This window comes from Eretmochelys imbricata, chromosome 14, assembly GCF_965152235.1.
Source record: "Eretmochelys imbricata isolate rEreImb1 chromosome 14, rEreImb1.hap1, whole genome shotgun sequence".
NCBI classification, from domain to species: Eukaryota; Metazoa; Chordata; order Testudines; family Cheloniidae; genus Eretmochelys; species Eretmochelys imbricata.
In genome coordinates, this window is record NC_135585.1 from 32,451,915 (window position 1) to 32,522,291 (window position 70,377).

Here is a 70,377-nt window from a genome sequence, read left to right on the forward strand (position 1 = left end):
AGGTGCCCTGAAGAGAAGTCTCCATCACTGGCCCTCTTCAAATCCAGCCTGTCTGCCTTCCTGGAGGATGTGTTCGCCAAACACAGGTGACTGGGCTCGGATGACTGGGTAAAATGTACTCATGTGTGATACACAGACAAGATGATCTAATGGTCCCTTCTGGATCTATCAAAGTGGAAGAAGTCTTAAGGCCTGTGCTCTTTTGTGCTTCTCCAGGGGACGTGGGGGACGCCTAAGAACACTGTGGAGTGTTTCCTTCCTAAAAATAAAGACACAGTTTTGCTTGTTTTCTTCTTCCCAAACATTGTGTTGTGTCTCTCCCCCCACCATCCCAGTAGCTGGAGGACTGGGGGATGACAAACCCCCATGTGTGTTGAGAGATTTCTCACACTGCGGTCGGGATGTTAGAACAGATATTTTCCTCCCCCACGCTGGGCCGGGCCCAGAGGGGCGCTAGGGAAGGGCTCTCCCCGAACACACCCCGCAGGGGAGCAGCAGCGGCTCAACCTGGGTTCCCGGCCCACAATGGAGGCGACAGCCGCTGGTAACAAATTTCAGTGCGGGCCGCAGCTGCACAGGCTCAGATCTCTCCGTGCTTCGCTGTCCCCTTCCTGTCTTCCCTACCAGCACCCAGCACCTACCGCGCTCAGCTACTCCAGCCCCTTCCTGTGCCCTGTATCAGTAGACCGGGCTGCAGCGCTCCAGGATCGTGGCTTTCTCTGGGGGCTGGAGCCAGCCCTTGGGGCAGCCCCGGGCTCTGCCGACACCAGCCCCTGAGCCGGAGCCTGCAGGTGAGGGGAGAGACCCGGGGAAAGGGCTGGGGCCGGGCAGGAAAGTGACTCTGCACCAACGGCCCCTCCTCTCCCCATCTCTGCTCCCGGGGGGAGGGGCGGGGGTCTGCGAGTCCCGGAGCTGCCGCCCTCCCTGACCCACCCCCCCCCCCCCGGCTCTGCCCCCCCCCGCGAGCCTGTAGGAGCCGAGCCAGCGCCGGGAGGGCGAACGGCCTGGGCCGGGCCAGGGCCCGAGTCTCCCAGCCCGAGGGGAGAGGAGGCAGGAGGGAGACAGGGGGAGAGACTGGAAGGGCCAGCAGGAGCAATGCGGGCGAGGGAGGTAAGGGGCACCAACCCTGCCAACCTAACGAGGTCTATTCAGGGCTTCAGGATCCTGGCTGGAAAGGACCTAAAGGAGGAGAAAGTCCTTAACATAGTAACAGCTTTTCTTGCAGCAGAGCAGCTGGGGGTAGACTCCAAGCCCACTACAGACTCCCTGCTCCTTCCAAGCCAGCCAGGTCCCTCTGAATCACTGGGAGGTGTGTGCAGAGAGGGGAGGGAGTGATTCATTCTTTGATTTCTCTCCTCCCCACCCTTTTTATTTAACCAAACTCTTTTTTCCTCAGGAAGGGCAAAGCAGAGGCAGCCCCCCATGGGCTAAGAAGCTGCCAGGGAGCTGCACTTCACTGCAAACATTTTGATATTGCTCCCAAAAAATGTCCTAGCAAGCCTGACATTAATCCAGCACTGAGGTTTACTCATGTTTTCTAAATTTTATTTCTAATTTATCATAAATTGTCCCTTTGCAGACAAAGGGCTGACACATCTATCAGTGTAAATAACAATGAAAAAGGCCAGAAAACAGTATTGCCAGCCCCAGCAGTTGAAAAATCATGACTCAGTCCCCCAAAATCAGGAGATTGGCTTACAAATCATGAGGTTTTTTGAAATACTGATTCTTTTCTCTTTGCCCTCTGGGTTCTGTACCTTTAGGGTGCAGCCACTTCGTGCTTTTAAGCTTTTCTCTGCAGCCACAATGGCTAGAAACTTGTTTTTTACCAAAATAAAACAAATAAGATTTTGGTCTTATCACTTGGGTCTAGGAGGTGGAGTGGGGCTTTAAGAAAAATGTGAGCTATCCCATGAGTCACAGTAACAGTGTGAGAATTGGCAACTCTGACATAGGCCCTTCTCCTGGGAATACTAAATCCTCACTGGGCTCAAAGTTAAGCATGTATATGAGCCATTGCGGACTCCAGGCCTGGTGTATGAAATGTCTTAGGGTAAACTCTCCCTTGAGCAAATGTTAACTCAGCCCTAGACCGAGCATATGACAGTCAAAGTCACACCTGAGCCACGTTGCCTTGATGTGAGCTGGTGGCTCGAGGGGGACATGGAACAGGCGGCTGTGTATGTCCCTGCAGAACACTGGATGCTTTGAGATGTCTAACGCTCCTACAGGGGGTGTAACACGTTCCCTAGATATCTGGCTCCCCAAATAGCCTCCACAAACATGTTCTGATCCATTTGGATCTCACCCATCTTCAGTGCAGGAAGGGGCTGGCTTGAAGTCATAAAATGTTCTTGGTAACAAATATTCCATGGTTCTGTAATTCACCCTGATCTCGTCTGGTTTCTTTCCCCCTTGGCAGGATTTCTGATTCTCAAAACCCAGTGTGGTTTCCAGATGGAGCAAGGGGAAGAGCTGTGGGTCCCAAATCTCCAGGGTGCTGAGGAAAGGGAGAGTCCAAGAGGCTCCTGGGCAGGTGAGGAATTGGCTAAACAAACTCTGAAATCTCTGGAGCAGTTCCCTGGGGCCTGTCAGCCTGGAATCAAGTCCATTTCCAAACAATGCATTACATATAGTCCCAGGTGCTGGCTCCGCCTAGAGTCCTGCAGCCAACTTTTGTGGTTGTACAACCTTTTTTTCCCCCATTTTTAAAACAGAAGGCTTTTCCCTCCCCCATTACTGTTTGGCAGCTGTCTACAAACTACAAGGGAGAAGCCAACACTACAGGAAAGAGTGAAACTTCTATGCCAAGTGCTGGCACTAGCACAAAGCAGACTGGGGTGAAACAGAAAACGCTCTAAACCCTGCATTGACACTGATGTTAGGTGTCACCTGCAGCAGTAGCAGGCGAGAGCTTTTCAGACAGCAGTGTGATTTTAAGTTGACACTGTCCATTTAACTATCTGATCTCTGAGGCCACTAATCTGCCATCCCTTCTTGCTGCAAGTTTGCTTTTTCCAAAATACTGTGCAAGTAAATGTAGCTTGAGCATCAGTTTGTTCATTTGTCTTTATTACAGTTAAAACATCTGATTGTATTAGACTGGAAACCCAGATCCCTCCTTACCGCCATTAGTTACACTCACTCATTGTCTTGTGTCTATGTGGGGCTGTTACCTCCAAAATTAGAGGCACCCCACAATGACCTGCCTACCCCAATAACGCTATTAATTTATCTATTTTGGTAATTAAAAGGGGATGGCCTGCCCTAGAACATTTGCCAGGGTGTTTCTCTCCAAACTTTAGAGGACTCCCCAGAACAGATTTGCTCTGTTGATCCTTAGACGGAAACAGACAGGCTTCCTCTCAAAGGATTGACACTCAGGCAGTATTCTTTGAGGACAAAAATATACTTTATTTAGCACAATGTTCCTTAATACAAATTTGTTAAAAGAATAAAGAATCCATATATTTTCTTATCAAGGCATAAAGTCTATTAGCACAGATACACAAAGTATTCAAAATTGCAATACCATACAACTGAAAATAGCTTCAGGTGGTTACATTCTATGTGAGATGGCCAGACACATATAGAATGCTGAAAACAAACTCTTACATCTAAATCATAGCATACACAAACATCCAGCTTTATTATCCCATGCATACACATTCATGCAGTTTAATAATTCTTTATAAGAGGATTATCCTGCTTACTTTCTCCGCTGTCATCTTTTCCCTCTGCGAGCTCCTTCTGCTGTTACTGTTTTTGGTGTTGCCACTGCTTGTCTCTTCTTAAGTGATTTTAACTCTTTTCTTCTTATTCTCCTTCTGCTCACTCACACACTAGCTCCTTCTGCTCACCTCACACTGACTAAAATCGGCCAGCTTTCTGCCTTATATACAGATTCTAGCCTTCTCTGATTGGTCATGGGTGCTAACCTATCTGTCAATCAAAGCCAGACCTGATTGAAAACTTGTGTCTTATTTGACTGATCTGCTTGAAGACTTACCTCTTGACTTACTTTCAGGTTTTGGAGTGACCTTTATTTCTGCTCAGCCTGCCTGCTTGCTATTGGCCAAATCTCTCCCAGACATCCATTTTGGATTTCTCTGACTGTGACTGCTTGCGACCACCATCTTGTTATCGCTAGCCATAACCACCTAAAACTATCTTTGTTAACTATTAAACCTCTGTAATTATAAACAAATATACATATCTAAGTATACTCTAACACTATCATTCACTGTCACCACTCTGTTTTTTATTATTTTAAACGAATTTAATTTCTATCTTTCGCCGCTTCAGCTAGTGGTGGCAGCGCAGCAGTCTTAGTGCTGTATTCCTTACACAGAACAGAGTGGCTGAAAAATCTCTTGTATCAGCGTGCTGTGCCTGGATCAGCCACCCCACTGGTGTTGCTGGTGCAGAGGACTCAGTGGCAGCTGATTTCAGAGCTGTGTTGATCACCCCTGCTGAAAGCAAGTCTGAAATTCCCCAGAACAGACAGGCTTTAAACTGGACTCTGAGTTGCTCCTCGGGGCAGGGATCCTGTCTCTGTCTGTGTTTGTGGAGTACTTAGCACAATGGGGCCCTGATCCTGCTTGGGGTCTTTGAGCGCGACCTGACTATGAATAACTCTATTGTCCACATCCCTTCCCCTCCCAGAGCCTGCAGCCTTGTCTGCATTAGAGACTGAACTGGTTTGTAATTAGGCTGGTTGTATTGAAATGACCCAGGGTGAGTCAGTTTGGGAACCCTTGCACTTCCTCAATTCAGCTGCCATGTCCCTGAGGTTCCTGGCCTGCAGCCTCCTCCCTTCTGGCCATGACAAACGCCATCCTAGGCCTGTTACAGCCATTCAGAAAGCTGCTACAAAAATCATCTTCCTGGCTTGTGCTGTCACCATAGTAACTCCCCACCCCCATCCTCCCGGGTCCTCCCTTCAATGCATCAAATATAAACGACTTGTGTCACTTTTAAGGCCTTTTACAACCTCGCCCTGTCCTACCCACCATCTCCGATGTGTTATCAAGAATCGTAGAGTCATAGACTATTAGGGTTTGAAGAGACCTCAGGAGGTCATCTAGTCCAACCCCCTGATCAAAGCAGGACCAACACCAGCTAAATCATCCCAGCCAAGACTTTGTCAAGCCTTAAAAACCTCTAAGGATGGAGATTCCACCACCTCCCTAGGTAACGCATTCCAGTGCTTCAGCACCCTCCTAGTGAAACAGTGTTTCCTAATATCCAACCTAGACCTCCCCCACTGCAACTTGAGACCATTGCTTCTTGTTCTGTCATCTGCCACCACTGAGAACAGCCTAGCTCCATCCTCACTGGAACCCCCCTTCAGGTAGTTGAAGGCTGCTATCAATTCCCCCCTCATTCTTCTCTTCTGCAGACTAAATAACCCCAGCTCCCCTCAGCCTCTCCTCGTAAGTCATGTGCTCCAGCCCCCTAATCATTTTTGTTGCCCTCCGCTGGACTCTCTCCAATTTGTCCAGATCCCTTCTGTAGTGGGGGGACCAAAACTGGATGCAATACTTCAGGAATGGCCTCACCAGTGCCAGATAGAGGGGAATAATCACTTCCCTCAATCTGCTGGCAATGCTCCTTCTAATACAGCCCAATATGCTATTGGCCTTCTTGGCAACGAGGGCACTCTGCTGACTCATATCCAGCCTCTCATCCACTGTAACCCCTAGGTCCTTTTCTGCAGAACTGTTGCTTAGCCAGTCGGTCCCCAGCCTGTAGCGGTGCATGGGATTCTTCCTTCCTAAATGCAGGACTCTGCACTTGTCGTCCTTGAACCTCATCAGATTTGTTTTGGCCCAATCCTCCAATTTGTCTAGGTCACTCTGGACCCTATCCCTACCCTCCAGCATATCTACCTCTCCCCCGATCTTAGTGTCATCTGCAAACTTGCTGAGGGTGCAATTAATCCCATCATCCAGATCATTGAGAGGCAGAACCCCACCTCTGCTCTGCCAGCGATACCAGCCATGCTACCCATCAGTCTGTACTGCCCTCAAGTTTCCTGCCCCCACTCACCCCCACTGTCCTCAGTGCATGAGAGGAGCTCACTGTAAACTACACTAAGCCACTCCATTGTCCCCCTTCAGATTCCTCCTTAAAACTGACCTCTGCCATGATAAGCGCTTCAGGGCAAGGGACTCTGTGTGTGTGTGTGTGTGTGTGTGTGTGTGTGTGTGTGTGTGTGTGTGTGCACGGTGCCTAGCTCTGTGTGTGTGGGGGGGTGTATACAGTGCCTATCTGCGTGTGTGTGGGGAGGTGTATACGGTGCCTAGCTCTGTGTGTGTGTGTGTGTGTGTGTATATGTACACGGTGCCCACCTCTGTGTGTGTGTGTGTATGTACACGGTGCCTAGCTGTGTGCGAGTCTGGGGGTGTGTTCACGGTGCCTAGCTGTGTGCGAGTCTGGGGGTGTGTTCACGGTGCCTAGCTGCGTGCGTATGTGTGTGTACACGGTGCCTAAGCTCTGTGTATGTGTGTACACGGTGCCTAGCTATGTATAGATGTGTGTGCCTAGCACAGTAGGGCCCCATACGCATAATTAATACTGTTAAAGGGTAATTTTCTCCAGCATGCACAGAGCCTGGGGATTTTAGTGCTTCCTCTCATTATTGTTACCAGTTACGGTTTTTATTGTGGTTGCTGAAGCTGACTCACTAGGTTCATTCATTCCCCAAAATGCAGTTTCTTGAAATCTCACTCCCCTGCCCTGCTGCATCCTCTGACAAACCCTCCCATTATCACTGTGCTGAGCCCCTAGGGTGACCAGATGAAATGGACAAAATATCGGGACACATGGGGGAAGCAAAAAAAAAAGCTGCCGGAGTGGCCAAAGCCGCAATATCGGGACAAATGGCATCCCGACCGTGCATCAGTCGGGACACAGGACAAAGAACTAAAAATTGGGACAGTCCTGATTTTATCGGGGTGTCTGGTTACCCTATGAGCCCCTCACTTGTGCTCATGGGCCCCAAGATTCCCTCTGCTCCTCTCACTGGGCTCAGCTCTGGCAGTGAGAAGCAGATCCAGGCAGCTCCATAGCGGGTTAGGCCTCCTCTTTTTGAGATCCAGACGTACTGTCTGTGTATTTGAGGAGCCCCTTTGATGATGTGTGTCTGGATGTGTGTTCTGAGCAGAGATGTGGGAGTCCAGTTCCCCATTAGCAGAGTGGCTGGACTTTGAGGCCCTGGAGAGCTGGCCCAGGGATTTCACTGCTTTGAAATGGGCTGAGGTTAAAACCTGGGAACATTCTCTGTGATAAATATCCCACAAAGAAGTAATTCACCCTGATCTCAGAAAAGCAATGTGGTCTCCCATCTGGAATGAGGAGAAGAGTTATGGTGTCTGATCTCCAGGGCAAGGGAGGCCTGCACAGGTGAGGAATCAGTTAAACCAGCTTGGGGGAAAAACAGGAAGTGAAGAAAAGTCAGGTTCCCTCGAAGAGCTCATGAACTCCTGGGTTGTCAGGATTGTCCCCAGCTGCTGTAACTTCATGGCAGATGTCACTCACGGCTTCCAACCCCTTGACTCACACCTGGCAACACCTGAGTTTCCCCAGAGTGTTTGGATGGGATGTGGAGGTTCAATTTGCCCCCTCCTCTCAGGAGTGGGTGAGGGGAATTCAGCTCCTGGTGTTCTGATCTCCCCAGCAGTAACTTTGGTTTGTTTCCCCTGGCACAGGGAGTGACTCCTGTCAGTATTCTGTCTCTGTCCCAGCAGGTGATGGGATGGTGAGTGAGAGCGAGGAGGAGAACCCTGAGCAGGAAGGTCCTGAGCAAGTGGAACTGTATGAGGTGGGACCAGGGAGATCAGATGGGGATGTTTCCCCCGAGCAGGGCAAAGCCTGCGGGAGTCAGGGCAGGTCAGAGAAGGAGCAGGAAAGCCACCCAGAAGAGAGACAGGAGAATCCCGGTCACACTCGGGGATATTTTGGGAGACACAATGACTCTACGATCCACAGGGGACCCTGCCCCGGGGAGAAACCCAACACGTGTGAGGACTGTGGGAAAAGCTTCAGCCTGAGGTCAAATCTGATCACCCATCAAAGACTGCACCTGGGGGAGAGACCCTACCAGTGCCCGGAGTGCGGGCGCTGCTTCAGCCAGAGCTCGCATCTCATCACGCACCAGCGTCTGCACACGGGAGAGCGACCCTACCGGTGCCGGGACTGCGGAAAGAGCTTCAATGTGAACTCAGACCTGATTAAACACCAGCGAACGCACACAGGCGAGAGGCCCTATCCCTGCACCGAGTGTGGGCGGCGATTCAGCAGCAGCTCAAACCTCACGAGGCACCAGCGGCTGCACACGGGTGAGAGACCCTATCGGTGCGAGGCCTGTGGGGAAAGCTTCCGGGACTGCTCATCCCTCACAATCCACCAGAGAGCGCACACGGGGGAGAGGCCCTATGTCTGCCCCGACTGCGGGAAAGGCTTCACTGACAGCTCCCTCCTCATCAAGCACCAGAGAACGCACCAGACAGAGAAGTGCTTTAACTGCCCTGACTGCGGGAAAAGCTTCTCCACCAGCACGTACCTGGCCAGGCACCAGAGAACCCACCTGGCCGAGAAGCCCTATCAGTGCGACGAGTGCGGCAGGGGATACAGCCAGTTCGCTCACCTCACCACCCACCAGAGAGTGCACACGGGAGAGAGGCCCTACATCTGCCCCGACTGCGGGAAAAGCTTCACCACCAGCTCTGCCCTGACCAAGCACAAGAGAATCCACACAGGAGAGAGGCCCTATGTCTGCCCTGACTGTGGGAAAAGCTTCACTCAGAGCTCAAACGTTATCACCCACTGGAGACTCCAGCATGGGAAATCCCTGTGAGACCCCTGGCTTGGCCACCGTGGGAACAGCAGCTCTGCCCATCCCCACCCCCAGCCTCAGAAATTCCTGTGAGAGCCCAGCATGGCCACGGGAACAGCAACTCTGCCCATCCCCCACCCGTAGCCTGGGAAATCCCTGTGAGGCCCCCAGCACTGACTCCACAGGAACAGCAGCTCTGCCCCTCCCCAAACCCCAGCATGGCTGCCACAGGAACACAGCTCTGGCCCTCCCCTACCATGACCACCACGGGAACAGCTGCTGTGCCCCTCCCCCACCATGACCACCACAGGAATAGCAGCTCTCCCCTCCCCGCTCCCCCGGGAAATCCCTGTGAGAGACACACACCTCTCCCCCGGCACAGCTGCCATGGGAACAGCAGCTCTGCCCATCTCTACCCCCCAGCCTGGGAAATCCCTGTGAGACCCCCGGCACAGCCGCCATGGGAACAGCAGCTCTGCCTGCTGATTCCCACCCATGGCACCAGTCTTTTGCCTGCCCTTTCATGGCATAGCAAGCGGCAGTGACCGATGACCCCTTGGCTTTGTGGGTTTGGCGCTCCTCAGTGCTGTTGAGTCCCTCTGCCCCCTGCTGATCTGGTGCAAGGGAGAGAGAAGAAACCTACTACTGGTGCCAGCTCCCTAGAATGAAGTCTCCCCATTCCCATCTCCACTGCGCCTACCTCAGTACTTTAGGGCTGGGGTCATACAAACCCTCTCCCCTCCGGCACGGTTCTTGGGTTGTTGGTTTCCTGCTGGGTCTGGTCAGTGCCTGTCACATGTTCATAAAAGTTTCATTCCTTAAACTCATGTGTTTTCTTGAAGAGCAGCCATAGTGCTGGTGTCAGCAGAACCAGCAGACTAGCTGGGGCCTGTGGAGGATATGGACAGCAGGTGGGGATCAGTGGGGGAAGGAAGCAGGGCGCCATTAGAGCTGAGGTTCTGGTCAATAATGATCAGAGCTCAGAGAATAATGCCAACCAATTTCCACACAGATTATTTGAATTTGTGCCTGGGTTTTCTTTGGCCCTGTTCGTGCCCCTTTGTGATCATTTGCTCTCAAGCAATTGGGCTTTACTATCACAGGTGTCTGTGGAAATGAATTTCCAAGTTGCCCATGTGAGTAATCCATTAAACCAGATTTTAAATTCAAAGTAATCCAGCCAAGAATAAACAATACCATGTGACTTACATGGCCTAGTACAACTAAGGAACACACTTGACAGTTCAGCAATGGAGTATTTGCAATTAAACCAGAGAGTGAAGCAATTTGAAAAGATACTCTTTCAACAACCAGTACATCTGAGGGAATCATGATCTACATTGCAGATCTACATTGCAGGCAAATATGCTCAATTCCTAGAAGAAATTCATCATTATGAGCTAATTGCTCATCTCTTCAGTATGAGCTAATTGTTCATCTCTAGCAATGAGATGCAGAGATAATGAATCCTAAACAATTTTTCCTGTAGTACACAAAATGCCTGATCTCGGCTCATTTCACTTTGAAGCAAGGAAGCAATGGGGTTTCAGTGCTATTGAACAATTCTCATTGATCACAAGGATTTGAGTTTACTGGGTGATTGGGCAGCACGGAGGCAGGTGAAGTTCAGAACAGAGAGGAATAAAGTGAAGCACGCTGGAAAGAACACTTTGTGTTAGGTAGACACGCTGAAACGAACTGTAACCACAAAGGAAAAAGGCCGGGGGGTCATTCTGGTCAGGTTAATGTAAACATCCTCTCAAGGCACAGAGATGGCTTAACACAACCCAGAGGCTGGGCTGCGTTAAAAAGTGTAAATGGGGTCTGAATGAGCTCTCCCATAACCTCTAGAGCTGAGCTGGGGGCGGGAGAGGGAACGGGGGGGATGGGGAGGACTTCAGGAGCAGACTGTGTTTGTACTGACGCCTACTCTGCCTAGGTGGGCAGGAGATAGAGCTGCTTTGCCAAAGTGATCAGTTCTGGATGGTTTTGAGTTACAAATCACTCTAGTATTTGAAAGCAGGGGCAATGAAATGTTGTTATCCTGATTGGACAAGTAAAGGGCAGCAGAACTGTGCTTTGCCTGACCTGATTGAAGGGCTCACCCTATATTGAACCTCACTTGCTAAGCAGGGGCTAGAGATGTCAAATCCCTATAAAGGGAAAGGGAGGGGCAGGGTTTGTATGTGATGTGGACTCTGTTTAAAGAGTTCTAGGCACCATTTGATCTTTCCTACTCCAGGATTTTAAAACAGAGCTGATTAGACTCAATTGAGAGTCATTATTTCTGCTCAGCAATTACCACAGCTGAATCCCTGATAGCCAGTCTATGGGCTATGCCTTGGACCTGGTGCTGGGATAGTAGTGAAATGAAGGACAATGCAGAAGCTGTACTGGCAGTGAGGTTCCCTCCTACCCACTGAAATCACCAAAGACCTGGCTTAAGCGGTGGAACCTCAGAACATGGTGTCACAGAAGTGGTGGTGAACATCCAACAGCGGCAGCAAGTAGGCAGAGGCAAGCAGCCAATTGCAGAGGTGCATAGCAACTGCAGAGACATAGCTCAATGCTCCCCCCTAGCTCCCTTTTTGAATGTACCTCTGAATTCTGGGTCTTCGCATACCGAGGACAGCAACTGTGAGTGAGGTGCAGCGGTGGGGGAGGGGAGTGAGATGTGTTAAAGGGACATTCATTCATTGGACTTTCCCACTGCAATGTGGGAAATTGAGGAAAAGGACACTGCGGTCACATGCTTGGAAAGTGGTTGTGGTGTTTTCCCAACTTACCACTTGGTTCCTTTTCCCTTCTAATAAAAGTTCTCTTTTGTTATACACAGACTCAGTGCTTGCGAGTGGGGCAGTACTACCTCTTAGAGGCACCCAGAGGTAGTGGTCAGTTTTCCCAGATTCCTGGGTGGAAGCTATAGCCAGTTCTGTTTTGTATTGTTAAGAGGGACCCCGAGATATTGAACCCAGCCCTTGTTGCTGTTGTCACCGCCTGGCAGAAAGGTTCCATTAGCCCAGATAATGTGACTGCAGATGATGGTTCTGTCAGTCGGTAGTGCTGTACGGTGCACTCACATCTCCAATTCATGGTCCATTTTCATAAATTTCAGTCATAGCATTTTAAAAATCTTGAATTTCACAGTTTCAGATATTTAAATCTTAAATTTGATGGTGGTGTAATAAAACATAATATGTATTTTAAAATGGCAAAATATAAACATGTAAAGCCCTTAAGCCTCTGTTTCTCAAACTGGGGGTCCTGACACAAAAGGGGGTTGCAAAGCTATTGTAGGGGGTTCACAGTATTGCCACCCTTCCTTCTACGTTGCCTTCAGAGCTGGGCGGCCTGAGAGCAGCGGCTGCTGGCCAGGTGCCCAGCTCTGAAGACAGCACCGATGCCAGCTGCAGCACAGAAGTAAGGGTGGCAATAATGTGACTCCCCCCTACAATAACCTTGCAACCCCCTTTTAGATCGGGACACCCAAGTTGAGAAATGCTGTATTTTTGTATACTTTTACCCTGTAGTATAGAGTAAAAGTATACAAAAGACCAGATTTCATGGGGGAGATAAGATTTCACGGTCTGTGACATGTTTTTTCGTGGCTGTGAATTTGGTAGGACTCTACACATGAAGTATACAGTGGTTCCTGGGGCCGTCCATTTCTCAATGGTGAGTCCTGTATCCTTATCACTGCATTTCATTCCCTGTTCAGAGAAACGGGACTGTGGATCCTCAGTATTACAGAGCTCGCCTCCCTCCCTGTGTGTCTGTTGTCAGCTGAGATCATCTGAACTGCCCTCACACATCTAAACGAAAGAACCCCTGGCTCCCACTGGCAGAGCCCCTCAGCCCTTCTCTGTAACCAGGCAGATTGCCAAGGTACCCGCATTCACCTCCCCCACCCCTGCCACTCTCACCACAAGCCATGAAGGAAAGACAGGGCACCCAGAGAAGGTGGCAGTAAAAGTGAAGAGATGGGACTGGCCAGTCATACTGTGTTGGTGGGAAGGAGCCAGGGGGTGGCAGAAATCTCCCTTCAGCCAGAGGAGTCAGTACCCATGCTCAGGTGATAGACCCCCTCACTCCCTTCCTGCTCCCAGGTTCCCTACCAGCCCCCAGTCCCCTCTCACTCTCGTCTCCCACCCTCACCTTCCAGTAATGCCACCTGCTCGAGAACTACAGCCACCAACAGGATCAACTCGTTCTGGATTGTTCGGCCGGTCCTCCCATGTGTCTCTGAGCCTCAGATGTCTCCGATCCACAGACAGGATGAGCCGTGCCTGGATCCAGAGTCACATGCACTGGGAAAGAGAGTTGCAGGGTCAGTGTGAGAGGAGAGATCAGTCAATGAACTGGAAGGGAATAAACCTGTCTTCCCCATTAATCACTCTTTAATCCCTATGTCAGGCTGTCTGGCGCAGCTCATGGCTGTGAGTAAGTGCCTGCCTCAGGGCAGACTGTCAAAAACAGGGCAGACACCCTTAACTGGTGGTTTGTTCTGTGATTAGATTTCACCAAGCCAGTAACAAATGTGAACTCCTGGATCACTATCAGTCTCGCCTTGGAGTCACAGACAGTCCCCTTAGCCCTGATCTACACTAGGACTTTAGGTCGAATTTAGCAGCGTTAAATCGATGTAAACCTGCACCCGTCCACATGATGAAGCCCTTTATTTCGACTTAAAATCGATTTCCGTACTCCACCCCTGACAAGTGGATTAGTGCTTAAATCGGCCTTGCCGAATTTGGGGTACTGTGGACACAATTCGACAGTATTGGCCTCCGGGAGCTATCCCAGAGTGCTCCATTGTGACCACTCTGGACAGCACTCTCAACTCAGATGCACTGGCCAGGTAGACAGGAAAAGAACTGCGAACTTTTGAATCTCATTTCCTGTTTGGGCAGCATGGCAAGCTGCAGGTGACCATGCAGAGCTCATCAGCAGAGGTGACCATGATGGAGTCCCAGAATCACAAAAGAGCTCCAGCATGGACTGAACGGGAGGTACAGGATCTGATCGCTGTATGGGGAGAGGAATCCATGCTATCAGAACTCCGTTCCAGTTTTCGAAATGCCAAAACCTTTGTCAAAATCTCCCAGGGCATGAAGGACAGAGGCCATAACAGGGATCCGAAGCAGTGCCACGTGAAACTTAAGGAGCTGAGGCAAGCCTACCAGAAAACCAGAGGGGCGAACGGCCACTCCGGGTCAGAGCCCCAAACATGCCGCTTCTATGATGAGCTGCATGCCATTTTAGGGGGTTCAGCCACCACTACCCCAGCCGTGTTGTTTGACTCCTTCAATAGAGATGGAGGCAACACAGAAGCAGGTTTTGGGACGAAGAAGATGATGATGATGAGGTTGTAGATAGCTCACAGCAAGCAAGCGGAGAAACCGGTTTTCCCAACAGCCAGGAACTGTTTCTCACCCTGGACCTGGAGCCAGTACCCCCTGAACCCACCCAAGGCTGCCTCCTGGACCCGGCAGGCGGAGAAGGGACCTCCGGTGAGTGTACCTTTTAAAATACTATACATGGTTTAAAAGCAAGCATGTGAAAGGATTAATTTGCCCTGGCATTCGCGGCTCTCCTGGATGTACTCCCAAAGCCTTTGCAAAAGGTTTCTGAGGAGGGCAGCCTTATTGCATCCTTTATGGTAGGACACTTTACCACTCCAGGCCAGTAACACATACTTGGGAATCATTGTACAACAAAGCATTGCAGTGTATGTTTGCTGGCGTTCAAACAACATCCGTTCTTTATCTCTCTGTGTTATCCTCAGGAGAGTGAGATATCATTCATGGTCTCCTGGTTGAAATAGGGTGCTTTTCTTTAGGGGACATTCAGAGGAGCCCGTTCCTGCTGAGCTGTTTGCCTGTGGCTGAACAGAAATGTTCCCCGCTGTTAGCCACGGGGAGGGGGGAGGGTTGAGGGGGTAGCCACGTGGTGGGGGGAGGCAAAATGCGACCTTGTAACGAAAGCGCATGTGCTATGTATGTAATGTTAACAGCAAGGTTTACCCTGAAAGACTGTAGCCACTGTTTTATAAAATGTGTCTTTTTAAATACTGCTGTCCCTTTTTTTTTCTCCACCAGCTGCATGTGTTTCAATGATCACAGGATCTTCTCCTTCCCAGAGGCTAGTGAAGATTAGAAAGAAAAAAAACCGCACTCGTGATGAAATGTTCTCTGAGCTCATGCAGTCCTCCCACACTGACAGAGCACAGACGAATGCGTGGAGGCAAATAATGTCAGAGTGCAGGAAAGCACAAAATGACCGGGAGGAGAGGTGGTGGGCTGAAGAGAGTAAGTGGCGGGCTGAAGACAGGGCTGAAGCTCAAATGTGGCGGCAGCGTGATGAGAGGAGGCAGGATTCAATGCTGAGGCTGCTGGAGGACCAAACCAGTATGCTCCAGTGTATGGTTGAGCTGCAGCAAAGGCAGCTGGAGCACAGACTGCCACTACAGCCCCTGTGTAACCAACCACCCTCCTCCCCAAGTTCCATAGCCTCCACACCCAGACGCCCAAGAACGCGGTGGGGGGGCCACCAGCCAACCAGGATTCAATCCGCCACAGAGGATTGCCCAAAAAAAAGAAGGCTGGCATTCAATAAATTTTAAAGTTGTAAACTTTTAAAGTGCTGTGTGGCATTTTCCTTCCCTCCTCCACCACCCCTCCTGGGCTACCTTGGTAGTCGTCCCCCTATTTGTGTGATGAATGAATAAAGAATGCATGAATGTGAAGCAACAATGACTTTATTGCCTCTGGAACCAATGATTAAAGGCAGGAGGGGAGGGCGGTTAGCTTGCAGGGAAGTAGAGTGAACCAAGGGGCAGGGGGTTTCATCAAAGAGAAACAAAGAGAACTTTCACACCGTAGCCTGGCCAGTCATGAAACTGGTTTTCAAAGCTTCTCTGATGCGTACCACGCCCTCCTTGCTCTTCTAACCGCCCTGGTGTCCGGCTGCGTGTAACCAGCAGCCAAGCGATTTGCCTCAACCTCCCACCCCGCCATAAACATCTCCCCCTTACTCTCACAGATATTGTGGAGCACACAGCAAGCAGTAATAACAGTGGGAATATTGGTTTTCCTGAGGTCTAAGCGAGTCAGTAAACTGCGCAAGCGCGCCTTTAAACGTCCAAATGCACATTCTACCACCATTCTGCACTTGCTCAGCCTGTAGTTGAACAGCTCCTGACTACTGTCCAGGCTGCCTGTGTACGGCTTCATGAGCCATGGCATTAAGGGGTAGGCTGGGTCCCCAAGGATACATATAGGCATTTCAACATCCCCAACAGTTATTTTCTGGTCTGGGAATAAAGTCCCTTCCTGCAGCTTTTGAAACAGCCCAGAGTTCCTGAAGATGCGAGCGTCATGTACCTTTCCCGGCCATCCCATGTTGATGTTGGTGAAACGTCCCTTATGATCCACCAGAGCTTGCAGCACTATTGAAAAGTACCCCTTGCGGTTTATGTACTCGCCAGCTTGGTGCTCTGGTGCCGAGATAGGGATATGGGTTCCGTCTATGGCCCCATCACAGTTAGGGAATCACATTGCAGCAAAGCCATCCACTATGACCTGCACATTTCCCAGGGTCACTACCCTTGATATCAGCAGATCTTTGATTGCGTGGGCTACTTGCATCACAGCAACCCCCACAGTAGATTTGCCCACTCCAAATTGATTCCCGAGTGACCGGTAGCTGTCTGGCGTTGCAAGCTTCCACAGGGCTATCGCCACTCGCTTCTCAACTGTGATGGCTGCTCTCATCTTGGTATTCATGCACTTCAGGGCAGGGGAAAGCAAGTCACAAAGTTCCATGAAAGTGCCCTTACGCATGCGAAAGTTTTGTAGCCACTGGGAATCGTCCCAGACCTGCAACATTATGCAGTCCCACCAGTCTGTGCTTGTTTCCCAAGCCCCGAATCGGCGTACCACAGCATGAACCTGCCCCATTAGCACCATGATGCATGCATTGGCAGGGCCCATGCTTTCAGAGAAATCTGTGTCCATGTCCTGATCACTCACGTGACCGCACTGACGTCACCTCCTCGCCCGGTATCGCTCTGCCAGGTTCTGGTGCTGCATATACTGCTGGATAATGCGTGTGGTGTTTAACGTGCTCCTAATTGCCAAAGTGAGCTGAGCGGCCTCCATGCTTTCCTTGGTATGGCGTCCGCACAGAAAAAAGGCACGGAATGATTGTTTGCCATTGCTCTGACAGAGGGAGGGGCGACTGACGACATGGTTTACAGGGTTGGCTTCAGGGAGCTAAAATCAACAAAGGGGGTGGCTTTAAATCAAGGAGTATTTCAGGCAGGACTTCACGGAGGGTTCCAATAAGAAATGGTGCACCTAAGTTATTGTTCTTATTGGAACAAGGAGGTTAGTCTGGCCTCTGATTGATACATGGCTAGATTTACCTCGCTGCACCTTCTCTGTGAGTGACTGCAGTGTGACCTAGAGGAATGAGTCCCCTAGACGGGTGTGGAGGGGGAAGCAAATGAGTACAAAACAAATCTGGTCTACTTCTTGTTTTGATCCACTCCATCTGTCTTTTACATCTTTGGCTGGCAGCAGTCGGTGCAGAAGGACTGCATGCCATCCACATCTCATGGCTGCCCAGCAGAAGACGATGCAATAGGACTGCTAGCAATCCATATCGCCTGCCTGCTCACCATAAGGTGGTTCAATAGGACTGACTGCAGGACTAAAGAGAATGACCTGGTCAAGTCACTCCAAATTTAGTCCCTGCGCCAATGTCTGCCCAGGCGCTCCTGGCCAACGTGGCCAGGAGCACCTCGGACATGACGATGACGGCTACCAGTCGTACTGTACCATCTGCTGCCACAAGGTGAGGGGTTGATGCTGCTGTGTAGCAAAGCCGTACCGCGTCTGCCAGCACCCAGGAGACATACGGTGACGGTTACCTGAGCGGGCTCCATGCTTGCCATGGTATGGCGTCTGCACAGGTAACTCAGGAAAAAAGGCGCGAAACGATTGTCTGCCCTTGCTTTCACGGAGGGAGGGAGGGAACGGGGGCCTGACGATATGTACCCAGAACCACCCGCGACAATGTTTTAGCCCCATCAGGCATTGGGATCTCAATCCAGAATTCCAATGGGCAGCGGAGACTGCGGGAACTGTGGGATAGCTACCCACAGTGCAACGCTCCGGAAGTCGATGCTTGCCTCGGTACTGTGGAAGCACTCTGCCGAGTTAATGCACTTAATGCACTTAGAGCATTTTCTGTGGGGACACACACACTCGAATATATAAAAACGATTTCTAAAAAAACGACTTCTATAAATTCGACCTATTTCCGTAGTGTAGACATACCCTTAGACTCGCCAGCCTATCTTGCCACCCAGACAAAATGGACTTAGTGATAAATTGTCACTTACACCAAAAATCACATGGCACTCAGGTTGCTCCCAGACCCCAGTCACTTACCCCAGGTCAACTGGTATCCTAGATCAAAGGTTCTCAAACTGTGGTCCGCGAGCTCCATTTAGGTGGTCCGCAAATAGTTCCCTCTAAGGTGTGTGCCTGGGTGGCCACACACAAGTGAATGAAGGGCCACCCACCTAATTAGTGGAGATGCACAGGTATGGCTCCACTAATTAGGTGCCTGGACCCTGGAGAAGATGCATGTGTAAGATGAGGTGGTGGCCTTGGGGAGGATAGGGGGTAGGTGGGAGGAGGCAGTGGGGTGAGAAGAGCGGGTGGGGGGAATTTGGGACAAGCAGGACTGCGGCAGCTGGAGAAAGAGGCGACTTTCCCCAGCTCCAGGGCTGCAGCTGCCGGTGAGAGATGGCCCTCCTTCCCAGCCTCAGCTCTGTGACTGTTGTGGCAGGGAAGAGACCCCCACTCCTTCCCAGCCCCAACTCAGGGGCTGCCACAATGCGGGAGAGAGGGCACATCCACCGCATTAGAAAAGTAAGACTACTGATATTAAAATATGAGTTGTGTGCTTTTATTTGTAGAACAAAAAATGTTTATTATTATTATTAAGTTTTTTAATATAGCGCTTTTATCCAAAGCACTTTACAATAGTTAGCTAATGGTACAAACAACATTTGGAAAGATCATTAAGTGGTCCACCAAGACCCTCAGCAATTTTCATGTGGTCCATGAAAAAAAAAGTTTGAGAACCACTGCCCTAGATCTTACACCAAGGACGACGCCTGTAGCCGAACCTGTAATAAACTATTTAAAGGTTTATTAACCAGGAAAAAGAAATGAGAGTTATGTACAGGTTAAAGCAAGCCAACAGAGAAACACCAATGAGTTATCATCTGTGGTTCCTAAAGGTGACCGAGGTGTGGTAATCTGTATGTTCAAAATATCTTTCAGGGTGGACCTGTGATTTTGTTTAGTGTCTCTGGCTCTGTGAGTGTTCAAAGAGCAGAGGTGAAAAAAATTCTGGGGTGACCCTGTTTTATCTTTTATGTTTAGTCTTCCAGCCTATGGGGGGAGTGCCCATGCACATAACATTTCCAAGGTGTAAAGGGTCATTCACCAATCCTTTGTATTGTGATGTTCCTTAATGGCCTGTTTAATCTTGATAGGCCTCCTAAATGGAGGGGGGAGGGACAATTCCTGTGCCCGGGTTCACAAGTTCAGAGCAAACATTTTCAGTTATATAAAGAAAAATTTACATATTTCCTGATAGCCTGGAATAGTGACATTACAAGTGAGATTAATGCAGGCAGCAATTTACAAGCATGTCATAGCATCTAAACATGAAATACACTCTTACAAGACTAATACCTATTTTGAACAAAATTAACATACAGGTGAACTGGTCTGGTTTCCAGCTAGGAGTGTGTCAGTTCTTAGCTAACACCTACAGCCTTGGCCAGATTTGGCAGAATCATCAAGCACTTCCTGAGAGAGAAACAATTTTGGGACTGCCCAGGCTGTGTCATAGATGCCCCCTATGGAGGAGGGGTGTGTGCAGAGGAGCAGTGTTTGAGGGGGGGAGGGAGCAGAAGTGCCAGCTGCTCCATGCATCCAGATCAGTTGCCCCACATGGGCACAGGAGGGGAGTGCAGCGGTTAGGGGCGAAGTTGGCACAGTACAGGGGTTAGGGCATAGGAGGGTATCCAGGGGTTGGGGTGAAGGGGGCACAGTGCAGGGGTTGGGGCACAGGAGGGGGGCAGGCGCAGCCCTAGACTAGCTGCCAGCAACTGGCGCCCTAGGCAAACCATGGAATCGGCACCCCCACCCCAAACCCCCAGGACAGATCTAGGCTGAGGTTTTTGGTAAACTGGGAAACATTTTGCCCCTTTTTTCCTTTTAATGTTTTTTAAGCATTTTTTAAACAGAGGCTTAATTATTCAGTTTGTCCATCCATCCGTTTGTCCAACCAATGTTTCTGAGATTGGATAAAAGACACTAACTTTTCAGAACAGATTTGTACATGACAGCTAGATGATATTTCAGTCTGATTTCAAATAAAAATGCATTAAAAATGTAATTATAATTTTTATTATTACAAATCCAAAATTATACATTACGCTACCCTAATTTAACTGCCATTACCACCACATCCAATACAGAAAGAAATAAGAAAACTCTTCAATTAATTTTAACCTGTATTTACAAAACACTCTGAATACAAAACATTCTGTGCCAAAATGGCCGATGTTAGTATGGTGGGTCCTGCGCTTTTCTTGGTGGGGGGGGCTAAGATGCCACCCCTTGCCCCTGCTCTTGGGGTGCCAAGGGCCCCACTAGTAGCCTGGGAAGGTGGTAAAGGAGGAAGCAGGGGAGGGGTCTGGATTTGCTCCTTAATCTGAGCCCCAGCCCCTCTCAACCCCTGTGGGTTCTTACCCTCTTCCCCCTTGGATGGGGTACCTTCAGTCCTTAGACACTGGGGGGAGGAAGTCTCCCTTCCCTGCTGGGACAAGGTCTCCCTTACTTCGGTTTTTTGATCTTTCAAGTCTCACAGCACAACTCCAAGCTCCGATCCCCTCTCCTTCCTCCTCCCTGTCTGCCCAAAGCAGGGGGGATTTTATTAGGTTCCTGACAGGGCCTTAATTGACTGCAGGTGCTCCAATTAACCTGTAGCCACCCTCCCTAGTCTACAGGGAACCATGCCTTAATTAGCCTTATTGGGATCCACGAAGTGGGCAGGTAAAGCCCACCCGCTGCTAAAGGAACCCCCCAGCCTAAGGGGGGGGTCCACAGGACCTGGAAAACCAATTAATTACAGGGGACAAATGATGAACAGGGACAGGTATGCAGTCAAAGGGTTAAACGATGGGAACCTGACGGGGACACCGAGGAGAGAACCCCGGACAGCGCCCACTGCTCCTCAAAGGCGTCAAGGGAGTCAGTGGACGCCGCCCAGAGGAACTCTGCCCGGAGGCGTGAACGGACAGAGGATCAGAAATAGGACCCAGAGTCGCAGGAGACTCCATTGGCCAACCTCCTCACCCTGGTTTTATAGATGGCCACTTTAGCCAGGGCCAGGAGGAGGTTGACCAGGAGGTCCTGCGACTTAGTGGGGCCACGGACAGGGAGTGCATAGGTAAGGAAGTGAGGGGAGAAGTGCAACCAAAATCTTAACAAAATATTTCGTGAGGAGCCGGAATAGGGGCTGCAACCTGGCGCACTCCAGGTAGACGTGCGCCAAGGTTTCCCTCATGCCACAAAAGGGGCAGGTGTCCGGGAGTGGGGTGAACCGCACCAAGAACACGCCCGTGCTCACAGCCTCATGAAGGAGCCGCCAACTGATATCCCCAGTGGGCCTCACGATTAAGGTGGAATATAGGCTGGCCCACTGGGGCTCCTCACCCTCTAGAGGTGGCAAGAGGTCCCGCCACTTTGTGTCAGGGCAGGACGCGAGGGTGAAGACATGAAGGGTGTGGAGCACGAGTGTGTAGAGATGTTTCTTTGGCGCGATCTGGAACCAGACTGGCTGCAGCTCGCGTAGCCAGCTCACGGTGAAGGGGCGGGGGGATCGGTCGGGTCCACGGGGCAGGGGCCCGATGAAAAGGTCTGGAGGGCCTGGGGTGGAGGGTGGGTGGGGCACGCCCTCTCGCAGGACCCAGTCGAGGTAAACCCGAGCAGCGGGCGGCAAAGCGGCCCTCACCTCCTGAAGTACGTGCAGGGGAGTACAAGGTCTGGAGAGCCCCATGCGCTGAGCGAGCGTCAGGTGATCCAGCCAGTCTCCCCGGTCGTAGTCCAGGAGGTCTCCAACTCTGGTGACTTCTGCCAGGACCAACCTCTGGCGCACCGAGGGGTACTCCGCCAACTGCACATGGAGCTGGGGGTTGTGTAGCAGGGGCTCCGCAAGGAGATCTTCCCCCACGGAGGCCGCCACGGACCTGATCACTGTGAACAGTTTCCAGGTCCGGAGGAGGTCCTGGTAGAAGACTAGCAGCCTGAAGAGGTCTCGCGGAAGACCCCTCGGATGGACATAAAGGAGCTGCCGGTCATATCGGAGCCCTTGGAAGCAGCGCAGGAAGGCGTGCGCCAATATGCTCCACACTGGACTACCTGCACCATAAAGGAGCCTCTGCAGGGCCTGGAGGCGGAAGACATGGACCTGAGTGTGGAGATACTTCAGGCCCTGCCCTCCCTCCTCCAGGGGTAGATGGAGAACCCCTGCAGAGACCCAGTGCAGTCCTGACCAAAAGAACTCCAGAATCAACTTCCGGAGGTTGGCCAGGAAATCCGGGGCCGGAACCAGGGTGTTGAGCCGGTACCAGAGCATGGACAGGACTAGTTGATTGAGCACCAGTGCCCGCCCTCGAAAGGACAGACACCAGAGTAGTCCTGTCCATCTCCGGAGCCGCTCTACCACCCTGCCCTCTAAACCGTGCCAGTTCTCCAGCGGAGACGGATGCGTGGCAGAAAGGTAAATGCGAGATAGAGCAGCGGACCCGCGCTCCACCGGATGGCTTAATTAGCCCTGGGCTTATATATTTCCCCTCTACCACTGCTCCCTGACCCTCCTGTAACACAGCTTTTGAACATGACTTTTTAAACATGACTTTTCGTACTTTAAGTTTTGAAAATTCAGTCACTAGTTCTTTTAGATCCAGTTTTCCAGCTATTTCATGCTCTGTTGACATTGTGGCAAGTCCATCAAGTCTCTCTTGCACCATTGTTGAATGCGATATATTTTTATCAGTTTTAACTTTGAGAAGCTAAGTTCCCCACTAGCTATGGAAACTGGCAAAGTTAAAAGAATGCGTAGAACTATAAACATGTTTGGAAAACTGTCTGTGAGTTTATTTTCACAAACAAACTTCAGTACTTCTTCAGGAGTGGAATGTCTCTTAAGTTGTCTTGAAAAAGCCCGAAGCTCACTACACAAATCTGTAGCATCAATGTCTTTTGAATTTTCATGAGACAATGCCGACTCTAGTTTTATACAAAATTCTCTTATCTTTTTTGCTGTTTTCTTTTGCAAGCTGTGGATTTCATATAGAAAGCCAAATACTGACTCTAGCTGCTGCATCTGTGGAAATCTTTCGTCAACTGAGTGAATACCAGTATCAAGGATTGCAGAGTAGAAATTCACTTTGAACTTTTTTTGGGGGGTTCTGAATGGGTGTGTCTCATCCTTCATATGAAAACTGTTGTTTCTTTTGCCGAATGCAAACTGGTACTGGTTCAAATTCTGTTGGACAGTCTATTTCTTCAGCAAGCTCGAGAGAATCTACCAGTGTTCTTTCGAACCCTTCATCACTTCTGAATTCCTCCAGAATATTTTTAGTTTACTGCAGTTTTTGAGTAGCAGAATGTATGTTCAAGTTCTTTTCCTGAAGCTGCTACTTGTGAGGTTAATCTTGAAAAGGATATTACCACAAAGTGAGTGAAGTCACAAATTTGAATTTGGAAAGGCCATTTGCAAGAGCTTCTGCATCTGAACATGCCATATTGCCAGATGATCCAGTAAAGGTAGTATCATCAAAAAGAAAAGGAGTCCTTGTGGCACCTTAGAGACTAACCAATTTATTTGAGCATGAGCTTTCGTGAGCTACAGCTCACTTCATCAGATGCATCTGATGAAGTGAGCTGTAGCTCACGAAAGCTCATGCTCAAATAAATTGGTTAGTCTCTAAGGTGCCACAAGGACTCCTTTTCTTTTTGCGAATACAGACTAACACGGCTGTTACTCTGAAACCTGTAGTATCATCAGAAATTTCAATTAGGGCATCATAAATGTTTCCAAATTCATAGCGAAGAGGCTTCAAAGCAGCAATGCGACTCTCCCATCTTGTCTGATTAAGTGGTTTCACAGTTAGAGAATTCACATGGCGAGTCAGAATCTCCCAACGGCATGTTGAGCTTGAGAAAAACACATAAACACGTTGCACCAGGTCAAAGAAACTGCTTGCCTCCAAACAGCATCTAGTAGCATCACTGACAACCAAATTCAGTGAATGCACACTGCAAGGAACAAAAAAGGCCCTAGGGTTGATTTCCATCCTCCTCCTTTGCACACCATTGTCTTTACCCTTCATATTACTCCCATTATCATAGCCTTGGCCATGTAAGTTTTCAACAGATAATGACATTGTTTTGAGCTCTTGTAGAATAGTTTCAGCCATAAATGCTCCAGTAGTTTCCTTCAGTGGTACGAAACCCAAAAAATGTTCCTTTATGAGCACTTCAACATTATCTTCATTTACAGACTTTTCCATATCCACAAAACGAATGATCATCGTCATTTGTTCCATATGACTCACATCTGGTGTACAGTCCAGTATTATTGAAAAGTATTTTGCAGAATGGGCAGCTTCTATAATTTTCTTTTTAATGGCATTTGCTAGGATTTGAATCAGTTCATTCTGCATATTTTTTCCAAAGTAATGAACCTATGTTTCATGATCAGTTATTTTACGCAGATGCTCCTTCATGACTGGATCAAACAAAGCTAGGTATTCAACACATTTTAAAAAGTTTCCATTACCTGGCGTGTATAATGTTTCATTTCTACCGTGGCTGCAGAATGCTAAATTTTGCCCACCAAGAACTCTCACTAAAGCAATCAGACACTCTAATATTTGTTGCCAATATTCTTCTTTTTCCTTGATCACACGTAAATTTTCTTCATCAATAGTTTTTCCTTTTTTCAATCGTAATTCAAGTTCTTTCCAATTTTGAAAACATTCTAAATGTTTTGTACTTTTTTCATGTGAAGAGAGAATTGAAGATATGTTTTTTCCAGTCCTTCGAACCATTTTCAGTAAGTAATGTACCAATTGCTTGATTTCTAAACAACTTGCAGCAAAAGCAAAACACAGAGTCCTTCAACACTGAATAATGTAACCAGTTTCAATGAATTTCTTCCCCATTAATGAGTTTCCTCTTGTAATGCTGAGCAGAGAATTTTCTTTTATTTCCATCCTTAAGGAAGGGAAATTCATGAACTTGTTCGTGTCCATGTTCCACAAGAATTTGGATTTATAATGCTGAAAGATGTTATTCTTTATTCTTTGGCAACAAGAAACACAATTTTCCACAGTATTCGCTTGATTCTTAACCATCTACCTGCAACATGTGTTAAAATGACCATTTGACATGTATCAACTCGCGATATTTCTGCTCTACAGGAATTTCTGCTTTACATGTGTCATAAATATAAAGGGAGGGGTAAACACCTTTAAAATCCCTCCTGGCCAGAGGAAAAGCCCTTTCACCTGTAAAGGGTTAAGAAGCTAGGATAACCTCGCTGGCACCTGACCAAAACGACCAATGAGGAGACAAGATACTTTAAAAGCTGGAGGGGGGGGAAAACAAAGGGTCTAGGTCTGTCTGTGTGACGCTTTTGACAGGGACAGAACAGGAATGTAGTCTTAGAACTTAGTAAGTAATCTAGCTAGATATGCGTTAGATTATGATTTCTTTAAATGGCTGAGAAAATAAGCTGTGCTGAATGGAATGGATATTCCTGTTTTTGTGTCTTTTTGTAACTTAAGGTTTTGCCTAGAGGGATTCTCTATGTTTTGAATCTAATTACCCTGTAAGGTATTTACCATCCTGATTTTACAGAGGTGATTCTTTTTACTTTTGCTTCTGTTAAAATTCTTCTTGTAAGAAACTGAATGCTTTTTTCATTGTTCTTAAGATCCAAGGGTTTGGGTCTGTGGTCACCTATGCAAATTGGTGAGGATTTTTATCAAACCTTCCCCAGGAAGGGGAGTGCAAGGTTTTGGTGAGGATTTTGGTGGGAAAGATGTTTCCAAACGACTCTTTCCCAATAATAAACCCAGTTAGACGTTTGGTGGTGACAGCGAAAGTCCAAGGGCAAAAGGTAAAATACTTTGTATCTTGAGGAAGTTTTAACCTAAGCTGGTAAAAGTAAGCTTAGGAGGTTTTCATGCAGGTCCCCACATCTTTACCCTAGAATTCAGAGTGGGGAAGGAACCTTGACAACATGTATATTCGAGTTAGGTGTCACTAGCATTGCAGCTCTTGCCACTGGCGGATGTGTTTCATTGTGGCTGAGTTATTGCTTATCAGAATTGCAGAGTGGGTCATCTTGACCCTGTGTTGCAAATTGACAAAAAAATTCGCTAAAATATTATTTATTTTTGCAGTAAATAAAAGATTTGACATATTAATAAATTCTCAGAAATGCAGGGAAATGATTTATAATTCATATTCCCTCCATACATGCACGGGAATTGAAATAATGACATCTTCGTTATTTTATTTGTATTTTTTTCATCTTTTTCATTTTTTTTCCATTTTATTATTTTTTTATTTGATTTTTTTTCCTTGAATTTGGCGCCCCATTTAACTTGGCACTCTAGGTGACTGCATAGTTTGCCTATATGGATGGGCCACCCCTGGGAGACAGGTATGTGTTACCTCCTGCCTTGGAACATGCACTAGGTCTGTCACCTGCCTTAACACCAAGAACTCAAAAGTATAATTGTCAGTCTAGATCCGTAATGTCTTACGTATTAGCTGTACATATATCTCACAGTGATTATGTTGACTAGTGGGTACAGCTTTTGGTGAACTATTTATACGTATATCCAAACCAAGGCTCCCTGTAATCCCTGTGCACCCCCAGTGCTCTCTGTCAGTTGTTACCAAAGGGTCCCTGGGTCACACATGGTGACTTCTCTCTGTCCCAGCCCAGGCTGTCCAGGTCCCAGGCACCCAGGCTACCTAGCTGCTTTTGGGGGGTTCCCAGTGGGCTGTGAGCTCTGCAGTCAGAGCTGTGACCTCCCCATTCACCTCAATGGGGCGTGAACACCACACCATATTCAGGCCTGTCTGCAAAGGCCTATACTTCAAGAATTTTGGTGTATTTTTATCACTTAGCTAGTTATAGAGGTATAAAAGAAAGAATCAAAATCACTGTCTGCTGGTGTAAGGGCCTTCTCTTACTGTGACAGTCTGAGGCCCTGTTCTTAGGCTAAGGCCTTTGGCTAAACAGCAGAAGCAGCCATAAACTGGGAAGCGAACGGTCACATCCTCACCAGTCACACTGAAATAAGATGCTATTGGGCTGTTAGGAATACAGTCCTGTCCTGATAATGCCTATCACCTCCAGAGAAAGGGAAGAGCCTAGAAGATGTAAAAGGAAACTTAGTTTGATAGCATCCTGTCTGGCAAGAACTCACTTATCAATAGCTGGAATGTGAAATCCTCATTTCTGTGTTTGTTCTATCACTGTAGTCCCCATTTCCCTATTGTTTGTCTGTATAATCTCTGTCTGGTTCTGTGATTGTTTCTGTCTGCTGCATAATTAATTTTGCTGGGTGCAAACTAATTAAGGTGGTGGGATATAATTGGTTAGATAATGCATCCGATGAAATGAGCTGTAGCTCACGAAGGCTTATGCTCAAATAAATTTGTTAGTCTCTAAGGTGCCACAAGTACTCCTTTTATTTTTGCGGATACAGACTAACACAGCTGCTACTCTGAAACATGTTACAATATGTTAGGATTCGTTAGTTAAATTTCAGTAACATGACAGGTTAAGGTATAGCTAAGCAGAACTCAAGTTTTACTATATAGTCTGCAGTCAATCAGGAAGTAAGGGGGGGAATGGGAAGAGGGAATGGGGGTGGGGGAATTGGAATTATGTTTTGCTAAGGAGGGAATGGAACAGGGAATGGGAACAGGGACACAGGCAAGGCTCTGTGGTGTCAGAGCTGGGAAGGGGGACACTAAGGAAGGAAATTGGAATCATTGCTTGCTGGAAGTTCACCCCAATAAACATTGAATTGTTTGCACCTTTGGACCTCAGGTATTGTTGCTCTCTGTTCATGCGAGAAGGACCAGGGAAGTGAGTGGGTGAAAGAATAAGCCCTCTAATACTGCCTGAGTCAGCAATGTCAGCAGATTCGGGGGGCTGAGCCTGTCTGGTTTGTTAACCTCATGGAGATGCGGCTGGTGGGTCTCAGGAGGTTTTAGCCTCTCTAACACAATGTCTACACATGCACTGTGTGAACTTCAGCAGGTCGACCATGGCTTGATGCCATTTGGCAGGGGGGCGGGTTTGACTGCATTGCTATATTGGGGCACTTATGTCAGCCCGATACAAATTTGAGTATAGACACATGTACACAAAGGTGGATGCAGGGCAACTTATGGTGACCTAACTTTGTCATGTAGATGAGTCCTCAGAATATGGAACCAAATTTAGCCCAATGCCTCCTTGGGCAGTGCCCTGGTGGGAGGGGGAATCTCCTGGAGAGCCCACAGTGCTGTGCAGGGTTGTGGGTACAGAGGGAACCAGAACAGTGACAATGGTGGTGGTGGAGAAGGGTAAAATTGCAGATTCCCCACCCCAGGGGTTAGGAGAGAGCCCCTGCAAGCAGCCAGCATGTGCATTGCAGATTTAACTTTGACCCTGAGATGCTCACACACGCTTGGAGGTGTCTGGCTTCCCCATAAAGACTTAAAAGCCAAACAACTAAGCCCCCCGCCCCCAGATTCACAGTTGGGGAGGCAATGCCTGAAATGGCCCCCTCCTGGGCTTGGCCTGAATCTCCATGAACCAGGCCAGCTCCCCATTGTAGACCTCCACCCTCTGGGGCCAGACCAATTATCTTCCCAGGGCCACGCAATATGATGCTGCGCTAGGACTCTGCAACAGACCCTTCAGCCCGCTGTGAACCAGGCTGCTGGCTGCTAGCATTGGCTGTGTGTCTCCCTCGCTGCAGTGGAGACTGACCCCAGCCCTGCCCCAAGATTGCTAAATGAGTGCCATCACTACACGGAGATCTGGCAGGTTCTTGGGGCTCCCTGCATCCCTGACGCACATCTGGCTTTGCAGGGGAGCCCGATTGGAGAGCTGGTGTGTGCCACTGAGGGCATCAGGCCATGCTGGAAGCAAGGCGGCGACCCTGAGACAGGAACAGGAGAGTTCATTCATTCATTGTTCAAAACCAAAAGGCTAATTTCTTTTTCGAAAACTGCCATAGAAAAACTTTTAAAAACTGCTGGAAATACCTAACTGGGGATTTTTAAAAAGCCTTTGAAGGACTAAGTGTTTTTGTTTTAAAAAATTCTACCAGCTCCAAGCATCAGCCATGTTATATTCCTGCTGTCACCATTCGAGGAAATGTTTGTCCTGGCTTTAGAGAGACACGGGGAGGGGAGGGGGGTAATATACCCCCAATTGGGGATATTGCAGATTATGTACTCCTTATGCCATCTGATCCTAAACTTCGCACCCCTTGATAATCTGTACGTTATTCCCTGATAACCAGAAACTTTTATGCTTAAACTCTGTACCATTTTCTTTTTATTTTAATATAACCCTTCTGCCAGGCCAAGTTGATAGCAGCAAGGGCCAGGTACAGTACACAGGGGTTCCCTCTCATCAAAGCAAATGCAAAACTGCCTCGAGCCCCCACCCAGTGACCTGGGAAAAATCTTACACACCCCCTGGGCGCCTCAAAGAGGCAATACTTCCCCTCTCGCAAGCACAGAGTCTCAGTGTAGCAGAGAATCTTTAATAACATGAGGTAAACGACATCAGCATTAAATTGGGGAAACACCACAACTAGTGTTCATTAACCAAACCATGAGCAAAGACCCACCCCAGCAAATTGGGCCACATCCTTTCCCTCGGGTTCTTGAGTCCCAGAACCCAAACGTCTCTTGAGTCCAGCAATCCACAAATCACCCAAAGTTCAAAAAGTCCAGCCCCAGAGTTCAAAAGTTCATCTGCAGAGTGTTACTCCCCAGTCTGGCTAAAATGTGCCGGGGTGGGGGGGGAAGAGGTAAGGGGTGCCTTATGTATCCTGAAGCTGACTGCCCCACAGGGCTCTGCTCTACTCCACTGTCTCACGACCAGCTCCGCTCTGCACAGCTCACCATCTCACAAACACTCCGCCAGCCTATCCACAAACAGCACCACTGCACTCTAGTTCTTCCAGCTCCCCACCATTTGACACAGTGATTCCAGCACTCAGTGATTTCAGCTCATAGTAGTAGGAACCTTAGTGCTGGTGTACCATAAGGCCAAAGTGAATTCAACACAGTATCTGTAGCAAGACTCTTAATAGACCCCAAATTAGCTCTGACATTCTACAGTGGAGAGAAACAGAGATGCAATTGGTGTTTCAGGCCCACACCACCAGGTACAAATACCTGTCTCAAGCCTCTCCCAATTCACAGAGTTTTGGAACCCATGTCCATTGCCTAGCGAGTGCTACTTAGTTGATGGTGAGTCCCTCCATCATAACAAAAGGCCAAGTACAGTTCCAACCACAGTTCCCATAATCAGGGTAATAACAATTTATTCTTCCCGCCCCAATAACAGAGACACTGGGGATCCCACAACAGCCAAAGTGACCATTTGGGCAGTTATGGCCTCATTCTAGGCGGGGTGGGTGTGCCTATGCAAATGAGATCAGCCCCTGAAGTTCTTTTCCACAACTTGCCACACCTCACCACCAGATGTCAGGGTGGAATTCATCCTGACTCTGCTTACATTAACATCATCTTAATAAAATTCTTAAATCTGTTATTGACCCAACTTCTGTTGGGGAGAGAGACAAGCTTTTGAGCATACACAGAGCTTTTCATCAGGACCTGACGAAGAGCTCTGTGCAGCCTGGAGGCTTGTCTCTCACACCAACAGAAGTTGGGCCAATAACAGATACTACCTCACCCTCCTTGCCTCTAATATCCTGGGTCTCACACGGCTACAACTACACTGCATATGTCTGCTGGCTGTATTCACACGGACAGAAGGGTTATCTCCACGGTCACCACGGGGGCAGGGTCTGTCTCTGCTGTATGCAGGATGGAGAGAACTTTTCCACACCTTAGGTAAGCTTTGTCCAGCAGCAGCCAGCCCACTAGCTGGCAAAGCCGAGCCTCAATGTCATCCAGATTAGGTCCCCCAGAAACCTGATTGTCCTCCAGTTCCGCTCATCATACTGCACCCTCCAGCAGAGTACTCTGTCAAATAGGGAATAGCTGTTGGTGGATTCACCAACTCTCTCCCAGAATGGAGCCCCTTTTCCCAGTCAGCAGGGGCTGACTGCCACACACCCACTCATGGCCTCAGGGAAGCTCTGCAAGCAGCCCCTTGCCTCAGTTTCCCCCTTCAAGGAGCTTCTTCAATGATTCACACAGGCTGTTGTCCATTAACAGCCAGTGTCAAATTCTGGTTTTATTAAAATAACAAACTGGCAAGATAACATTCTCAAGCTCCTCCCAAGCCCATCCATTTATCCTTCTATCAGGTCATGCTCAGGCCTTTTCTACCTGAAGTCCCAGGTCTCCCTGCTGGAGCAGATTCACCCCCAACTGCCTCTTTGTTACACTCTGTTCTCCCTGAGACTGTGCTCTCCCTGCAGCTTCCTGCTGCTCTTGATGGAGGAATAAGTTGATTCCTGCTCAGCTGTGCCTCCTTAGTAACCAGGGTCGGCTGGGCCCAGGCAAACCTTTAAAGGGGCAAGTCAGTCTGCTATACACTGTTGGTGGGAGGGAACCACCATCCCTGTCATGCAGGCCAGCAGAGTGTGTGTTGTTTCGACATGGCTGGTGGCCCCATCCTGGCATGTCTCAATCTGCTTCTTGCATCACTTCTCTATGGTCAACCCAGCTCTCCTCCATTCCTCCATCACAGCTAAACCTCTCATCCAGGCCTTCATCTCACATCTTAATCACTGAGCATCCTCCTCCCTTGCTGGGACAGATCCCATCTTCTTACCCCACCTACATCTGTCCAGAACGCTGCTGCTGCAAAGATCATTTTCCTGTGACCCCATCACCCCTCTCTCCAAGCTCCTGGCTGGCTCCCCTTCTCCACTGCATCACACACAATCCACTCATTGCAAGGCTCTTCCGTGGCTGATGTATCACCCTCCCACACTATTGCAATGTCAAGCCCAGCATCTGATCTGCCAGTAACACCAGCCTTCCTCACCCATGTATTCTATTGTCCGACCCCACTGGCACCTCCCTGCTTCCTGCCATGTCATCCCGGTATGGGGAGCAGCTCCCCTAACACCTGCTAAAAGTCACCTCAGCAGGGGTGCTGACAATGGCTAGTAGTTGCTGTTTATCACACTGATCAGAATGGGCTTATTGTTCCCTTGTGCTCCTCCATTGTCTGTCTGTATTATCCTGTTGTGTCTAATCTTATAGTTAGATTGGGTAAGTTCTTTGGGGCAGACACAATCTTTTTTTGTGTGCGGCTCTGAGCACACTGGGGCCTCCAAATGCTCTCACACCAATAATATCAATAAAAATAATGAGACTTCTGGAGACTGTGGGTGGGACTGAGATTCTGGGGGACTTGGGATTGTCTCAGAGGGTCCCCAAAATAAATGCAGCATCGCCAACTCTCATGGTTTTGCCATGAGTCTCGTGATAATTATTGGTTTCAGAGTAACAGCCGTGTTAGTCTGTATTCGCAAAAAGAAAAGGAGTACTTGTGGCACCTTAGAGACTAACCAATTTATTTGAGCATGAGCTTTCGTGAGCTACAGCTCACTTCATCAGATGATCTGATGAAGTGAGCTGTAGCTCACGAAAGCTCATGCTCAAATAAATTGGTTAGTCTCTAAGGTGCCACAAGTACTCCTTTTCTTTTTGTGATAATTATTGTTTTCCTTAAAGCCCAGTTCCTGGAGTGAGGTGATAATGATTTCAGCATTCATTCTTAAAGAAAAAGTAAGTTTCTAGCCCTCCCAGCTGTGGAGGAAGCTTCAAAATGTCACCCCAGCACACCCTAAAGGCTCAGAAAACAGAAGGCAAATAAAAAGAAGCCCAAAGCTGTTATTGTTAGCAAATCTCATGGTTTTTGGTGTTCCTGACTCATGATTTTTGAACATCTGGAGCTGGCAATAGGGTAAATAGCTCCAGCATGGCTAGTGGGCACCTGGCCAAGGGGCTGCCCGGAGCCCTGGCTGACAGCAGGGGCAGGTTTCTCTGTGGTCTAGGTCTGGAGGTTTCTCTCTGCTCAGGAAGGAGGGAAGGATCCGGGCCGATACCCCAGCCCCCTTTCTGTCCCAAGAGGAGCACGGGCCGAGGGTTGGGGAGGAGAGTCCATCAGCTGTGACCACCAGAGGGCCCTGGCCATGGACACAGGCGGAGGGCCAGTCTCTCCATGACCTGCTGATCTGCCTCTTTTTTTTCCGGATATTGAGGGCTGAGCTTCCTGGGTCAGAGACGTTGCAGAATCGGTAACAAACAGCTGCTGCTCCTAAGTGGGGTGTGTGCGGTGAGAGTCCTTCCCTAAGGTCTCTCTGGGCCCAGCCGGGGGGACTTTCTCCGGGGGCTGGAACCAGCCCCGGGCTCTGCCGCCACCAGCCCCTGATCCGGAGCCTGCAGGTGAGGGGAGAGACCCGGGGAAAGGGCCGGGGCCGGGGAGGAAAGTGACTCTGCACCAACTCCCTCCTCGCCCCATCTCTGCTCCCGGGGGGGCGGGGGTCTGCGAATCCCAGAGCTGCTGCTGCTCCCTCTCCCCCGGCTCTGCTCCCCTGAGCGCCTGCAGGAGCCGAGCCAGCGCCGGGAGAGCGACCGCCCCGGCACTGGGTCAGGGACGGAGTCTCCCGGGAAGAGTTTTCAGAACTCAGCGCGTTGGGTTCACAGTGGGAGTCGAGCGGTTTGGAGAATCTGGCTCCAATTGTGGGTGGTCAGCTCTTGGAAATATGGCCCCCCAGTCTCCCTGCCGGAGGGGTGGTTGGGGAGACAGAAACTAAAGCTGGGGACAGGAGTCGGGTTTGCCAAATGTCCAGACAACTTGGGAACATAAGTGCCAAATCCTACATTAGGAAATGACACAGACACTTTCTCACTCACTCTCTCGCTGTTTTTTTCTGGAAGCTGTTAGCACAGACAAAGCTCCAGAAACTCTGAGCATTAGTTAACTCTGGTGTAACCGGGGTGGACTGGAGAAGAAAGGGATGAAATTTTGAAAGGGAGTGAGACTGAAAATCAGCTGTAACTTCGAAGGGATGAGATCTGCTAGGCCCTGACCCATTACCCCTAAGTTTTTGGCTTCTTTGACCTTAGTCTGGCACTATTTTGTGTTCCAGTTTTCAGGCATTATAGAAAATCTCTTTGTAATCCTGTCCCCAGTTACCCTAGGTCAGTGTTTAAAAGAAAGCCCAGGGAGAACACACGTCATTTATTTTGTATTGGGGTAGCACCTAGAGCCAGGCCAGGGACCAACAGTTTTGAGCAAACTTGCAGTAAATGACAGACCCTGTGCCAGCTACATTCAGACCCTTTCATTCCATGCAGGTACAGTACTTTGTGGGCTTTTTAATTTAACCAATACGGATATAACAAGAGCCAGTGCCTGGAATCTGAACCTGAAATGAGGTGCATGTATTTAATAGTGAGGGAAATTAACCCTTGAAACTAGGGATGTGGTGGCTTCTCCATCACATGGCGTCTTTCCTTCAGGACTGGGGGGGATCTATCGAAAAACTAGAGCTTAGCCAGAAGATACCAGCCTGATGCAGGAATCAGTGGATAGTATTCTTATTGTGCAGGGCACACCAGATGGTTATGACGTTTCCTTCTGGCCTTAAAATCTATGAATTTATTAATCTAATTTGATGATTCAAATGCATTTCTGTGCAGGTGACATCTTTCCAGTTAGATCTTTTTATGGCATATTCAGCAGGTACTTACGGAAACAGAATAAATTACTCAGAATATGCCAGGTATCCAAGGGCGATTATTTTCAACAACTTAAGTGGTCAGCGAGTTCATTATAAAGTTGACGAATACTTCAAGTCACTCTTAGTACTTAGTGCTGGGCCTAAATCACTGGTGCTCGGTGCTCTTTGAGGCATGACTAATTATTTTAAAGAGATACTGGCTCATCAGATCTGAGCACATGAGAGGAGACAAAAATAGCCTGTGGAGTGGGTCTCAGGAGATCTGGGTTCTCTCCTGGCCAAGCGTGTCTGTGGGCACGCCACAGTATTTTCAGCTCCCATTTAGTCACGTACATGAAGTGACCAGTTTATTAAAACTGCTCGTCTCCAGCGCTCCAGTTCACAGCCCTATACTCCAGACTTCAGGGCCAGAAGACCTAGCCAGAGTATGAGGCACTCAGATGCAACAGTGATGGGACCACATCAGCCCCAAGCTGGATAGCTTTGTCCAGAGCGTGACTCAGGTTATGATGCTAACTTATTAGGTTGTTATTTCTTCTTTGTCTTTGCACTTTTGTTCCCTACTGGAATTGAGTCTGATAGCACCAACACCCCAGGTGTGACTCTTGCTATGGTCTTGGTAAACATTTGTCCATGTTTTGGGATGAAACATTCCTCCATCTGCACAGTGATGAGAGAGGAATGGGTTACATTTCAAGGAACTTTTTTGGAGTGACTCCTCAGAAATATGTAATGAACCTTCACCCATTGCCCTTCCCATGAACAGGGTTTCAGTTTCCTAAATCTCCGAGGATCCCTTGGATGGAGCAAGAGGAAGAGCCATACATCCTGGATCTCCATGTCTCCTCAGAAGAGGAGATCCCAAGTGATGCTAGCACAGGTGAGAGATTTCCACCACAGCCCTGTGAACTCCCCAGGTTCTATCTCATCTCATCCAGGTCAGGGCTGTCCCCAGCAGGGGTTGGATCCTCATGGCAGACATCGCTTCTCTTAGCTACATAGATTCCAAGGCGAGAAGGGACCACTGTGATCATCTAGTCTGACCTCTTGTATAACACAGGCTAGAGAACTGCCCCCAAATAGTTCCTAGAGCAGGTCTATTAGAAAAACATCCAATCCTGATTTAAACATTGTCAATGCTAGAGAATCCACCACAGCCCTTGGTAAGTTGTTCCAATGGTTAATTACTGTCACCAGTAAAAATGTGTGCCTTATTTCCTGTCTTAATTTGTCTAGCTTCAACATCCAGACACTGGATCGTGTTAGACCTTTCTCTGCTAGACTGAAGAGCTCATTATTAAACATTTGCTCCCCATGTAGGTAATTATAGACTTCGATCAAGTCACTCCTTCACCTTCTCTTTGTTAGACTCAAGGAGCTCAGTCTATTTAGCTTGTCATTATAAGTCAGGTTTTCTAATTCTTTATCCCCCATTCTTGTGACTGTTCTCTTACCCCTCTCCTATTTATCTACATCCTTCTTGAATTGAGGGCACCAGAACAGGTCATTGATAAAAATGTTAAATAGTGCAGGCCCAGGAACTGATCCCTGTGGGACCCCACTGGAAACACAGCTGCTTGATGAGGATTCCCTGTTTACAATTACATTTTGAGACCTATCAGTTAGCTAGATTTTTTTAATCAATTTAGTGTGTGTGCCACGTTAATTTTATACCATTCTAGTTTTTTAATCCAAAATGTTGAGTGGTATCAAGTCAAACACCTTACAGAAGTCTAAGTATATTACATCAACACTACTACCATTATCTTTCTTCCCGTCTTCTGGAACTTCCCCAGTGCTCCAAGACTTACTGAAAATCAGCATTCCCATCCACCCAGCTCCCTCCCCTCTGAGTGTTCGGGTGGGATGTGAAGCCAATTGACTCCCTCTTCCCTGACCTTGAGGGAAGGGCCTGGGGGATTTAGTTCCTGGTTTTTCAGTCTCCCCATCAGTTATTTTGATTTGTTTTCCCTACTCCCCTGTTCGTCTTTCTGAGGTTCCTTCCCTCTGGCACAGGGACTGATTCCAGTCTGGATTCTCTCTCTCTGTCCCAGCAGGCAACGGGATGGTGAGTGAGAACGAGGAGGAGAACCTTCAGCAGGAAAGTCCCAAGCCAGTGGAACATCACAGGTTGGTAGCAGGAGGATGTGAAGGGAACATTTCCCAGAGCCCTGATGAGGGAGAGGCCTGTGAGAGTAAGGACAGGTCAGAAGAGCAGCAAGTGGAGAGACTGGCTGTGCCCAATCCCTGGGAGGGGAGCTACCAGGAGCTTGGAGATGCCCAGCAGGCCCTGCAGGTGGGTGGGAAGCAGAACAGCTGTGCCGAATGCGGGAAACACTTCTCCCGGCGCTCGCACCTTGTCATCCATCAGCGCATCCACACAGGCGAGAAGCCCTACCAGTGCTCTGAGTGCGGGCGCCGCTTTAGCCAGAGCTCCACACTGATCAGCCACCAGCGCACCCACACAGGTGAGAAGCCCTACACCTGCCCCGACTGCGGGAGGAGCTTCAGCCAGAGCTCCACGCTGCTGACCCACCATCGGCTGCACACCGGGGAGACGCCCTACAAGTGCCTGGACTGCGGAAGGAGCTTCAGCCAGAACTCCACCTTCATCATCCACCAGCGCACCCACACCGGCGAGAAGCCCTACACCTGCCCCGACTGTGGCAAGAGCTTCAGCGTCAGCTCCTACCTCATCACCCACAACCGCATCCACCGTGGCGAGCGCCCCTACAAGTGCCCAGCCTGTGGGAAGGGCTTCATCGACAGCTCCACCTTCGTGCGGCACCAGCGTACCCACACGGCTGAGAAGCCCTACCGCTGTGCTGACTGCGGCAAGAGCTTCAGCCTCAGCTCATACCTGGTGAAACACCGCACCCTACACACAGGTGAGCGGCCCTACAAGTGCACAGAGTGTGGGAAGCGCTTCGGCGAGAGCTCGGACCTGCTGCGGCACCACCGCACCCACACGGGCGACAGGCCCTTCCAGTGTGCCCAGTGTGGGAAGAGCTTCGGGGAGAGCTCCACGCTCACCCGTCACCGGAGGACCCACCAGGGCAAGGATGCACCCATCTACTAGCCACAGTGCTTGGCACAGCCCCAGGGCCATAGCTGCCCCCCTCAGTTTATTGACTGCAGAGGAGGCAGAAAAGAAACCCCCATGAGATCTCATTGCCCGGAGTCACCAGCTCTATTGATATTTGGTGTTTCTCTTATAAAGCCCCAGCTCACAGAGTCCTGTGTTTGTTGCACAAGAATCTCTACTTTCACTTAAAGTTGTGGGGAGGGGGAAGAAAGAAAAAAAGTGAGTTTCTAATCCTTATGGTTGTGGAGAAAACCCCAAAAATATTACTCTCGAGGGCTCAGAAACCAGAAGTCAAAGAAAAAAAAAGAACCACAAATGTATTGTTTCAAATCTCCTAAGTTTTTGAGGGGGCAAGGGGCCTGACTTGTAATTTTTGAACGCTTTGGGTTGATGCTGCTGCGTTGCAAGGCCAGAGCTGTTTTCTATGCCTTAACTAACTTTCTTGACTAGAACAAACAAAAGTTCTGACCATTATGTTTTCAATTAGTGGACCATATTCACAAGAGTAACTACTGTAACAAAGTTTTAAATGGGAATTTCTTGGGTTTTTTTATTATTATTTTAAGAAAAATAGTATGTAAAGACATACTTCCCCAAGTTACTTGAATCCTACAGGTTCAACTAGAAGAGTTTACAAACCCCATAGACTGTGCTTGTAACTCTAAAGATTCTGCATCGCTAGGAGTGGGGTTTGTGTCATATTGTCTTGAAGGGGTTAATAGAACCCTGGTATTACTGTTACAGCATTAAATGGTTAATTGTGATTTGCTTAAATTGACTGGAGACACCCATTGTAACGACCATCACAAAATGCATTTAATCCTTTTATTAAAGCACACACGAACTATTAGCCATTGGATGAACAATGTAATGAGGCCTGTGGTGGATCAGCTGGAGTCTTTATATCGAGATCAGGTGTCTCTTCCTAAAAGATATCTGGCTCAATCAGAAGGTATGGTTGGATGCAGGAATTGTTGGGTTAGACTCTGCAGTTTGTGTTATGCCAGAAGTCAGACTTGATGATCAGAATGGCCCCTTATGGCCTTAAACTCTGATCTGTAAGAGGAAGAGCTGGATGAGATTTTCAAAGCCACACAGAGTATTTGGATGCCCCAGTCCCATTTAATTTAATAGGATTTGGGCCTCCAGAACCTTTAGGCAGTTTTGAAAATCTTGACCTTAAAGCATTTGACATGTAAAAGGTGAAGTAAAACCTCATATGGGCAGTTTCCCTCATTCCCAATCCCCTAGACTGAGTGGACTCTTCTATAGAACAAACTTTTAGTACTAGTATTATGGCCCAAAGTCAGTTGTAGCCTCTGTAGCTGTTGACACAAACTGATACTGTTTCCTCTTATGACAAAACAAATGCACACACAGTTGGGAGAGAGAAAAATAGCAGATGATAGCAAAATGCAGCTTCTTTCTCTCTGCTTGTGATTGAGTGGCTGTAGAATCGCGGGCACGGCGGCGCAGCACACAACTTCCTGGAAAGCTGACTGTATTTTCAAAATAAAAAAGCCTGGGCAGTGGTGGCAACATGTTTGAGGCTTGTAAAATACTCGTTCAAAAGTGCACTATTTTTGCCCCTCAATGTGGCACTGGTGTTGCAACTGCTGCCTTCTGGTTGAACAGTGGTTTGAGCATATTTCCCAGAGGAATACTGCAGCATCTGTGTGAGTTTAATATGAAGTCCTGAACTAGCATCATGAACATTCGCACTGACCAGAAGAGCATATCTGATATCATCTTATTAGCTTTTCTCTTCATTTCAACACTGTTCATCACCTAGAGCATTTGGTCCACTGGCTGTTTGCCTCAGTAAACACAGAGCAATCTCTGCTTCATGCAGTGATACAGCTTCAACACGTGTGAAAACCTAGAACTGCCCCAATACATCCAACATTCTCCACCATTAGCCACTGCGACCTGGCAGACTTCCCATAATTGGGTAAAAGCATCATGGCTGTTTCTTCTCTCACTCGCTGGAGCAGCTCCACTGACTCCCGCCAGGTTACTCCCAATTTATGCTGGCATGAGTGAGAGGGAAATTGCCCTGGTGACTCCAGTGGGGTTATACCTGATTTACATCACAGTGAGTGAGATGGGAACCAGCCCTGGTGACTCCCAGTGAGGTTACACCCAATTTATACCCTGGTCAGTGACAGGAACCAGCCCCATTGACTCCCAGTGGGTTCACACCTGATTTATACCAGGGTGAGTGGGAGGGGAGTTGGTCCCATTGTGTAGAGCTTGCCTTCCTGGTCTGGCAGTGCTGGGAGGGTGGAGTTGTCCTGGCTACTATGTGAGCCGGACTCTCGTTAGGCAGACGGTCAGAGGAGGAAGTTAGGGAAGAGGCAAGAAATCACAGGGAGGAAACTGGCACAGTATGGAAGCAGTGACAGAGAGCGGGAACCTCCAGCTGCAGGATGCTCGGGAGTTAGCTGAAGCCAGCGGAGATGGGGACGTTGTCTGGTTCTCACTCAAGGATGAGAACAATAGGACAATGTAACAGAGGCTTCAGGAGGTCGTGGAAGCACTTTAGTGCAGGTTTTCAAAGGAGGCTGGGTAGCCACCTGCTCTGGATGGTTAAGGCTTGGTTTACAGAGTCAGGTCAACCTAATTATGTCTGTGTCTCCACTAGAATGCGGCTTCTGCCAAAGTCAGTGGCCTGCTCCACCAACATGACAACTCCATCTCCACAAGAGGTGTAGCACTTATGTCGGTGTACTTAGGGTGATGCAGTGTCCGTGTAACACTGCGTTACTTACATTGGCTGTTGGCTGTCATTCTGTCATCAGTGGGGGCTCACAGCTGGAGCCGTGAATGTTCGTTTCACTGCTGGTAGCCTCCCCGCTGTGGAACTGAGCCCAGAGTGGGGCAGACAGCTGCCCTGCCCCCAAGCTATCAGCCCAGCACAGGGCTCACAGCTGGAGCCCCACCAATTTTAACTAGTTAAAATATATTTTCCTGTTTCAATGAAAACATGGAGCACTGTAGGGCCTTCTTACAGTATTAAACAATAAATCACCATACGTAACTATCCTTAATGTTACTGTACCCTCTCTGGAATGGGGGACCTTCCAGATATCATTGAATGTTTAAGGGTTGTGTGACGGGTTTGGTCACAGAGACCCCTTTGGGACTGTCACTGGATGTGCTGAAACTACCTCTGAGCCCGTTTTCTCTGCCAGCTTGGGACTTCAGATCCCTGTCTTGTTGAGCCAGACATACCAGCTGGCTGCAACACAGACCCAGGGTCTGAACCACGCCCCCAAAGCTGCAGACTTTAACCAAAAACTGCTCAGTAGGTCACCTTTCTCCAGCATCCAGGCACCCAGTTCCCAATGGGATCCATCCAAACCCCAAATAAATTTGTTTTACCCTGTATAAAGCTTATACAGGGTAAATTCATAAATTGTCTGCCTTCTATAACATTGGTAGAGAGATATGCACAGCTGTTTGCTCCCCCAGGTATTAATCACTTACTCTGAGTTTACTAATAAACAAGTGATTTTATTAAGTATAATAAGTAGAATTTAAGTGGTTTCAAGTAATAACAGATAGAACAAAGTAAGTTACTAAGCAAAATAAAACAAAAACACACAAGTCTAAGCCTAATACGTTAAGAAACTAATTACAGATGAAATCTCACTCCCAGAAATGTTCCAATAAGCTGCTTTCACAGACTGGACTCCTTCCTAGTCTGGGTCCAGTAATCACGCACACCCCTGTAGTTACTGTCCTTTGTTCCAGTTTCTTTCAGGCATTTCTTTGGGGTGGAGAAGCCATCTCTTAAGCCAGCTGAAGACAAAATGGAGAGGCTTCCAGGGCTTTTATATTCTCTCTCTTGTGGGCAGAAACTCCTTTGTTCTTCTGTGCAAAGTCACAGCAACAAGATGAAGTCTGTAGCCACCTGGGCAAGTCACATGTCTATAAATGTGAGTATATTTATATCAGAGTAGCAGCCGTGTTAGTCTGTATCCGCAAAAAGAAAAGGAGTACATGTGGCACCTTAGAGACTAACAAATTTATTTGAGCATAAGCTTTCATGAGCTACAGCTCACTTCATCGAATGCATTCAGTGGAAAATACAGTAGGGAGATATATATACACAGAGAACATGAAACAATGGGTGTTACCATACACACTGTAAGGAGAGTGATCAGCTAAGGTGAGCTATTACCAGCAGGAGAGCGGGTGGGGTGGGGGATGACCTTTTGTAGTGATAATCAAGGTGGGCCATTTCCAGCAGTTGACAAGAATGTCTGAGGAACAGTTTGGGCGGGGGGGGGGGATAAACATGGGGAAATAGTTTTACTTTGTGTAATGACACATCCACTCCCAGTCTTTATTCAAGCCTAAGTTAATTGTATCCAGCTTGCAAATTAATTCCAATTCAGCAGTTTCTTGTTGGAGTCTGTTTTTGAAGTTTTTTTGTTGAAGAATTGCCACCTTTAGTTCTGTAATCAAGTGACCAAAGAGATTGAAGCGTTCTCCGACTGGTTTTTGAATGTTATAATTCTTGACATCTGATTTGTGTCCATTTATTCTTTTACGTAGAGACTGGCCAGTTTGGCCAATGTACATAGATTCATAGATTCACAGATATTTAGGTCAGAAGAGGGGCATTGCTGGCACATGATGGCATATATCACATTGGTAGATGTGCAGGTGAACGAGCCTCTGATAGTGTGGCTGATGTGATTAGGCCCTATGATGGTGTCCCCCGAATAGATATGTGGACACAGTTGGCAACGGGCTTTGTTGCAAGGATAGGTTCCTGGGTTAGTGGTTCTGTTGTGTGGTGTGTGATTGCTGGTGAGTATTTGCTTCAGGTTTTGGGGCTGTCTGGAAGCAAGGACTGGCCTGTCTCCCAAGATCTGTGAGAGTGATGGGTCGTCCTTCAGGATAGGTTGTAGATCCTTGGTGATGCGTTGGGGAGGTTTTAGTTGGGGGCTGAAGGTGATGGCTAGTGGCGTTCTGTTATTTTCTTTGTTAGGCCTGTCCTGTAGTAGGTAACTTCTGGGTACTCTTCTGGCTCTGTCAATCTGTTTCTTCACTTCAGCAGGTGGGTATTGTAGTTGTAAGAATGCTTGATAGAGATCTTGTAGGTGTTTGTCTCTGTCTGAGGGGTTGGAGCAAATACGGTTGTATTGTAGAGCTTGGCTGTAGACAATGGATCGTGTGGTGTGGTCTGGATGAAAGCTGGAGGCATGTAGGTAGGAATAGCGGTCAGTAGGTTTCCGGTATAGGGTGGTATTTATTGTGACCATCGCTTATTAGGAGCATAGTGTCCAGGAAGTGGATCTCTTGGGTGGACTGGTCCAGGCTGAGCTTGATGGTGGGATGGAAATTGTTGAAATCATGGTGGAATTCCTCAAAGGTTTCTTTTCCATGGGTCCAGATGATGAAGATGTCATCAATGTAGCACAAGTAGAGTAGGGGCATTAGGCGACGAGAGCTGAGGAAGCGTTGTTCTAAGTCAGCCATAAAAATGTTGGCATACTGTGGGGCCATGCGGATACCCACAGCAGTGCCACTGATTTGAAGGTATACATTGTCCCCAAATGTGAAATAGTTATGGGTGAGGACAAAGTCACAAAGTTCAGCCACCAGATTTGCCGTGACATTATCGGGGATACTGTTCCTGACGGCTTGTAGTCCATCTTTGTGTGGAATAAATGGACACAAATCAGACGTCAAGAATTATAACATTCAAAAAACAAAAAAGAAAAGGAGTAGTTGTTGCACCTTAGAGACTAACAAATTTATTAGGTGCCACAAGTACTCCTTAGAAACTAACAAATTTATTTGAGCATAAGCTCACTTCATCGGATGCATTCAGTGGAAAATACAGTGGGGAGATTTATATACATAGAGAACATGAAGAATTGCCACTTTTAGGTCTGCATTCGTAAAAAGAAAAGGAGACTCCTCCATTTCTCCTGCTCAGCATCCTCCGCTGGAAGCCCCACCCATGCTCCATCCCTGGCCCCGCTCAGCCCCCTCCCCAAGGCCCTCCTGCTCACCACTAACACCTCTTTGCCCTCTCCCCACCTGCCCACCAGCCAGCCAGGCACTCACTGCTCACATGCACTTCTTCACCCCTTCCTGCAAGGCTCCCATGTGGGCAGAGCGGGGACAGAAAGAGGCAGAGCCTCAGGGGAAGAGGACTAGCGGGACCAGGGCCTTGGGGTGGAGCAGGGGCAGGGCCACAACCGGGGCACCCACCCTTTCAGCAACGGTGTGCTCCAAAGGCAGCGGGCAGGCTATTTGGGGAGGCTTAGCCTCCCCTGGCATCTTATACCCGCTGCCTTTGAACAAAGGTATTTTGTGTCCTTGCTAAGTGCCTCTAATCACTGCCCATCCTCCCTCTCTGGGTGGGTATGCAGAAGAGCTGACAAGCTCCATCAACCCTGGCTGGAACAAAGTGGAGAATGAAGAAATACTGTGCACAAAGATTTTTCTGAATTTGTTGTTTGGGTGAATGAGGATGTGAACTTCATTAGCACACATCTCCACACAAAGAACATTTTAAGCTTAAATTTCCGCTGAAGGCAAATTTTAAAAGATGCATTCAAGTGCAATTTTCACTATGTCCACTGCGTTGGTTAGTTGCTTACATCATCCATGGAGGGAAAAGAAACAGTTTCTCTCTAAACCCTAGTTTTAATAAGTCTTGGTACTCTCGGTAATTCTAGAGGACTGGGAGAAAGCTAACACTCTGCCAATATTTAAAAAAGGATAAACAGGATGAATTGTAGGTCTGTCAGCCTAACATCAATCCTGGCCAAGATAATGGAACAGCTGATATGAGATGTCACAGTTCAGGACAACTGCATTTACATTCTGTGAACTAGCAAGGGCACCCACTTTTAGACTTCGGGCTCCCAGCTGTTGCTTCTCTTGGGCAGAGACCCACATCCTTCTCCCTCCTGACTGGGGTTTTTCCCAGCTGCACAGTTCCCTGGCTACAATGTGCTATCCCCAGCAAGCCAGACTGCCTAAACAGACCAGCATCCATGCTCTGCTCTCTCTCTAGAGGCTACAAACAGCATAATTGCCCATAGCTGTAAATTCCCACATAGCTCTTCCTAAGCAAGCACATCTTTTCTCAGGGAGAAAGCTCCCCCATCCCTTGGACAGAAGGTCTGAAGAGCTGAAAGAAGGCCCTGAGTCCATTTAAACTCTGGGTATTTTTCCAAAAGTCCTTTCTTTCTCTGTTGATCTCTGGAGAATCCAGTTTGAAACAGTATAGATGAGTCTCTACATGTAGTGAAGAGGCACCTCTCTGGAGGTGTTACAACCTGATTGAATTTGCCTAATCTCTTCCACCACTGTTCTTAGTTCCTGGAGGGCTGTGGTCTCCTTCTCCCATGGAGTTGCATACAATCCCTGACCCACAATGATACATGAACTTAATACAGTAAGATCTCACAAAGATATTGAAAGAAATTGTCATATCTGTCACATGGGACTTGATTAATAAAGAATTAAAGGAGGGTAATAAAAATAATGGCAATCAACATGGATTTGTGGAAAATAGACCTGGTCAAACTAACTAAATGTCTTTTTTTTTTTTTTTGTCCGTTCCTTTGCTGACCAGTGGCTTTTTCAGGACATTTGGTCTCCAATTTGATGATGTTCGTTGTGCTTATGCATGTAGCCAAGGAGATGGCAAGCAGGTTGTCATCTCCTCCCCCAGTTTCCAAGAGAGTACATAAAGATCCCCCAGTGTTCCAAAGGAGTACACAAAGATCATGGCAAATACCACACTAACGCTCCCCCCAACTGACAACACCCCCCGCGCTACCAACTAAAATCAAGAAAACCCTTCTGCTGTCATACCACAGTCCTCCTTGCAGAAGATAAGGATGTTTGCAGCAGATGGTCTGAAGCCTGGGTGGCTGCCAACGTACCAAACAAAAATCTAATCAACAACCCAACCGTGCAAGTGCCGGGCTTCTCCTTCCCACGGTGCATCGGGACAGTTCTAAACCGTATCCACACCCAACATGGAAGATGTGCAGACTTAGTCCATAGATAGAAAGTTAGGGATTCACCAAACTGCGACTGTGATATGGTGCAAACTGTCAGACAAATAACGGATGACTGTCCAATCTATGCTCATCCTGGAGGTGTCACAGCCATGCTCTGGACTGAATAATAGACCTTAAAATCCAACTGTAGCCCTCACTGTTGCTTTCATTGTTCCACTATCGCCAAATGAAAGAAGAAGAATATCTTTTTGATGAGATTACAAGTTTGGTTGATAAACACAATACTGCTGATATAGTATACTTAGACTTCTGTCAGGTATTTGACTTGATACCACATGACATTTTGATTAAGAAACTCAAAAGATATAAAATCAACATAGCATACATTAAATAGATTAAAATCTGGCTAAATGACAGGTCCCTCAAAATGTAATTGTAAATGAGGAACGTGAGTTTCTAATGAAGTTCCACGGGGATCAGTTCTTGGTCTAGTGCTGTTCAACATTTTTATCCATGATCTGGAAGAGAACCTAAAATCATTACTGATAAAGTTTGAAGATGACACAAACATTGGGGGAGTGATAAGTAATGAAGAGGACAGGGCACTGATACAGAGTTATCTGGATTTCTTGGTAGATTGGGCACAGGTAAACAATACGTTTTAATATTTTATTTTACCTCTATATTTGGTGCTCCTGGCATACTGTGTCCAGTTCCGGTGCTCACAATTCAAGAAGGATGTTGATAAATGGAGAAGGTTCAGAAAAGAGCCACAAGAATGATTAAGGGACTGGAACATGCCTTACAGTGATAGATTCAAAGAGCTCAACCTATTTAGCTTAACAGCGAGAACGTTAACAAAGAGAATTGTGACTTGATCATAATTTATAAGTACCTATACGGGGTGCAGAAATTTAACAATAAATGTTTCTTCAATCTAGCAGACAAAGGTATAAGAAGATCCAATGGCTGGAAGTTGAATCTAGACAAATTCAGACTAGAAATAAGATGCAAATTTTTAACAGTTCAATTAGCCATTGAAACAACTTACTAACAATTGTGGTGGATTCTTGATCACTGACAATTTATAAATCAGGTTTGGTTATTTTCTTAAAATACATGTTTAGCAGGAACTAATTCAGGAAAGTCCCTTGGTCTGTATTACATAGGAGGTCAGAGATTAGATGATCGCAGTGGTCTCTTCAGGCTTTATAATCTAGTTTGGACCTTGGCTTGTGAGCTCCATCCTACAGTATCTGAGTACCTCGCCATCGTGTATTAATGTCAGGCTCATAACATGTCTCAGAAATATCACTACCCCATTTTACAGATGAGGTACAGAGACATCAAATGATTGATCTAACGTCACACAGCAAGTGACAGGAAATTAACCCAGCTTTTGTACCTCCCAGTTCATTATAACCAGTTATAATACCAAGCTCTTCTCATCAGTATATCTCAGAGACTTAACAAAGGAGACAACCTTCATTACCCACATTTTACATAGGTACTGAACTAGTTTGCCCAATGTCACCCAACAGACCAGTTGCAAAACTGTGTATAGAACCCAGCTCTTCCGGCCCACTATGCTAGCCACTGCCCATACAAAGTCAGCCCTCTCCCACATCCCCTGATTGCATATCCAACACAACCTACTTGTCGGGATCCCCAGTCTAGTGGCCTACCCACTACTCCTCTCCAAGGCATTTCTCTCTGCGAACAAACGGCTGATAATCTCTGATCAGAGCACAAAGAGGGATTCGAGACATTTTAACATGAAGTTCCCAGAATAGGCAAGTATTTTCATAACTACAAGTCACATTCATCTCCCAGGAGAGTTGCTGAGAACGGAATCGTTCCCCTCCCAGAGTGAACGCGTGGACTTAGGTGTAGCTCTTAGCCCTGGTCTACACTAGGACTTTAGGTCGAATTTAGCAGCGTTAAATCGATGTAAACCTGCACCCGTCCACACGATGAAGCTCTTTTTTCGACTTAAACGGCTCTTAAAATAGATTTCCTTACTCCACCCCTGACAAGTGGATTAGCACTTAAATCGGCCTTGCCGGGTCGAATTTGGGGTACTGTGGACACAATTTGACAGTATTGGCCTCCGGGAGCTATCCCAGAGTGCTCCATTGTGACCGCTCTGGACAGCACTCTCAACTCAGATGCACTGGCCAGGTAGACAGGAAAAGAACCGCGAACTTTTGAATCTCATTTCCTGTTTGGCCAGCGTGGCAAGCTGCAGGTGACCATGCAGAGCTCATCAGCAGAGGTGACCATGATGGAGTCCCAGAATCGCAAAAGAGCTCCAGCATGGACTGAACAGGAGGTACGGGATCTGATCGCTGTTGGGGAGAGGAATCCGTGCTATCAGAACTCCGTTCCAGTTTTCGAAATGCCAAAACCTTTGTCAAAATCTCCCAGGGCATGAAGGACAGAGGCCATAACAGAGACCCAAAGCAGTGCCACGTGAAACTTAAGGAGCTGAGGCAAGCCTACCAGAAAACCAGAGAGGCGAACGGCCGCTCCGGGTCAGAGCCCCAAACATGCCGCTTCTACGATGAGCTGAATGCCATTTTAGGGGGTTCAGCCACCACTACCCTAGCCGTGTTGTTTGACTCCTTCAATGGAGATAGAGGCAACACAGAAGCAGGTTTTGAGGACGAAGAAGATGATGAGGAGGAGGTTGTAGATAGCTCACAGCAAGCATGTGGAGAAACCGGTTTTCCCGACAGCCAGGAACTGTTTCTCACCCTGGACCTGGAGCCAGTACCCCCCGAACCCACCCAAGGCTGCCTCCTGGACGCGGCAGGCAAGGAAGAGAGAAGGTATTTTAAAATACTATACATGGTTTAAAAGTAAGCATGTGAAAGGATTAATTTGCCCTGGCATTCGCGGCTCTCCTGGATATACTCCCAAAGCCTTTGCAAAAGGTTTCTGAGGAGGGCATCCTTATTGCGTCCTCCATGGTAGGACACTTTACCACTCCAGGCCAGTAGCACATACTCAGGAATCATTGTACAACAAAGCATTGCAGTGTATGTTTGCTGGCGTTCAAACAACATCCGTTCTTTATCTCTCTGTGTTATCCTCAGGAGAGTGAAATATCATTCATGGTCTCCTGGTTGAAATAGGGTGCTTTTCTTCAGAGGACACTCAGAGGAGCCCGTTCCTGCTGGGCTGTTTGCCTGTGGCTGAACAGAAATGTTCCCCGCTGTTAGCCACGGGGAGGGGGGAGGGTTGAGGGGGTAGCCACGTGGTGGGGGGAGGCAAAATGCGACCTTGTAAAGAAAAGCACATGTGCTATGTATGTAATGTTAACAGCAAGGTTTACCCTGAAAGACTGTAGCCACTGTTTTATAAAATGTGTCTTTTTAAATACTGCTGTCCCTTTTTTTTTCTCCAACAGCTGCATGTGTTTCAATGATCACAGGATCTTCTCCTTCCCAGAGGCTAGTGAAGATTAGAAAGAAAAAAAAACAAACTCGTGATGAAATGTTCTCTGAGCTCATGCTGTCCTCCCACACTGACAGAGCACAGACGAATGCGTGGAGGCAAATAATGTCAGAGTGCAGGAAAGCACAAAATGACCGGGAGGAGAGGTGACAGGCTGAAGAGAGTAAGTGGCGGGCTGAAGACAGGGCTGAAGCTCAAATGTGGTGGCAGCATGATGAGAGGAGGCAGGATTCAATGCTGAGGCTGCTGGAGGATCAAACCAATATGCTCCAGTGTATGGTTGAGCTGCAGCAAAGGCAACTGGAACACAGCCTGCCGCTACAGCCCCTGTGTAACCAACCACCCTCCTCCCCAAGTTCCATAGCCTCCTCCCCCAGATGCCCAAGAACGCGGTGGGGGGGCCTCCAGCCAACCAGCCACTCCACCACAGAGGATTGCCCAAAAAACAGAAGGCTGGCATTCAATAAATTTTAAAGTTGTAAACTTTTAAAGTGCTGTGTGGCATTTTCCTTCCCTCCTCCACCACCCCTCCTGGGCTACCTTGGTAGTCATCCCCCTATTTGTGTGATGAATGAAGAATGCATGAATGTGAAGCAACAATGACTTTATTGCCTCTGCAAGCGGTGATCAAAGGGAGGAGGGGAGGGTGGTTAGCTTACAGGGAAGTAGAGTGAACCAAGGGGCCGGGGGGGGGGGGGGGGGTTCATCAAGGAGAAACAAACAGAACTTTCACACCATAGCCTGTCCAGTCATGAAACTGGTTTTCAAAGCTTCTCTGATGCATACCGTGCCCTCCTGTGCTCTTCTAACTGCCCTGGTGTCTGGCTGCGCGTAACCAGCAGCCAGGCGATTTGCCTCAACCTCCCACCCCGCCATAAACGTCTCCCCCTTACTCTCACAGATATTGTGGAGCGCACAGCAAGCAGTAATAACAGTGGGAATATTGGTTTTGCTGAGGTCTAAGCGAGTCAGTGAACTGCGCCAGCGCACCTGTAAATGTCCAAATGCACATTCTACCACCATTTCTGCACTTGCTCAGCCTGTAGTTGAACAGCTCCTGACTACTGTCCAGGCTGCCTGTGTACGGCTTCATGAGCCATGGCATTAAGGGGTAGGCTGGGTCCCCAAGGATACATATAGGCATTTCAACATCCCCAACAGTTATTTTCTGGTCTGGGAATAAAGTCCCTTCCTGCAGCTTTTGAAACAGACCAGAGTTCCTGAAGATGCAAGTGTCATGTACCTTTCCCGGCCATCCCACGTTGATGTTGGTGAAACGTGCCTTGTGATCCACCAGAGCTTGCAGCACTATTGAAAAGTACCCTTGTGGTTTATGTACTCGCCGGCTTGGTGCTCCGGTGCCGAGATAGGGATATGGGTTCCGTCTATGGCCCCACCACAGTTAGGGAATCACATTGCAGCAAAGCCATCCACTATGACCTGCACATTTCCCAGGGTCACTACCCTTGATATCAGCAGATCTTTGATTGCGTGGGCTACTTGCATCACAGCAGCCCCCACAGTAGATTTGCCCACTCCAAATTGATTCCCGAGTGACCGGTAGCTGTCTGGAGTTGCAAGCTTCCACAGGGCTATCACCACTAGCTTTTCAACTGTGAGGGCTGCTCTGATCTTGGTATTCATGCACTTCAGGGCAGGGGAAAGCAAGTCACAAAGTTCCATGAAAGTGCCCTTACGCATGCAAAAGTTTCGCAGCCACTGGGAATCGTCCCAGACCTGCAACACTATGCGGTCCCACCAGTCTGTGCTTGTTTCCTGAGCCTAGAATCGGGGTTCCACTCCATGAACCTGCCCCATTAGCACCATGATGCATGCATTGGCAGGGCCCATGCTTTCAGAGAAATCTGTGTCCATGTCCTGATCGCTCTCGTGACCGCGCTGACGTCGCCTCCTTGCCCGGTATCGCTCTGCCAGGTTCTGGTGCTGCATATACTGCTGGATAATGCGTGTGGTGTTTAATGTGCTCCTAATTGCCAAAGTGAGCTGAGCAGCCTCCATGCTTTCCTTGGTATGGTGTCCGCACAGAAAAAAGGCGCAGAACGATTGTCTGCCATTGCTCTGACGGAGGGAGGGGCAACTGACGACATGGCTTACAGGGAATTAAAATCAACAAAGGGGGTGGCTTTACATCAAGGAGTATTTCAGGAAGGGTTCCAATGAGAAACGGTGCACCTAAGTAATTGTTGTTATTGGAAGAAGCAGGTTGGTCTGGCCTCTTATTGATACATGGCTAGATTTACCTCACTGCACCTTCTCTGTGAGTGACTGCAGTGTGACCTAGAGGAATGAGTCCCCTAGACTGGGGGTGGGGGGGAAGCAAATGAGTACAAAACAAATCTGGTCTATTTCTTGTTTTGATCTACTCCATCTATCTTTTACATCTTTGGTTAGCAGCAGATGGTGCAGAAGGACTGCAAGCCATCCACATCTCATGGCTGCTCAGCAGAAGATGGTACAAGAGGACTGCTAGCCATCCTCATCTCTTGTCTGCCTGGCAGTAGATGGTACAATAGGACTGCTAACAATCCGTATCATCTACCTGCTCACCATAAGATGGTTCAATAGGACTGACTGCAGGACTAAAGAGAATGACCTGGTCAAGTCACTTCTAATGTAGTTCCTGCACCCATGTCTGGCCAGGAGCACCTCAGACATGACGATGACGGCTACCAGTCCTATTGTACCATTTACTGCCACAAGGCAATGGGTTGCTGCTGTTGTGTAGCAATGCAGTACCATGTCTGCCAGCACCCAGGAGACATACGGTGACGGTTACCTGAGTGGGCTCCATGCTTGCCGTGGTATGGCATCTGCACAGGTAACTCAAGAAAAAAGGCGCGAAACGATTGTCTGCCCTTGCTTTCACGGAGGGAGGGAGGGAATGGGGGCCTGACGATATGTACCCAGAACCGCCCGCGACAATGTTTTAGCTCCATCAGGCATTGGGATCTCAACCCAGTATTCCAATGGGCAGCAGAGACTGCGGGAACTGTGGGATAGCTACCCACAATACAACACTCCGGAAGTCCATGCTTGCTTTGGTATGGTGGAAGCACTCTGCCAAGTTAATGCACTTAGAGCATTTTCTGTGGGGACACACGCACTCCAATATATAAAAACGATTTCTAAAAAAACGACTTCTATCAATTCGACCTAATTTCGTAGTGTAGACATACCCTTACACTCCATACACATACCTCAGCCAGCCGCCCCTCTGACACTGATCTGGAGTTTGTGTGAGTCGCCCGCCCATATCCAGAGGCTGCTCAGGGAGGCGGACACCCCCACACTAGAGGGCTCTGATCACTGGGAAGGGAGGAGAAGCCGCTTTTTGTCTTTCCTTCTCTCAGCCTCATTTGGGCTTAGCATTTTGGAGAATGAACTTCCTGGGTCAGAGGCAGCCGCTGGTGCATCCGGGAGCCCGGGCTGAGCCGCTGCGGCTCCCTAGCGGGGTGTATGCGAGGAAAGCCCTTCGCTAGCGCTCCTCTGTGCACAGCCGGGGGGACTTTCTCCTGAGACAGAGACTGCAGGTGAGGGAGAAACCCGGGGAAAGGGCCGGGGCCGGGGCCGGGGCCGGGGCCGGGCAGGAAAGTGACTCTGCACCAACGGCCCCTCCTCGCCCCAGCTCTGCTCCCGGGGGCGGGGGTCTGCGAGTCCCGGAGCTGCTGCCCCTCCCCCCCCCCCCCGGCTCTGCTCCCTTGAGTGCCCGCAGGAACCGAGCCAGCGCCGGGAGAGGGGCCGGGCCAGGGACCGAGTCTCCCAGCCCGAAGGCAGGGGGAGAGACTGGAAGGGGCAGCAGGAGTAATAAGTGGGGAGGGAGATTCCCTGTTCCCAGCGCTGCCCAGCTTCATTCACTGACAGATCTATTCCAGTCCTTGCAGGGAGCTGGGGTGGAAAATGAAGAGGAGACAGATCAAAAATCCAGGGAAAATAAATTGCCTGATGCGCAGGGCCCGTGGGAACCATTCCTGGCCCTGGGAGAGTGGATAGTGTGCGAACATCACCAGGGCTTTTCTGGCTGTACCTCTTAGCCCTGCTGAGCCCGAAAGAGGGTCCCCTCTGCTCCCGGGAGCAAGGAGGCAGAAGGGGTGAGGACTGAGAGTCTGGAGGAGGCCACACAGGGGAAGAAATAAGGAAGCAGAACTGTGGAATTGTCGCTGGCATGGCAGGTTGACATTGCCGGGTTCAGGTTCCTTCAAGAGGTGTGTGCATTCACCAGGGAGACACTGGGGGTTTCACTCATGCGACAACGGGAAAGCATCACAGAGTCAGTCGTCCAACGCTGGTCAAAGAGCTCTGCTAGAACAGGGAAAACAGCCTGATCCCTAATCAAAGCGAGCAGAGCTGCCAGCTTGCTGTTCCTATGTCTGAGTAGGTGGGATAGCTCTAATGCAGGAGATACTTGCTGTTTCAGGGGCTGGTGACCTTCAAGGAGGTGGCTCTGTATTTCACCCAGGGGCAGTGGGAACTTCAGGACCCAGGTCAGAGAGACGACATGCAGGAGAACTATGAGTCCCTGATATTGCTGGGTAAGGATTCCTTTCTTCTCAGAAGAATGGGGAGATCTCTGAAGTGCTTGAGTCAGCACCAAGAACAGGGCCCAGCAAGCACATAGGGAGAGGCAGACACTGCTCTGAAGAGCTCACAGTCTGACTGTAAAGACGCTCAAAGCATGAGGGGGAAACAGAAGCACCTAGAGGGCAAGTGACTTGCCCTAGAAACAGGCCACATCATTCGCAGGGCTCTGAATAGAACTCAGGTCTTCTGCATCATAGCCTATGTCTGCATGACAAGCTAGGGGTGTGGTTCTCCTGTCTGTGTACACGTACTCCTGCTAGTTCTCTTTGAGCCAGGGTGAGTATAAGTAGCAGTGTAGCCACCATAGCAGCAGCAGAAAAATGGCTGAGCCCTGCCACTTACAAACCGGTGGGTCTATATCCATGCCTCCGCTGCCACTACCTAGGCTACTGTGGCTACACTGCTATTTATACTGGCACTAGCTCAATGAGAGCTAGCACAAGGATGCGTCCACAAGCAGGGGAATCACACCCCGAGCTCGGTGTGTAGATAGTCATAGGCTAATGTCCAATCGATTGGCCCACACTGCCTCCATATGGGCTCATCATCCTTCTGGATGGAGTGATAGTGACCCCTGCGGGTGCACCTTCACTAGGAAAAAGGTGTGTTCTTACCCTGAGTTGAAGTCTATGGGGGAGCTTAATGGCAGCCTTGAGCTACTAAGTCCTGTGAAAACTACAGCCTGCCTTGTCTTCGCTCGTTTTATCTTGTTTTATCTTGTGCCTAACTATCTTGTTTTATCTTGTGCCTAACTCGAGTTAAGACCACACTTTTTGCCTGAGGGAAGACAAGCCCTATTAAAGTTGCCTAACATTTTCTGTTATAACTTTAACTTTAACAAACTAACTGTTCAGACTCAAATTTCCTATGCTTAGAGGGGATGGCCGTAAGGTCGGAGAGATGCTTTTCACTGTCTCCATGAAAATGCAGCCAGATTTGACAAAAAGTTATCAGCTGCAGAAAATTACCACTATGGTTGCAAAAGATGGAATTGCTTTGATATTTTTTTTTATTACAAAAAAAGCCTATATCATACAAAAATATGTCAAAAGAATGTTGTATTATTAAGATTGCAAAATCAAGCACTCAAAAGTTAGGAAATGCCAGGATTAGGTTCAGCCCTCTTATGCATGATCACAGAGTTTTTTGCGCAGGATCCTGCCTCATTCAGTGTTCTGGATGAATGCTGCTCACCAGACCTCTGACTGTCCCAAAGGGTCTCCAAGAGCATTTCCCCCTCTGTTACAGGTTTACCCAAGTTCAGCACCAGCAAGGGAAGGAACTTGATTGAAATTATGGAGCTTTTTAGTAGCATCTATTTAATGAGTGTGTGACAAACTCTGATTTCTCCTCTTTCCTTTCTCTGAGTAGACTTTCCGATTCCTAAACCCAACGTGATCTCTCGGATGGAAACAGTGGAAGAGCTGGGTGTCCCAGATCCCCACGCCGCTAAGGAATGGGAGATCCTGAGAGTAGCCCCCACAGGTGAGGGGTCAGTATTAAACCAAGTAAGAAACCATTTGCAAATTGTGCTAACAAGATTCCTACAAAGACCCCGTGAGCTCCCCAGTTCTACCTCGGGTCAGGATTGTCCCCAGCAGGTGTCCTATGCCCTCATAGCAGACATCACTCACGGCCTCCCACCCAGCCTGACTCTCTTTCCTGAGTGTTCAGATGGATTGTGGAGGCAGGATTGGTCATCTTCTTTCTCTCCTCTGGGAAAGGGCTTGGGGGGATTCAGGTTGGGATCCGTGAAAGGACTTAGGCATTGCAATGCTGGGCATCACAGGGCCTAACTTTTAGGCAACTAGTAAATTGCAGGAACAGTATTGCGATTCACAAAGCCTGAGTTAGGCGCTGAGTTTCCCTGTGCAATGAATGGGTTGAGATAAGTGCCTAAGAATGGGATCCACAAACTCTAACACCTCAGCTGAGCTAGCCAATGCGAGATGCTGACCAGAGGGGCATGTGCTAAGCCCTGCCCCTCTCTCAGAGATAAGAGTCCAGGCTGCTGGGAGGTGCCTAGCTCTGCTTAGTGATACACCAGTAGGAACCCCTCTCCTGGAATCAGGTGGCTCAGGGGCCTAAGCTGTTTCTTGGGGGAATGAGGTAGGTGCTTATCTCACTCTACACAAAACCTCCACCTGTAGCCCAATGATTAGAGAACTTCCCTGGGATGTGGAAGATGGAGGTTCAGTTCCCCCTCTGCCAGAGAGGGTGAAAGGATTTGCACAGGGGTCTCCCACATCTCAGGAGGGTGTGTTTACCACTGAGCTATGGGATAGTTGGAGGTGGGACTTCCTTCGCCTCTCGTGGTGAAGCTGGCTGAAGAGTGGCTGGAGCAAGGGGGCTGGAGCCCGGGTCTCCCATCTCAGTGCCCTAACCTCTGGACTATAGAGTCATTCTTTCTCTCTGGCCCAATGACTATTCCACTGTGGATAAACACTTAATCGTTGGGGAGGGAACGAGAGGACGAGAGCACACACAAACAGGTCTGTGTCTGTGGTCAGTGCATCCACCTGGGAGACTCTGGGTCCAGTGCCCTTGCTCCAGTAACTCTTTCATCATTTATCCGGAGTGCAGCAGCTCCAACAGGAGAGATGGAAAGAGCACCTCCTGCCACTGCCAATCAGAATATCCCAGAGCTGAGTAGCTGGAGCACCCTCCTGAAAGGTGGGAGGTTTTGAACAGGGGTTCTTTCTCCCCTTTGGGTGTGGGGAATTGAACTGGAGTCTCCCACATCCCAGCTGAGTGCTCTAACCATTGAGCTAAAAGCTATAAAGTAGGTATTACTGCCACCTCCTCTGCTGGCTGGATTTTGAATGGGACCTGATCTTGGGGGCCACCTGCTGGATTGGGCACTGCATACATGTAGGCGGCTGAACACCTGTCTTCCCCTGGTTCATTGATCACTCTGGGGCTTCGGTGGGAGATGGGTGTCCAGATGCCTAGAATGAGGCAGCCGTGCACATGGCCAGAGGCAGGAACATAGGCACCCAGGGAACTTTCATTTTAAAAAACTTCAGTGTCAAGTGAGGTTAGGCGACTGGAGTGGAGCCAAAACAGGGACCTAGGTGGCTAAACCCAAGATTTGGGGGCCTAAGTCTGGGGTTTAGGCACCTAAGTACCTTGGTGGATCTCACCCTCAGCACTTAGCCCTTCTGTTGTACCCATCTCCCCTTTCCCATTCCCCTTTCAATGGTTCCCTTTCCCCTGGGAACAGGGAGTGACTCCTGTCTGGATTCTCTCTCTGACCCAGCAGATGATGGGATGGGGAGTGAGCATGAGGAGGAGAATCTGGAGCAGGAAAGTCCTGAGATGGTGGAACTGGACATGATGTTGCTGGGAAGAGCTGAAGAGAACATTTTCCAGAGCCCTGAACTTGGAGAAACCTGTGAGAGTCAGTGTGGACTGGAGAGGCAGCAGGAAAACCACCCAGATGAGAGACTAGGGATATCCACTCACCCAGGAGAAGGTTTTAAGGAATTCAACAACGTCAGCATCAACCGGAGAACAGATAAGTCAGAAACCCAGAAAACATGCACTGAGTGTGAGAAAACCTTTTCTTGGAGGTCAGAGCTGCTAATCCATCAGAGATTGCACACGGGAGAGAAACCCTACAAATGCCTCGACTGTGGGAAAAGTTTCACACGAAGCTCAAACCGTAATGCGCATCAGAGGATCCACACAGGAGATAAGCCCTATAAATGCACTGAGTGTGGGAAAAGCTTCAGCCAAAGCTCACACCTGATGAAACATCAGCGGCTGCACGTGGGAGAGAAGCCCTACAAGTGTACAAAATGTGGAAAAAGCTTCAGTTGGAGCTCAGACCTTATTGTTCACCAGAGAATTCACACAGGAGAGAGACCCTATAAATGCCTCGACTGCGGGAAAAGCTTCAATCGGAGCTCGAACCTTAACACTCATCAGAGGGCCCACATGGGAGAGGGCCCCTACAATTGCACCGAGTGTGGGAAAAGTTTCAGCTACTGCTCCTCCTTCATTAGACACCAGAGAACCCACACAGGAGAGAAACCCTACAAATGCACCGAGTGTGGGAAAACCTTCTTTGAGAGCTCGGCCCTTATCAGGCACCAGAGGAGCCACACTGGAGAGATGCCCTACAAATGCACCGAGTGTGGGAAAAGCTTCTTCGAGAGCTCATCCCTTATCAAGCACCAGAGGATCCACACTGGAGAGAAGCCCTACAAATGCCCTGACTGCAGGAAGAGCTTCAAGCAGAGCTCATCCCTCATCAATCATCTGAGGACCCACACCGGAGAGAAACCCTACAAATGCACCGACTGCGGGAAAAGCTTCACTGTGAGTTCTGCTCTGATTAGACATCAGAGGATCCACCTGTGATCAACACCAGCTGCCAGTTTCCCTTTGGGGGCTTATGTGAGGCCTGAAGATAGGTCTGGGAACCAGAACAGGAGGCTGTGGATCCTTTGAGGTATTGGAAAGGGCCCTCAGAAAGCCTGCGTCTTTGGTCTCTTGTTATTCACTCAGTGACCTTGTCCCAGTCTGTCACTGAACAGAGCTGCCTGGAGAAAGACTATGCTGTTTGGGCTGAATCAGGCAGGGACTGGATCTCACCAGGTGTCAGTATGGCATCGGGCGTGATGGGGCTCCAATCTCAGATGGGCTGTCTTGGTAATGCACATTATTAATGATTAGAAAAGACTGGACCTTATTTTCTCTTTCCCTGGTGGTCTCCTCATCTTCTTCTCTCTCTTTTCCCTCTGTCCAGTCACTGGATTGAAGAGGACCCAGGAGAGTCCCTGAGAGAATGTACAGAGGTAAAAGAGAAAGCTGTGAATCCGAGCTGTCCAGTCAATGAAACACCCCCAGAGCCAGGGAGATCTGGGCATGGGTGTGTTGTGTCCCAGCAGGTCTCCAGGAGGTACCAGCTGGGTGGGGGCCTGCAGAGCTACAGGAGGAGAGGTGCCCAGCTGGCACAGAAGCAAAGCCAGACATCAGGCTGATCTCCTGTGCTGGGGTGGATTTGGAGGGACACTTCTCATGTATCAGTGGAGACCCAAGGGGCAAGTATTGCTCAGGATCTGATTGGATGGCCCAGTGAAGGATTCCTCTGTGTTTCCTGTCTGTAACTAACTCACAGGGCCCCATGTCTAAACGCAGCTTGGAATCACATTTGGTCTTCGCCCCACAGTAACATCCCTAACTCAAGCGACCCAGCGACAATACAGACATAGGTTGTAATGAAGATGGAACCTAATCCAGTCTTCCCTAAATGGGTTAAAAGCTCAGGCTTCAGGCTGTGTACAAGGACATAACTAGAGACCTTATGACCATGTTAAAGTCAGGTGAGCGGAATCTGTGCTGTAACCAGGACCTGAGTGATAACTGTTGTGTAGATGGGGCCTAGTGTCTATAACTGTTTTTCCTTGCATGTGGGAGGCCTCAAAACTGAAGTTCTAACCCTGTTAATGAGCCCAGCTTGAAGCCTGGAACATGCCTAGGCTAGAGTATGGGCCCCTAACATGTTTATTTGCCTGTCCACCTGGGCAAGAAGAAACACTGTAATTACACAATCTGGCCAGAAACTCAGCTGGTGTAAATCAGTGTAGCTCTGACACCAATAGAGCAATGTCGATTTACACTAGCTGAGGATGTGGCCAGGTGATTTCTGTAGGAGCTCTGTATCGGGGCTGTCTGCACTCTTTCCATTTTCTGCCTGCCCTAGTAAAGAAGCTTTGGTTACTGTATGTGTGTGTGTCTGTGTGTTTATTGGGAACCCAGAGGGACTGCAGCCAGGTAACTGAGGAGCCCACAGCATTGGCCTCTCAGTGCATGTTGTGCATGGCGCATTGCCCAGTGTTTGAGGTCTGGAGACCCTGACACCCTGAGGCTCACAGTTTCCATTTATCTCTGAGTCATCCCTCGAGCCTCTCATTAAAAGACTTTTCCCAAGGGGCCCATCAACTCCAGAGCACGCAACTGGAGCAGGTTTTCCCCTGGTTTGGGGCAAATTGGTGCCAACTCTGCCAGCACAAAGATGCCCTAAAGCCAGCTTAACATAGCATTGGCTTGTGCGGAGGCAGAGAAGCAGCTCCTATACCACCTACCCTCTCTGTGGGTGGTGCAGAGACATGGCTACACCATACCCTGCCAGCCTCTGGCTGCTGTACTGGCCCTGTGGGGGCACTGGCAACCCATACAAGTCAGGCTGGTCTAACCTGTGTCTGGGGTCAAGTGCTCCTAGGATGGGGGGAAAATAAAAGATTGCTTAAATACACCTTTTCACCTCCCTCCTGAGTTGCACTGAACATGGAAGCCAAGGATCAGGGCTAATAAGATGTTTTAAATAGTGGGACTCATACAACAGGTGCTAAATGCCATTGGTAGATCACACTAGCTTTTCAGCAGATCTCAAGCTTCATCCTATCTCTGCCCATCATCTTTTCAGCTTGTTAGGTCTTTTAGGGCATGGTTCTTATCTTCTGTAGAGCGTTTCAAAATGTTCTTTGTTGTTGTTTATTTAATTTCCTGAATTTTGTTAAAGTTGTTGGTTCTCTGTTAAATGGACTCTTGCTTTCATGCAGGGGAAGACTAAAATCAACCAAAAAGCAACTGTGCTGGATGCAGGAATCACTGGGTGAAGTTCTATTGCTTGTGTTATGCAGAAGTTCAGATTAGATGGTAACAAGGGTCCTTCTGGCTTTAACAGCTGTAAAAACCTTTATAATAATAATAATAATGAAGTCTCTGTTCTGCAGTGATGTAATTTGTCAGAGATGGAGAGCAAAGCATGCCCGAGAACTTTACAGTAGTTGTGAAGTCCCTGAATGAAGTGTCAAAAGCCTTGAGTGCAAGGCCTGGCTTGGTACTGACTGACTTGCTTATGAGTCCTGGGCTTCATTTTCCCCATCTGTGACCCCCTAGCCACCTGTGTAAAGAGCTTTTAGAGCAGTGGATGGAAAGTGTTTATATAGCTCTCAGTGGGGTTATTACTACTCAGCTGCTGTATACAAGCAACGCCAGTTGACTGCCATCATCTTCTCAGAACAATGGGGCCTATTGTGTAGTATGCTGGACTAGGACTCAGGAAGCAAGAGTTCTAGTCTTGGCTCTGCTATAGGGCTGCTGGGTGACTTATGGCAAGTCATGTCCCCATCTATAAAGTGGACGCTCACCTCCTTTCTAAAGCATGTTGAGAGAGGTATTTAAGAGCTGAGTATTGGCATTATTCAGAAGAGACTGAAGTTTATGCTTCCCTATTGATACTGCATGCTCCAGGCTTGCTGCTTTCTCTTTGCTCTCTGCCTTGGGCACTAAGTGGGTTGTTGAAATCCCCAGATATGGGCACTGTACAGCTCATATTCTACAAGTACCCCAGCTCTAAACTGCAGCTGGATTTGCCTGGGACACTGCAATGGGAGGCTGGGAGGCAGCACTCAGAGAATCACCTAGGTGTAGGGATGGCCTGTGTGCAGGTGCTAGGCACGAAGAGACACTCCACAAGGCATTCACTTCCGTCTCCAAGACATACTGAGAAACCACATGCACCCCAGCTTCATCCAACTTGTGATCTCATGTGAAACCTTAATGGTAGCCTCTAAGATGTTAAAATAGAATAATGTTACGTGTGTGGGCTATGTGCCAGTCACATGTGCCTACAGGGCTTAAAATGGAGGAGTTGCAAGGAGTCAGACCTGGCCCAAAAACACAACGAAAGTTAAACCAAGACGAATTGCTGAGGGGTGCACTTTCAGCACTGTCTTACCAAAGCCGCTGCTTCCACATTATGATAGACCTGCCCCGCCACCACACACTTTTTTCAGTCCAGTCCAAGACTGTGCGCCGATCTGCTGACGTGAGAGTGGTTTTGCACGGGGGTGTAAGTTATTGACAGCACTGCAGGAGGCTTTCCTTCTCATTCCCGTGTGGTTACATTTTTTGTGTGGTGGGATGTGTCGTTAGCTGTCATTAAATTAAGGTTTGGTTTGTGTTCATAAATGTTTGAGGACTCTCAGACAGTGAAGTTCGGGTGATGTTCCCTGTGCTCTCTATTCCTAGCCTGCAGCTTGCAGAGGTGGTGGGGAGTCTCTCCATTTACAGGCGAGTCCTTAGCACAGATTTATTTGACTTGAATATGGTATCCATATCACCAGGGTGATCGCCAGACTCTCACATGGGGAAGTCATTGGGGGCATCGGCAGCAACTCACCCAAGACACTTCACCCCGGATGAAGCGACTTTGTCCTGAGTGTGACAACCTGCCTTAGGCCTAATTTTCAGGGAACTGCACTGGTGCTGGACAAATGATGACAGAGTCCCTAAAGCACTCTGCACATCTCTGAAGGGGAGCTGCTAAGGTACGGAGCTCTTACCCCACCCAAAACCAACCCCCCTGTGCCTCAGTTTCCCCAAATGGGGGAAATAAACCTGGCTGGGGGTTGTGTGCATAAATCCATTAATGTTCATGAAGTGCTCAGATATGACAGTGCTAGGAGCCATAAAAGCAGATGGAGACCCTAGAGTGGCACAGGAAGGTTACCTGTCCTCTGCAGACGTTACTGCTCAGATGTCCTGCCTAGGGGAGGCTCTTTAAGGAGGTGTCTGCACAGTATGGCTGCCCCTCCCCACTCCTTGAAGGTAGCAGGTGAGCATGGAGATGAAGAGATTCCATGAGTCTGGGGAAGGGGAGATTCTGTGGGTATCTGAGATTGTCCCAGGGGTTCCCCTAATAAAAGAGCCCCAGAGATGATGGGTACCTGGCCCCAAGGGCTGCCCAGAGCCCTGCAAGGTCTCTGGTTCATTCCTACTTTTCAGGAAAGAGACAAGGATACTTGATCCCTCCTGTGGGGAGCTAGGGAGGGAGTTTCATTGGTTGTGTGAAGCCAGGTCCTACATTCAATTGGATGTCATTTCTCTGTTTGGATGTAAGGTCCTAACTTCTCAGCACCACATCCAATCAGTTCCACATTTCAGGGTGTGTTCTAGGCAGCAGTGGGCAGAACCCTGTTGATTTTGGTGACAATCAGGAAAACTGAAAGTGGGGAATGGGAAGCACATGGAGCCCCGGCATCCAGTGACCAGAGCCAGCAGCTCCAACCATCCCTGTAATAATCTATAGTTATTATTTATTATTTGTATTGCCATAACAAGTAGGAGCCCTAGTCATGGACCAGCACCCCATGGTGCTAGGCACTATACACACATAGAACAAAAAGACAGTTCTTGCCAAGAGACAACAGAGGGGAACAGATAGATGAGGGAGCACAAGAAAACAATTGTCACACTGTCTGGAGTGGCTCACAACTGTGAGTGCTAATCTCAGGGCAGACTGTCAGAAAACCGGGCAGACATCCCAAACTGGAGCTGTGTTCTATAATTAGATTTCACCAAGCCAGTAACAAATGTGAACTCCTGGATCACTGTACCAGTCTTACCATGGAGTCACAGACAGTCCCCTTAGACTCTCCAGCCTATCTTGCCACCTAGACAGACTGGACTTAGTGATAATAGTCACATAAACCAAAAATTACACCACCTCAGATTGCTTCCAGTCCCAAGGGACTAGCCACTTACCCCAGATCAATGGGTCCTCCAGATCTCACCACAAAGACAACATTGGCACCCAGTTCTATAGTAACCTAGTAGTAGGTTTATTAGCTAAGAAAAGGAAATGAGAATTATTGAGAGGTTAAAGTAGTAAAATATAGGTACAGGAAGTCACAGTTTGTAAGTCCAAATGGTAGCAGTAATGTAATGAACAACCAGATAATATCTGGGAATCTTGGCTTTGCATCTGGTGCCCTTCCCTGTAAGAGTCCATACAGTCCAGAGATGCAGGATCATTCCTGGAATCCATACATATAGCTTCTTCTCACAGAAAACAAGCTGATGGAGTCTCTACACACACAGAGTTTTCCTTTGATGATGGTGAGTGAGGAATGCAGTTTGAGTCATTGGCCACCAATTTTCACCATAATGACCACTTGCTTTTCTGTTGAAGTCCTTCATTAGCATCCCACAAGATTTCTTTGCTGTTTACTTACAGGGGTATGCACAATGTAAATGTTTGCTATTTCATTATAACAGGAACAAAGAGGTGAAAATAATATGAAAACTATTGGGATGTTATTTGTGAATTGTAAACACCAACCATACTTTCATAGAATACCAGGGTTGGAAGGGATCTCAGGAGGTCATCTAGTCCAACCCCCTGCTCAAAGCAGGGCCAATCCCCAATTTTTGCCCCAGATCCCAAATGGCCCCTTCAACGATTGAACTCCCAACCCTGAGTTTAGCAGGCTAATGCTCAAACCACTGAGCTATCCCAATCTGTACTAATACACAAGTGAATTGGCCTGTGGCCCTGGATTGACCTGGTCTGCCAGCAACTCTACAACAGCGGGATCCCTGGGGTGCAAACTGGAACTGGGGTACTGCTGAGCCCTCTGGCTTACCAATAGGGTGACTGGATGCCCTGGTTTTATAGGGACAGTCCTGTTATTCAGGGCTTTTTCTTATATAGGCACCAATTACAACCCCTCCCCCCCCCCAATATTTCACACTTGCTATCTGGTCACCCTGCCAATAGAGGGGGATGGAAGGGGGACCTGCAGGGAGCTCGTGGGGGAAATGGAGGGATGCAAGGAGCCCTTGGTGACTGCAGTGAGCTCAGGCTACACAGTGTGCATGTCTGTCTGCCGGGGGATATTTTCACATCACCATCAATTTTACACCCATCCTGGTAGTTTTCCCCCCTGCTCGATGTCACCATCACAACTCTTCCAGCCCCAGCTTCCAGTTACATCCCAGTATATGCGGGCAGCCAAGACAAGACCTGCCCCATGCATCCCTTCTCAGATGGGTCTTAAACCTGAAAAGCCATTTGCAGTTCAAACGTGCATTAACACGGTGCTCAGCAGCAGCAAAGCGGGCCGCCCTCAGCAGCTGTTGTCATCAGAAGGCTAGTTTGGCCTCTGGTTACTGCTAAGGAAGGGGGAGGGGGATTCTCTGAGTCTCTCTGGCTTTCGTCTGACCAGGATATAAGGGATTGAACTTCCTGGGTCAGGAGCTGGGGCTGTTGCCTCCATTGTGAGCCGGACTGAGCCGCCGCTGCTGCTGTGTGGGGAGAGTCATTCCCTACCGCCCTTCTGTGCCCAGCTGGCGGGACTTTCTCCGGGGCTGGAACCAGCCCCTGGGGCAGCCTCGGGCTCTGTCGACATCAGCTTCTGAGCCGCAGACTCCAGGTAATTGCTAGAGGGAACTTGGAGAAAGTGCGAGGGCCCGGCAGAAAGCGAGCCGCGCTGGCTCTGCCCAGATGGCCCCTTCTCACCCCTAGCGCTTCTCGCTCGTCGCATGGCAGCTCGCTCCCGTTCGCACTATTAGGAGCCAGGCCAGCGATGGGGGAGGAAATGCCTCTGGGCTGGACCCTGCCAGAGGGGAGGGCAGCGGGGGAAGGAAAGCCCAGAAAGGGGCAGCAGGAGAGAGAACTGGGGAGGGGAGTTCCCGGATCCCGAACCTGCCCAACCCAGCTCCGAGTGCTGCGGTCACTGATACATCAGGTAGTAAGCCTGCCTTTTAAAAACTCTTATTCATAGCCTAGGTTACCTTATACAAAAGCCATCTGAGAATTGACTTTCTTCTTTTTTTTTTAACTAGAAGAGCAGAGAGAGGAAAAGCCAGTTGTTGCCTCTGCTTAGTCCCTGCACTTGGGGATAATGTCAGGGGAAACCCCTAAAATGGCTCTTTTGATTGTTATTAGTCTTGCCCACAGATGAGCGGGCTGGGTTCTTTGCAGAAACAAATAAAAATGTCCCCCTGCCCTAAGGAGCTGCCAGTTAAGGGCTGGGTGCTCTTGCCTTGCATTTTGTGTCATTCACCCTCTGCTCTGCTAATCTGAAATGGTTGTGTTTTTCCCCCACTTTGCACTTAATCTGCACCGGTGTAAATGACAAGTATAAGGCTATGGGGAATGAGGCCTTGGTGTGCTTCTGTGAATAGTTACTCACATGAGTGAATGGTTGTAGGACTGGTCCCTAAATTAATACATGCCATCAGTGAGAGTCATAACAGAAAATCTGAGGGGTTAAGGGGTACCCAGGGCAACTATGAGCTCAGGTGGCTACTCCGGAAGGCATAGTCTGACCTCCTTTAGAATAGGGGTTCTCAACATCTTTCTTTCTGAGCCCCCTCCTCCCCCCAAATTGCTATTAAAAACTCCACGGCCCACCTGTGCCACAGCAACTGTTTTACTGCATATCCAGTAAATTAAAAGCCAGACCTGACATTAGGGGGTAGCAACCAGGGCCCCACACCACAGGGGATCCCGCCAAGCTAAGTTACTCCGACTTCGGCTTTAGTCCTGCATGGCAGGGCTCGGGCTTCAGCTTTCTGCCTTGGGACCCAGTGAATTTCAGGCAGGCCTTGCTCTCTGGTTTATTTTAGAGGACCCCCCATGAAACCTGCTCATGGCCCTTCCAAGGCGCCCTGGATCCCTGGGTGAGAACCTCTGCTGTATAGCACAGGTCAGGGAAGATCACCCAGTCAGTGATTACTGCATTGAGCCCAATAATGTGTGGCTGAGCTAGAGAGCACATTTTTCTTTTCTTTTTTTAGAAAGAGGCATCCAATCTTTTTAAAAACTTTTTAAATGATGGAAAGTCTACCACCTCCCTTGGGAAGTTATTAAAAATTATGCCTTAATTCCATTTTGAGCTCAGCTGCCTGCATCATCCAGCCATTGGATTTGTTACACCTTTGCCTGTGAGGTTAAAGAGCCTTCTCAGTTCTAAAATAATTTGTCAACTGATTATTCCTGTTTCCTTCTGCCTATGCTTGGAGCATGACTCGTGTCTGGATTCTCTCTTTATCCCAGCAGGTGTCAGGACTGTGAGTGATAACAAAATAGGCGAATCTTCAAAGCCTTGCTGGAGAGGAACTGCCTGAGATGTCTCCAAAACGATCCAAAGGAAACGTGTCTCAGAATTTGGACCAGGGAAAATCCCTTAAGAGTGAGGGCAGGTCAGAAGCACAGCAGCAAAACCCTTCAGAGGAGAGAGAGGGTAAGTCCACCCACCGTGGGAGAGGCGTGAGGAAACGCAAAGACACCATCGTCCGCCAGAGAACATATGCAGGGGAGAGGCCCAACATCTGCATCGAATGTGGGAAAAGCTTCACCCAGAGCTCAGACCTTATGAATCATCGGAGAATCCACACAGGGGAGAAACCTTATAAATGTATTGACTGCGGGAAAAGCTTCAGCATCAATTCAAACCTTATCCGTCACCAGAGAACCCATACAGGGGACAGACCCCACAGCTGCTCTGACTGTGGGAAAAGCTTCACAGACAAGTCAACCCAGACCCAGCACCAGTGCGTCCACATGGGTGAGAAGCCCTATAAATGTATCGACTGTGGGAAGAGCTTCAGCCGCAGCTCCCACCACAAGAGGCGCCTGAGGAGCCCTCCAGGGAAAAGGCAGGACAAATGCATCCAGCGGGACAGCGCTGCCATTGGGAAGGTTAAAAAAACTAAAACATCAAAGAAGAAAACCTCGACTATCGAGATCCCTATCACGTGTGCCGAGTGCTGGCAAAGCTTCAGCCAGAACTCGGACCTGGTCAAACATATGAGGATCCACACAGGAGAGAAACCCTATGAGTGCAGTCACTGTGGGAAATGCTTCAATGTCAGTTCAAACCTGATCAGACACCAGAGGATCCACACAGGAGAGAAGCCCTACACATGCTCTGACTGCGGGAAAAGCTTCACTGACAAATCTACCCTGACCCAGCATCACCGGATCCACACAGGAGAGAAGCCTTATGAGTGCATTTACTGTGGGAAAAGCTTCAGCCGCAGTTCCCACCACAAGAGGCATCAGAGAACCCACACAGGAGAGAACCCTGTGTCCTTCCTGCCTTTATGGCCGTACCCCACTCAAGCATGTTAGGGGTTGGGGGAGGGAAGGAGAGTCCATCAGAGCAGCAGGAGGCAGTAGCTAGAGGAGATTGGAGCTGTGTGCTTGTGGGATCTGCTTTCTGGGGGTTAGTGGGGTGGGAGGGAGCTGGTATGGCTTTTTAGCAGGGATCATTAGGGGAAGGGGTTGGTTCTTGGGAGAATTGGTTGTTTTAGTGGGTTGGGACTAGGGATGGGCAAGGAGAGCTGGCCAGTGGCTGGGGTTTGTATTGGGAGGGTGAGTAGCTGGTAGGATAAGGGATATGTTTGTCTTGTTAAATTTTTACTATTGGCCTGTGTAGAACGGGTTGTAGGTTTCTTGCCATTTCCAGGTAGGATGAGTGTCTACACCCCTGAGAACACCAACGGGACTAACCCAGACGGGGTTCACTATGGAATGTCTCAGCAGAGAGGCCATGGGGACCGAGCGGGGTGCTAGCCGTGGCTCTTCCAGGAGAGGACTGCAGCACAGCTTTCACGCTGTGTGTACCAAGGGCCTCTCTCCAGCAGCAGCACATTCACATCTCTTTTAACTAGTTCAGGTCAAAGGCAAATGAGGCCAGCTCCCACTCTGGTGTTAGGACATGAGAGTCTCAGTTCTACTTTAAACAGCCCACTCAGTTACTACCATTCCCTTCCTTTCTCTTCTGGAATAGACAAGGCTGTGCTAGACCAGCTGTCGTACATGGGGACTCTGTATGCACCGTAGAACAAATAGCGATTAACAAAATGTTTAAACCAAAAATCATTTCCATTTCTTTGTTCTTGTGGTTCTTACTGTCTCTGGGCTTTAATCTTTCTTCTGTTCCCCACCCCAAATGTAATCAGTTCAGGGAATTCATGGCACTGTTAGCAGAATTCAGGTGACCTGTGAGCTGAAGAGGTCTCTTGGGACTAATGTGGCTCCTCACCCCAGGAGGCCAGACACCTCCAGAGGGGAGCAGCCTGTCTTCTCCTCCCCAGCAGCAGCTGAAGCATTGCTCCTTTCTCTCTCTGGGTCATCCTTACCTACTAGGAGGTGTAGAATTGGACTTCTTCAGACATTTTAACCTACCTCACACTTCCCAGTCAGTTACCCTCTTTGTGTGTGTGTAATCCGTCTGTAGCTGTTGAGGAATCCTGAGCGCCTTAATTATTTTTTAATTCTTAATCTACTATTCTCTCTTAAAAAGAGACTGAGCTGGCACAACCCCTTGCTCAAATTATTCCCTTTGTTGATCACTCCAGACACAACCTATGTGCCTTTTTTTGCTGGCCCATTCTAAGCTCGCCCGTAGCCCAGATGTGTGTCTCTTCCCTCACAAATCCCCACTTGGGGCCCATCCCTTTCTGCCTCCCTAAAATTCCCACTAGAATTTCATTTGGGCATGTGCTTCACCCTTCCTTTCTGTCCTAAACAGTTGTCACTATTTAAATACCAGAGTTATTCTGCCTTGGAGTTAAGTTCTAGTGAAGTGTTTCATGATGTATTAGGTGACCTTCTATTAGGTAACCTCTGATGACTATGCAGATGCACTGGGATGGTGGCTGAGTATCAAGCCTTAATGTTACTACTTCTTGATGATTAATTCAAGGGTGTCAGACTCATTCTGTGCAGATGGCTGAATTACAATTTCTACTTGTAGAGCCCTGCAAATTTGGGGATATCCACAGACCATGTTTGTGGAGTGTGGATCTGTTGCGGATACAAATTTTGTGTCCATACAGGGCTCTGTCTATTTGCGCTAGACTTGCAAGAGTTCTCACCAATCAAAATGTGGAGCAGATTTTCAAAAGAGCTCTGTACGCAGCAGCTCCTGTTTTTCCCAGCAGAGAGGGAAGGATTCTCCATTGCTCTCAATGGGAGCTGCTCAATACTTTTGAAAATCTGGCCCTTAGAGTCCCTGAGCCAGGAGTGAAAAGTTCACTGGCCAAGAACATCTTTCGGTATTGTCAGTCTGAGTACAGAACGTGCCTCTAATTAACAAAGTTAAATAGACTCATAAATTCCAAGACCACAAGGGACCATTGCTCTGCTATACTGTATTGCATTTCAGGACTTAAAAAGTCAGTAGGTAGGTCATTTAGGTAACCTCTTTTTCTCTGTGCTCTAACGTTCCCTTCCATGTGGCCCCCTTATGACTAGTCTCCCCTGTGTGTGTGTGTGTGTGTGTGTGTGTGTGTGTGTGTGTGTACGCGCACACACACGTCATTTTCCCCACCCCTCTCCTTCTCCCTGTTGGCATTTCTCCCCACAGCAGGAGTCAGCTGTAGAAGGGGGATGCAGGTCAAAGCCTGTCTTCTGGAGGTGGCGGGGGAGAGGGTTCTGTTCCTGGGATGAAAGGTTGATGTTTTCCTAAGCCTGGTGCTAAGGGTAGGCATTGGCTTG

At 48.6% G+C, this 70,377-nt stretch overlaps 3 protein-coding genes across 11 annotated transcripts; all 3 read left to right on the plus strand.

The window, feature by feature from the left end:
* Positions 1–660: 660 nt before the first annotated feature.
* On the plus strand, positions 661–38,860 carry LOC144274734 (uncharacterized). The gene is made up of 5 exons (XM_077833792.1): positions 661–791; positions 2,423–2,536; positions 7,713–8,841; positions 37,126–37,146; positions 37,242–38,860. Exons 2-5 carry the CDS (start codon positions 2,458–2,460, stop codon positions 38,002–38,004), a joined length of 1,992 nt encoding a protein of 663 aa, XP_077689918.1. The 5' UTR covers positions 661–791; positions 2,423–2,457; the 3' UTR covers positions 38,005–38,860.
* A 6,932-nt stretch (positions 38,861–45,792) lies between these two features.
* Positions 45,793–59,795, plus strand: LOC144274731 (uncharacterized). 9 transcript variants are annotated; one of them, XR_013347942.1, is made up of 5 exons: positions 52,795–53,023; positions 53,908–54,022; positions 55,443–55,556; positions 57,331–58,727; positions 58,825–59,795. XR_013347942.1 is itself a non-coding variant. In XM_077833782.1 (4 exons), the coding sequence occupies exons 2-4, from the start codon at positions 53,989–53,991 to the stop codon at positions 58,434–58,436; spliced, it is 1,254 nt and encodes a 417-aa protein (XP_077689908.1). In that variant the 5' UTR covers positions 52,795–53,023; positions 53,908–53,988; the 3' UTR covers positions 58,437–59,795. The 9 variants fall into 9 exon arrangements, 8 of the variants coding, with proteins under 8 accessions (XP_077689912.1, XP_077689910.1, XP_077689908.1 ...); XM_077833782.1 differs by having other exon boundaries at positions 57,331–59,795; XM_077833783.1 differs by having other exon boundaries at positions 52,797–53,023; positions 57,334–59,795.
* A 5,344-nt stretch (positions 59,796–65,139) lies between these two features.
* On the plus strand, positions 65,140–68,089 carry LOC144274733 (uncharacterized). Its single transcript, XM_077833791.1, has 2 exons — positions 65,140–65,299; positions 66,928–68,089. Exon 2 carries the CDS (start codon positions 67,000–67,002, stop codon positions 68,002–68,004), a length of 1,005 nt encoding a protein of 334 aa, XP_077689917.1. The 5' UTR covers positions 65,140–65,299; positions 66,928–66,999; the 3' UTR covers positions 68,005–68,089.
* The last annotated feature ends 2,288 nt before the right edge of the window (positions 68,090–70,377 follow it).

What these genes read in the sequence shown, in the direction of transcription:
- LOC144274734 (XM_077833792.1), top strand. Translation starts at nt 2,458, where the DNA reads ATGGAGCAAGGGGAAGAGCTGTGGGTCCCAAATCTCCAGGGTGCTGAG. An exon ending in TCCAAGAGGCTCCTGGGCAG is followed by an intron (nt 2,537 to 7,712) that starts GTGAGGAATTGG and finishes CCCCTGGCACAG; the next exon opens with GGAGTGACTCCTGTCAGTAT. An exon ending in ATCACCCACTGGAGACTCCA is followed by an intron (nt 8,842 to 37,125) that starts GCATGGGAAATC and finishes TGTGAGAGTAAG; the next exon opens with GACAGGTCAGAAGAGCAGCA.
- LOC144274731 (XM_077833782.1), top strand. Translation starts at nt 53,989, where the DNA reads ATGCAGGAGAACTATGAGTCCCTGATATTGCTGG. An exon ending in TGAGTCCCTGATATTGCTGG is followed by an intron (nt 54,023 to 55,442) that starts GTAAGGATTCCT and finishes TTCTCTGAGTAG; the next exon opens with ACTTTCCGATTCCTAAACCC. An exon ending in CCTGAGAGTAGCCCCCACAG is followed by an intron (nt 55,557 to 57,330) that starts GTGAGGGGTCAG and finishes TCTCTGACCCAG; the next exon opens with CAGATGATGGGATGGGGAGT.
- LOC144274733 (XM_077833791.1), top strand. Translation starts at nt 67,000, where the DNA reads ATGTCTCCAAAACGATCCAAAGGAAACGTGTCTCAGAATTTGGACCAG.